This window comes from Coregonus clupeaformis, chromosome 28, assembly GCF_020615455.1.
Source record: "Coregonus clupeaformis isolate EN_2021a chromosome 28, ASM2061545v1, whole genome shotgun sequence".
Classification (NCBI taxonomy): domain Eukaryota; kingdom Metazoa; phylum Chordata; class Actinopteri; order Salmoniformes; family Salmonidae; genus Coregonus; species Coregonus clupeaformis.
The window spans coordinates 29,666,985-29,732,175 of NC_059219.1; the positions used below are offsets into that span (position 1 = coordinate 29,666,985).

Consider the following 65,191-nt stretch of genomic DNA (forward strand, 5'->3'; position numbering starts at 1 on the left):
GGCTTGACAGAGGGACTAGCTGGAGGAGAGAGGAGAGAGGCGGGTCAGCTACTAGCAACCCTATATTAGGAGAGGAGAGGAGAGGAGAGGGAGAGGAGAGGAGAGGAGAGGAGAGGAGAGGAGAGGAGAGGAGAGGAGAGGAGAGGAGAGGAGAGGAGAGGGAGAGGAGAGGAGAGGAGAGGAGAGGAGAGGAGAGGAGAGAGGCGGGTCAGCTACTACAACTCTATATTAGGAGAGGAGAGGAGAGGAGAGGAGAGGAGAGGAGAGGAGAGGAGAGGAGAGGAGAGGAGAGGAGAGGGAGGAGAGGAGAGAGAGGAGAGGAGAGGAGAGGAGAGGAGAGGAGAGGAGGAGGGAGAGGAGAGGAGAGGAGAGGGAGAGAGGCGGGTCAGCTACTACAACTCTATATTAGGAGAGGAGAGGAGAGGAGAGGAGAGGAGAGGAGAGGAGAGGAGAGGAGAGAGAGGAGAGGAGAGAGGAGAGGAGAGGAGAGGAGAGGGGCGGGTCAGCTACTACAACTCTATATTAGGAGAGGAGACGAGACGAGACGAGAGCCACTACTACTACAATAACAACAACAACAACTACTACTACTACTACTACTACTACTACTACTACTACTAAAACTACAACTACAACTACAACAACAACAACAACAACAACAACAACTACTACAACAACAACAACAACAACAACAACAACAACAACAACAACAACAACAACAACAACTACTACTACTACTACTACTACTACTACTACTACTAATACTACACTATAACATTAGGAGAGGGGAGAAGAACTCCCCAGAGGAGAGGGAGAAAAGACACTGGCCATGTCTGAATATCCATACTACTGTACTAAATAGTATGTGAAAAAATAGCGTTTTATAGTATATGAAATTTTGAACATAGTACTCCAATGCATCCGCTAATTCGTGATTCGTTCATTTTTGTACAGCGCATCAATTTATCTGATTATCAGCTGTCGTCAAACACGTGAGTCGGAAAAGACGAGTGAATTCTACTTGATTAAACACCAAAATGAGTGTATATAGTAGGCTAATGTGGGTATTCGGACACAGCCACTGTGTTATCAGTGAACAAAACAATTTCAGATTGACAGTAAACAGCATAAACAACTAGCTACAGTACAAAGAACAACCAAGCACAACCGAGAACAACCAAACACTTAGTCTATGAAGAAATAGGTAAACAAAAAAAGTCTGGACTAATTATTTGACAAAACATGTAAAGGTACATTCATGCTCTACAGTGTAGCCTTCAAAGAGCAACAAAACACTGGCGGTTTCCCGGACAAAGGTCAAGCCTAGTCCTAGACTAAAAGCATTTTTATTGAGATTCTCCACTGAGATTGCTTTTTATTCCAGGACCAGGCTTAATCTGTGTCTGGGAAACCGCCCCTAATTCTAGAAAGACATGCAGGGAACAGATACCATATATAGTCTGGATACAGTATCATTTAACATTCACAATGTAAAATCTGACATGAAACCTCCATATTAATTTTTGTCAAATCTACTTTGAGACACAAACCAAAATGACCTCAAATTACTGTTCAAAACTATAGATGAGGTTCACCTTTAAACCATGTCTGTGTTAGTATCTACTATGCATACAATACAAACTGTTGCTTATATAAATAGTAGTAGCTACATCTTGACAGCACAATGAGCTAACATGCAATATTGTGTATCTAAATGTGTTATTTCGCATGTTATTATTGCCAAATAAACTTGGTGGTATGTGAACAACTCTCTCCCTTCTCTTCCATTTACCAATCTACCAATGTGTTGACAGACATTTCAAAAAATATATAGAATAAAAGTATTTCCTCTGGAGAAGATGATACAATCTCATAACGTTGTTCAATATCATGATTACATTTTGTTGTATGATGGAAGACAAAAATGTACATACTTTTTAGAACCAGTTTTGTGCAACTTCCAAAAGTCCTCCACAGTGATTCATTCTGGTGGTCTCTGTACAAAAACCTCCTTCACACAAGTGTGAGCACCTTCACAGAAAGATCACTCGCAGTACCACCCTCAATACTGAAGAATTAGTATAATATAATGGGCTCTGATAGCACTGAAATACTAGTATAATCAAATCAAATTTATACAGCACATTTCAGACATGGAATGCAACAAAAAGTGCTTTACAGGAAGAAACTAATAAAAAACAATGAAAATAAAAGCTGAAATATTTACTACTCAACAAACATAAGATAAAAACAAAAGAATGACACAAACTGAACAACTAAAAATAACCCTAAGGAAAGCAAAGGTAAAAATATGTGTTTTAAGATCTCTTTTAAATATTTCCACAGTTTCGGCCCCCCTCAGGTTCTCTGGCAGGCTATTCCAGAGGCTGTGGGCATAATAACTAAAGGCTGCCTCTCCATGCCTCTTGGTCCTAGGCTTTGGGATAGTTAAAAGGCCAGTGCTAGAGGACCTGAGGGACCTACTGGGAACATAACTCGTGTTCAATCAATCGTGGATTTATTTAAAAACCAATCTTAAAATTAATTATAAAACTCACAGGCAGCCACTACAATAGGGACTGATGGTAATAAAGTAATAGTATTATACAATAGAGTATAATACTAGTAAACTCCTTATTTACTATGCTAAAACACTTCAGTCTGGGACTCCATCTAGATTCAGTGGTAGTGGATCTGGGATTGAGTCCAGGCTGAAGATGCAGGAGATTACTACTGTCAGTTTCCACTATCCAAATAGTACATATGTGTTCACACAGTGATACAGAGTCGTACAAAAACAAAACCTCCCTCAGTCAGACTGCACAGTGACTGTACTGCTACAGCTGGGACCTACTGCAGGTGCTGAGGGGAGGAGATGATCCAGTACAATGACACAGTGTGTAGTAGAGCTGAACAACAATAGAGTCAAACTAGAGCTATGTCTAGAAGACCTTAGATCATAACTGATCACTAAATGTTTCTCCTGACCGTTAACTACATGTTGACTCTGTTGATTAACTCAAGGAAAACCATCAACCAATCTGAATAGAGATTATGTGCAATGATCAAAACCCCTAAAGATGACCTGTGTTTTGAATAGCTATAATTTAATCAACATGATTCCAACACATACAATATACCACTTAAACATTACCCATACATCCTCCTTTACACCACTGTGGTAGTTCCAGAGAGCAGCAGGTGAAGCAGGAGACTGGAGACGTCAGAGCTGTGGAGATCTCCCCTTTTGAGCAGTCAATCAGCAGCATCACACAGACTGCAGTTACTAACTGCAGTCTGTGTGATGGAGGGAGGGAGACAGAAAGCAGATACTATCTGGTCTAAAAACATTATTTTTAGACATTAACGTTATGCTCCACTTGTAGATGTCTAAAGTCATTCTATCAGTCCCCATTCAGCACTTATATCAGAAACCATATCAGTGATTGCATAGCTATCATGTTTCTACATCACATCAGTCTCTGTCCAGAAAGACTACTTACATGTAGGACACTTTACTGAAACATGGTGGATGGGGAGAAGACCATAAGATTATTTGCATAGTGATGATGCTCTGCATAGACAGCACATGCTTCAGTGGTCTGGGAGTGTTTATAGCCCTGTGAGTTTAACACTTCATGACTGAGAGCTGTCCTTCATGACAACAGAACCCACAACAACCATGACTTTTATCACCATCTTTATCTGGATATTTGCCCTCTGTCTCCAAGGTAATATATTTTACAGAAAATTACCCGGACAATTGCAATATTAGGCTATATAATCTCATTACAGTTTAATTTCATATGCTACATGGAAAAATGTATTAACAATTGAATGCTATTTCTACATGACATCTCTGTTTCAGAATCCAGAGGCCAGGTCACTGTAACTCAGACTCCTGCAGTGAAAGCTGTTCTCCCAGGACAAACAGTCTCTCTGAACTGTAAAACCAGCAGTGATGTCTATAACAATAACGACCTAGCCTGGTATCAACAGAAACCTGGAGGAGCTCCTAAACTCCTTATATACTATGCTACAACACTTCAGTCTGGGACTCCATCTAGATTCAGTGGCAGTGGATCTGGGAGTGACTTCACTCTGACCATCAGTGGAGTCCAGGCTGAAGATGCAGGAGATTACTACTGTCAGAGTGAACACTACATCAACAGTGTCTGGGTGTTCACACAGTGATACAGAGTCGTACAAAAACCTCCCTCAGTCAGACTGCACAGTGACTGTACTGCTACAGCTGGGACCTACTGCAGGTGCTGAGGGGGAAGAGACAGTGACATGGAACACTAGATGAGGTCAACTGTGACATGTGAAAATATGGTTAAAAAGTAATCATTCAGTTCACATGACCATCATCATCATCATTAACATCATCATCATCGTTATAACTTGTTATATTTGTCATGGCCTTTAAGTGTATATAACATTTAATTGATGTTTTGAAACCCATTTTCTGTCAATATGTAAAGCAAGATCTACAGATGTAAAACTAAAGGTGTTCTGACCTCAACATTACTTCAAAGTTACAATCACTTCAGACCCCCAAAACAAGTCCCAAATTGGACCTCAACCAAATGTGTGATTTAAATTGTGATCTTGTAGCATTATATTTACTGTGTTCATAAGCAGGTTACTGACTGTTAGATCTGTGAATGAGACATGATGCTGGGTTCAAACATGAGTCTCATGTACACTACATACACTATCTATGTAAAGTATAATATCCATTTTATCTGTCATTAATTACATGGTAGCATATCTGTTATGAGTCCCTCCCTGAATCCACCATAGAGGTTAAAACCAGTCCACTCCCTCACATCTGGCCCAGTCCAGGGTATTACAGGCAGTGAAACTGTTCAACTACTACACTGGTATCTGTGGGAGTGAAACTGAGATTTACATAGACAGGGCTGGGTGGTTCTGCTTGTCCCAGAATAGAGCAGTACTGTCACCAAATGTTCACTCTGTTCCCAGGGGGTTGGAGGTAGAGAAGACTGTCACTACACTATATAGCAGCGTTTCCCAAACTCGGTCCTCGGGACCCCAAGGGGTGCACGTTTTGGTTTTTGCCCTAGCTTTACACTGCTGATGAAAAATAATCAACTAATCATCACCCCTTGGGGTCCCGAGGACCAAGTTTTTTGAAACACTGCTACATCTTGAAGTAGTGGCACTTGTAACATTTTTTATTAAAAAAAATATATTTAGCTTCAAATCACAGCCTATAACACAAGTGAGAGTCCAAGATATCGGTTGACTGTTTGATAGTTCTTCTTTTATTACTGTAAAGTCTGTCAAGTCAAACACGTCTGACACAGACTCAGTATCCTGATGAATGAAGACAGTCAACTACTATCATTGCAGCAGCTCTTCTATTATATCATAGTATATTGTGATAGTATTACTTACTGGTCAATTATGATGTTAGAGTGAGTTTTAGACTTGACAGTTTTTAAAGACATCATTAATCAGCCTTACTGAATACATATTTTTCCAGAATATTGCAAATATACAGTATCTATGATCCAGTTTATTAATAAAAACAACAGAAATATGCATTCCAAAAAGAAATCTTTATTTTAATCCATTATCACACAATCAAAGCATCAAAGCAAACATGATAGTGAATAAAAGCAGATCACATCAAATCTAAAACGAACAAAATCTCAATCTACAGAATGGATTGACACATGAACTCAAGCCAAACCCCTGTTAGTCCACACCAGAGTGATCTCTAAATCAGAGAACGACTGATTTTAGAACAAAGCAAGTCAAAGCAGAGGAACCAGCATCCTCTCTCCACAGGGCTGTGTGACTGAGGGGTCCTACCCAGAACAGTCAGCCCTCCTCAGGGTCTTGGTGACTGGAGTCTGGGATTTCTGCTGGGCTTCACAGGTCACCTCTCCTGCCTTGGTCCACTCCTGGGCAGTGAGAGTCAGTGTGCTGCTCCAGCTGTACAGGCCGTCCTTCTCCAGGACCCCGGGACTGGCCTCCTGCTTCTTGCTGGTCCCGTCCACTTTCCAGCTCATGGTCCAGTCTGAGGGGAAGCCCTTGTTGGCCAGACACGTCAGTGTGGCTGTTGTTGTACTGGACAGCTCCTCACTAGAGGGGGGCAGGACGGTGAGGGTGGGGGAACTGTTACCTGGAAGAAACAGAACACATCAACTAAGTAACTACATCAAGTACAGTTACAGTAAGAGATTATCTTCAGCAAAGGACACATCAAAATAAAGTGAAATGGAAATGCCTTCTAAATATGAATGTAAAAGTTAGATTGTTTAAAAGTAATATGATACAAAGCAGATTTATGAACCAAAGTGGTTAAATAACTAGAGTTACTAGTCATACGGTGTCAGTTATACATGTCATACAGATATTGTTTAGGAATGGATCTGGTCAGAATAGCCTTCCCATATTCATAGTATTTGCAAAATCTGAGCATAGATGAGTTTTAATCACATATCAACCGTGGTAGATCATGAAGTCTGTTACAAACATAACTGAGATCCTTTGTCTTCACACTAACAGTGAAGGCTACCATGAACTCAATGCAACAATAATGACTATTATATCCAATGCAATTAAATAGTAATCATACCAGAAGTAAGAGTTATAGTCTGCAATCATACAAATCAGACATAAATAAACCTACAATTAAAATATTTCGATTCAATAAAATTGTATTAGAAAGAAGGGTCAGTCAAAAGCAATTAAAACATTTTGAAAATCTAAAATCACAATATTTTCATAGAGACAGAGTTTAAGAATAACATACTTAATAAGTGTAATCAGAAAGAAATATCAAGTGTACCACTGTGATACAATCCCTATTACTGATCGTACAAAAACCTCCTGCCCATTGGGCAAGCTACATTTCTTTAGACTGTGGTTGAAATCATTGACTCTAATATGGTATGAATACTTGCCAAAGATAATTTTATCTTGTTCATTTGAAATAAAGTGTTTTTTGTTTAGTTTTCCCCCCAAAACTGCTAAACCTGTTTATTGAACATTTCCTACAAGGTGCAGTATGTTTATTCATACACCTAATCTAAAATGTAGGCTAATCACTCTCATCATAGAAAAATGCAGGTCAAATTTGATAAGATGTAATTGCGTTTATTTTCAAATTGGCCATAGTATGTGTAGGCCTAGTATATTTGTCCAGAAATCAACTAAAAAATGTAAGTAAAAAAATCCTCAATATATTCGAGGATAAATTGATAGAGAAATTGAAACACAAGATCAAAAGCTGAATAAAACAGTTAATTTTGTGTTTACTTACTTCCAACATCAAGTCTGGTGCCGCTACCAAAAGTCCTCCACAGTGATACAATCCCTATTACTGCTGGTACAAAAACCTCTCTGTGTTGTGATGCTGCAGCTGTTACAGTGAATATCACTCATACAGAATCATAATCAACACAAATACACTTTAACATCTTCCAGGTAAAACAAGCAGTTCATATAAGCTGTTTCTAGATAATAAAAATATGAATTGTATCTTCAATCCAGATATGAGTATTTTTTCCTTCTTCTGTGTATCAGGTGTTCTCCTAGTCTGTAGGTACAGTCCAACATTAGATCCAGTGTTGCTAGTATTCCTCCATATTGTCCATATGAAAGACAACAGCAGCAGCAGTACTGATAGTGATCCATGTTGTATATTCCTTTATTAAAGATGTTGATCTCAGATTTAACAGTGGTGGTAAAGTCACAGAGGACAGACAACACTACCAGAGGAATCCTACCAGCTTTAGTTTAGAGAAGTGTTCACTAACTGATTAGAGGAACTTACATAAGAGACCAAGCATGAGTGAACAGACAGTTCATAATGTCTTATCATCATCAGAATAAAAATAAATGGTGGTGTGACGTAAAAGTTGCCATACATTAGTTATTTGAGTAAACATTTGCTGTTTGATGTTATTAAAGGGAAGGCAGGTAGCTAGCGGTTAGAGCGTTGGCCTAGTAGCCAAAAGGTTGCTAGTTCAGATCCCCAGGCCGACACTGATTTGAAACAGTCATTTGCATAATGCATCTGAAACATCATACATTAGTGATATGAGTAAAGAGTTGCTGTTTGATGTTATACAAGATAACACATGCAGGATAAAATACATTCTAAAGATGTGAGCGTTCTTGGAAACAGAAATAGATTTGAAACTTTGATTTGAATAATGCATCGCCCCCACTGATCTAAGTGGGAACACACACCATTCTGGGACTCCATCTAGATTCAGTGGCAGTGAATCTGGGAGTGACTTCACTCTGACCATCAGCGGAGTCCAGGCTGAAGATGCAGGAGATTACTACTGTCAGAGTTTACACTACATCAATAGTAAATATGTGTCAGTGCTCTGGGAGTGTTTATAGCGCTGTGAGTTTAACACTTCATGACTGAGAGCTGTCCTTCATGACAACAGAACCCACAACAACCATGACTTTTATCACCATCTTCATCTGGACACTTGCCCTCTGCTTCAAGGTTAACATTTTCTGTATTTATTGTTGAAAATGTATTAAATCTACACCACGGTAATGTATATCAATAATAATATTTATATTCAGAACTATTCATTACTATATGTAATATTTTATTCATATTAATGTTTTATTCAATTTTTCAGAATCCAGAGGACAGATCACTGTGACTCAGACTCCTGCAGTGATAGCTGTTCTCCCAGGACAGACAGTCTCTCTGAACTGTAAAACCAGCAGTGATGTCTATAACAATAACTATCTAGCCTGGTATCAACAGAAACCTGGAGGAGCTCCTAAACTCCTTATTTACTATGCTACAACACTTCAGTCTGGGACTCCATCTAGATTCAGTGGTAGTGGATCTCATAGTGACTTCACTCTGACCATCAGTGGAGTCCAGGCTGAAGATGCAGGAGATTACTACTGTCAGAGTTACCACAGCAGTGGTGTTTCGTTCACACAGTGATACCGAGCCACACAAAAACCTCCCTCAATCAGACTGCAGTGTCTGAGGGGAGAGAGACAGTGACATGGAACGCTGGTCACTAGATGAGGTCAACTGTGACATGTTACAATATGGTGCTAAAGCAATCATTCAGATCACATAACCATCATCATCATGGTTATGACTTATAGTATTTGTTATGGCCTGAAAGTGTATATAAAAGTTATGATGTTTTGAAACACAATACCTGTCCATAGCAAGATCTACAGGAGTAAAACAAAAGTTGTTCTGACCTCAACATTACTTCAAAGTTACAATCACTTCAGCCCCCCAAAACAAGTCCTCATATGGACCTCAACCAAATGTCTGATTTAAATTGATGCAATCTTCTAGCATTATATTAACTATTTTCATGAGCAGGTTACTGACTGTTAGATCTGTGAATGAGACTGTGAATGACGCTGGACTCAAACATGAGACACATGTACACTACAAACACTATCTAAACTACACTATCTACATAAAGTGCCTATGTGTACACACAGTGATATAGAGCTGTACAAAAACCTCCCTCGGTCATCTGCACAGTGATGACACTGCTACAGCTGAGACCTACTGCAGGTGCTGAGGGAACCAAGTATAGTTACTGTATCTGACCACTAGAGGGGAGTTAAAGAGAAGCTATAAGTTATGCTTGAAATCAGTCAGTCCTAACCCACTGGGCACACACTGGTATAATCAACATTATTTCCACATCATTTCAATACAATGAAGTTGAACCAACGTGGAATAGACGTTGAATTGACGTCCGTGCCCAGTGGGAAGGTTTCATAATGAGTGTGATAGAGCAGCATGAGAGGAGACGGCAGAGAATCCTGATTTCCTGCTGTCTGGGGATTGAGGATCAAACGGTTTGTGATTCATAAGGATCTTTCTCTGTCGGTTAGCATGGAACTGGTATTTCCTTCAGCCTACGGCTCTTTTCTTTTGTGGCGAGAACAAGCCCCTCTTATGGCCCTCACTGAGATCATCCAGAGCAGGGTAGCTCACTCACTCTCACACACACACACACACACACACACACACGCGCGCACACACACAAACACACACACTGCTGGTAGTTAAACTGTCATACTGTAGTCACACACACTGATGATGTGACTCAAAGAGGGGGTGAGACATAAAAAGTGTCAGCACACACTCTGTGGCCACACAGCAGCAATAGATCTTTAGGCAACAACAAAGTCCAGTCTCAGCAGAGAATGTATCTGATGTTGCGTAATGTCCAGATCTCTGATTAGACAGACATAGACAAGGTAGGAACCTGTGATACATGGTGTTGTGTCAAAATCTATGACAGTCCAAATTATATAGTTCTAGTAAGCGGTTGATTCATGTCTTATCGCCGTTGTCCCTTGTTTAAGTGAGACCACTATATCAGCCCATATATTTTAGAGATATCAGCTCCGATTTGTCAGAGATACCAAATCAGAGTGACACCAGTCCAGAGGGGGAGCTTTCTGCTCTCTATGCAGTGCTTCATGTTGGCTTCATCTGCTCCCTCAGTGGTGATCAGGCTTCCCCCATTATTGGTGTGTCAGGTAGACTGGTGAGTGGTGGAATAGGGATGGTTATGGTCCGTTCCACATCAGGGGACAGCCTTCTATGGCCTCTGTCAAGGTTACTCTCTGGGGAGCCTCCTCTTCTAGATGTAATCTGTGGAACAGAGTATCACGTTGAAGCATCCAAAACCATACACCAGTGCACTTCAGTCCTGCTCCTGGAGAGCCAGTGTGTGCAGGCTTTCGTTCTAGCCAAGTACTAACACATTTGATGATTAGTTGAAGAGTTGATTTAGGTGTGTAGTAGTAGTGCTGGGCTGGAACAAGAAACTGCATACCCTGTAGGTCTCCTGGACCGGACAAGGTCATACAGCCTGAGCAAGCCATCCACATTGTTAACTTACTGCCCACACTATGAGGAGCACACAGGCTGTGACTGGGATCAGAAGCAGGGACAGCAGACTCCCCCTTGACCGAGTCTGTTCATGGTCCTGTGCTTCACTTCCTGAGAGAGACAACAACACGCTCTGTGAGGAAGAGACTTGTGAATTCTGTATGTGGGGGCTGAATGGATACTGTGTGTTGGGGATTGTTTCTTACCTGGTGTAGTAGGGGCAGGGCAGGGTGGAGGCACACAGCGGAATCCTCCTTCTCCCTGAGCTGCAGAATTCAAAATGTCTCTGATATAGTCAAAATACTGCCCAGACGGCCATTTGACCGCCCTATAGTGGCATTTAAAGACTTGCATTGTTGCCTCCTGGAAGTACAGAGAAACAAAGTAAACATCAGGATGGTTGCATCACTTAATACAGTCAATAAACTGGATCTACAGTAACTGGGTCTACATTTGGCAGAACTGATAGGCATTACCATCTCCTCATGATCAAATGTGAAGCGTAGATTTTGCAGCATGGTGATGAAGATCATAATATTATCTTTGTTGGAAGAAATGGCACCAAACACCCGGGCCAGTTCCCTAAGGCTTTGTTCCAGTGGATAGATATTCAGTAGAACCCAGCACACACCACTCTAGAGAAAGAAAAGGGAGAAAACCGACTAGGTTACATATGACTCCATTCTACAGATTCCAAATAAAACAAAAATGTTCATCAACAAAAATGCTGCCAAAGTTTAAGACCACCCACCACAACTTCCCTCCCTCTTAAAGTTTCTGCATGATGTTTTGTTTTTGAGAAATTCTACTCACCATCTCTTTGGGAATATAATGCATAGAAATGTTATAATCCTTTGGAATATTGTGTTTCTGTAAAAATAAATTAGGATTATTAGGTCATTTATTTTTGTGCCCAGTTTAGCCCATTTTCTGTATCAAAAGAAGACATTTAAAGTAGTTTTTATGATGGAATAAACTCTAAATAATCACCAGACTAGTTTAGTATAATACAGTTCAGGTTAGAGTATGTAGAAGGTCTTACTAATAACATCAGCCTGCTCACGTCATCTGTTACAGGATTCCCAAATCCTCCTGAGCATACGCCAAGACTTGTGAATAGAAATAGGACACACGTGGTCGTCCGAATCTGACAGAGGAAGCACATCAGAAAGAGAAGAAATTCCTTTCCCAACCCCTCCGTACATGGCTTTCTTTTCTGAATATATACAGTGGGGAGAACAAGTATTTGATACACTGCCGATTTTGCAGGTTTTCCTACTTACAAAGTATGTAGAGGTCTGTAATTTTTATCATAGGTACACTTCAACTGTGAGAGCATTTCACTAAAACAAAAATCCAGAAAATCACATTGTATGATTTTTAAGTAATTCATTTGCATTTTATTGCATGACATAAGTATTTGATACATCAGAAAAGCAGAACTTAATATTTGGTACAGAAACCTTTGTTTGCAATTACAGAGATCATACATTTCCTGTAGGTCTTGACCAGGTTTGCACACACTGCAGCAGGGATTTTGGCCCACTCCTCCATACAGACCTTCTCCAGATCCTTCAGGTTTCGGGGCTGTCGCTGGGCAATACGGACTTTCAGCTCCTTCCAAAGATTTTCTATTGGGTTCAGGTCTGGAGACTGGTTAGGCCACTCCAGGACCTTGAGATGCTTCTTACGGAGCCACTCCTTAGTTGCCCTGGCTGTGTGTTTCGGGTCGTTGTCATGATGGAAGACCCAGCCACGACCCATCTTCAATGCTCTTACTGAGGGAAGGAGGTTGTTGGCCAAGATCTCGCGATACATGGCGCCATCCATCCTCCCCTCAATGCGGTGCAGTCGTCCTGTCCCCTTTACAGAAAAGCATCCTCCATGCTTCACGGTTGGGATGGTGTTCTTGGGGTTGTACTCATCCTTCTTCTTCCTCCAAACACGGCGAGTGGAGTTTAGACCAAAAAGCTCTATTTTTGTCTCATCAGACCACATGACCTTCTCCCATTCCTCCTCTGGATCATCCAGATAGTCATTGGCAAACTTCAGACGGGCCTGGACATGCGCTGGCTTGTGCAGAGGGACCTTGCGTGCGCTGCTGGATTTTAATCCATGATGGCGTAGTGTGTTACTAATGGTTTTCTTTGAGACTGTGGTCCCAGCTCTCTTCAGGTCATTGACCAAGTCCTGCCGTGTAGTTCTGGGCTGATCCCTCACCTTCCTCATGATCATTGATGCCCCACGAGGTGAGATCTTGCATGGAGCCCCAGACCGAGGGTGATTGACCGTCATCTTGAACTTCTTCCATTTTCTAATAATTGCGCCAACAGTTGTTGCCTTCTCACCCAGCTGCTTGCCTATTGTCCTGTAGCCCATCCCAGCCTTGTGCAGGTCTACAATGTTATCCCTGATGTCCTTACACAGCTCTCTGGTCTTGGCCATAGTGGAGAGGTTGGAGTCTGTTTGATTGAGTGTGTGGACAGGTGTCTTTTATACAGGTAACGAGTTCAAACAGGTGCAGTTAATACAGGTAATGAGTGGAGAACAGGAGGGCTTCTTAAAGAAAAACTAACAGGTCTGTGAGAGCCGGAATTCTTACTGGTTGGTTGGTAATCAAATACTTATGTCATGCAATAAAATGCAAATTAATTACTTAAAAATCATACAATGTGATTTTCTGGATTTTTGTTTTAGATTCCGTCTCTCACAGTTGAAGTGTACGTATGATAAAAATTACAGACCTCTACATGCTTTGTAAGTAGGAAAACCTGCAAAATCGGCAGTGTATCAAATACTTGTTCTCCCCACTGTATATGGCTTCACTTTCTCATCAACCCTCAAGTTAATTCTAGCAACTTTCACCAAAAGAATCGCTAAATATTCAGGATAATCTGATAATAATATCATACATAAAAATATGGATTTTTACTCACTTTGCTCTTCATATGGAACTTGAGGAGTGAATGAGGAAGACTTGAAATCCAATGTTTCTTCCTTCAGGCAGAGGACTTGTCATGATGACACGTAAATACTATAGACCAGGGTCCGGCTGTCTAGTGTCGCAAGGGCCGCCTACGGGCACTAAATTCTGTCACTACCATTCGCACACACACGCGGATGCACGCGCACATTTTAGAAACTCTTACTTGTTTGATATTTGTGTTAGATCTAAATGGGGACATAACTTTTTTTTAAAGGAGTTGTAGTCCCCTATCCATTCATAACCTGCCCTGAGCCTCTTCAAGCACCATGCTGTCATCTCAAAACGTGTCTGTGCTGTTTCGCTAACATTTCCAGCTAAATATTTATCATAAATGTTATCAAATGGATTGTGAATCAATATCCAGCGTAATATCCAGGAATATGAGGAGGATATTTGGCTGTGATGTGAATTAGAAGTGCGTCTGAGAGCCTGAGAGGACTGTCTGTGATTCATATGCTTTGATTCATCTGACCTTTTGTTTATGGCACAAGGACAGCATTGTGTGACCGGTCCACTGTCACTCAGTCACATAGTGTGTGTGTGTGTGTGTGTGTGTGTGTGTGTGTGTGTGTGTGTGTGTGTGTGTGTGTGTGTGTGTGTGTGTGTGTGTGTGTGTGTGTGTGTGTGTGTGTGTGTGTGTGTGTGTGTGTGTGTGTGTGGGTGTGTGGGTGTGTGGGTGCAAGCGAGAAAGAGTATCTGTGAGATTTTGTGACAACAAAAGTTGCTCGGTGAGAGTGCACAGAGTGGTTGGTAGCAAATATGAGTCAGACAACATGGAGGAGGATGAACGTACAACTCATGTGACAAATCACTCACTTGTTACTCTAAGCAAGGTTTTGATCAGGCACACACAAGGTTACTTAACGAAGGACATTTTGTCTGTGTCTGTGTAGGACGTTAGGAGCCATCAAGGGAGGTGGTACGAAACTCGTGGAGAACAAGAAAAACAATGTGTCAAATGTAATTAAAAGAAAAGGGAGATAGCTCTAAATTTAACAAGACTATATGTAGACACTTTTTTTATATATTAGTGTCCATCTTGCAATATTGGACAGTATTGATACTGCTTGTTTTTTATTACATGAATAAATAAACCACAATAAAAATTCTGGTCATTTTTAATCTCACTGATGAGTTGTCAACAGCATTGTCATATCACAGGTGTCCTGAATCATCAGACTGTTGGACCATTTGCATATGAAGACACTTTGCATTGGCAGCACATGCTTCAGTGGTCTTAAAGTGTTTATAGCCCTGTGAGTTAAACAATTGTCCTTATAGAAGCAACACAACATAAGACAGAAATTACTTTTATCTTGATAACTATCTTGGTCCTTGCATTTCACACAAATGGTATGTTTGGAATTACTTCAGTAATTAACCTTAAAACATTCGAATTTAATATCATTATCCTAATTTAAACAGAAAGTCTTTATTCTAATATTTGTATTTGAACTAAAACAGGTTTAATCTAAATCAAAGACGGCAAATTCATATTTTTCTATCTCTTCCAGGCTGTGCAGGGGACATTTTATTGACCCAGACTCCTGCAGTTGTCATGGTCCAGTCTGGAGAGTCTGCCACGATCAGCTGTAAAGCCAGTATTGCCATTGATGATGACTTAGCCTGGTACCATCAGAAACCTGGAGAAGCTCCTAAATTCATCATTAACTTTGAAACAGGTTTTACTTCAGGTCGATATCATGGAACTGGATATGATATTGATTTCACTTTGACCATCAGTGGAGTTCAAGCTGAAGATGCAGGAGATTACTACTGTCAGCAGCATGAAGCTACTCCGTTCACACAGTGATACAGAGCCATACAAAAACCTCCCTCAGCTGAAGAGGAAGTTATCTAAATCTGCTTGCTGGGGACTTTCACAAATGTTGTGTTGAAATACAATATTAACATTTATCATCACAAGGAATATCATGACAAATACAGGTAAGGTCAAGGCCCAATTTTTATATAATATCAGTTAACAGGTCATATTTTAGTCATTTAGCAGACGCTCTTATCCAGAGCGAATTACAGTTAGTGAGTGCATAAATTTTTTCATACTGGTCCCCCGTGGGAATCAAACCCACAAACCTGGCGTTGCAAGCGCCATGCTCTACCAACTGAGCTACGCGGGACTACGTGTTTGTGTGTGTGTTTAGGCCTATTTAGGTAAGGTTGATTCAGACAGAATGCAGACAATTAGCACTGACAGAGCAAGTGTGCATAGTGTACAAACCATCCAGACATTTGTGTAGGCCTAAAATGTATATGTGTATTCAAGAGTAGGCCTACCCTGCGCTATAGGTTTTACATCGTTTTCTTAGTCTACGCGTCATTTTCCTGCACGCTAGGTGGCGGTAATGCTGCCAGCTTCTATGCCACCCCAAAAAACTTCAGGTTGGAAGTTTAGAATACTTTCTGATTGACGGCAACAACATTAGCTGGATCACTGAGGTATAATAAGAACTGGGGACTGCGTCCAAGATGTCCGGCCGTTGTTTTCAAAGTAATCTACTGTCATTCACTATACCAATTCATGAACCGTCTATACGGGTTGCATCCAGTTTACATGGACCAACTGCAGGAGGTTGGTGGCACCTTAATTGGGGAGGACAGGCTCGTGGTAATGGCTGGAGCGGAATTAGTGGAATGGTGTCAAATACATCAAACACATAGTTTCCATGTGTTTGATGTCATTCCATTGACTCCGTTCCAGCCATTATTATGAGCCGCCTCCCCTCAGCAGCCTCCACTGGGTCACCAACATCACATGCACGACCAGCGACGACGTCATCATGTCATCCAAAAACATAGCAGACATTGGATGAATATAAAATGTTAATGATCTTGTTTGAGTGGTAAGGATAAAGTAACCGACTGTAGACGAAAGTCGAGGAGTGAAGTCGGGGAGATGCATCTGCTACAGCCTAAAATCGGACACTGGTTTTCCAACAGCAAGGCTCAGTGCAGTGTTGGCATTGTTTATAAAAGTTTTTCTTTGTAATGTCGAAATAAACATGTCTCCAACCCCCATATCACACACTCACAAACTGTAAATATATGTGTGTACATTGTACTATCAATTGGGGAGAGAGAGCCTCAAATATCACATTTATTTGTACATATCCACTGCATACATATGAATATGGGGGACCACAGGGGGCCTCTTGGCAGCGTGCAAAGTTGCTTCCTGTTTAGTCATGTCTTTGGTCCCATTCGCGTGGGTCAAACAAAAACATTAATGATTGGTTGACAAATAGTGCCTCCCACATTGCAGGCAATGGCTGCAAGTTGCAGCTGGTGATGAGCAACTGCAGAAAATTTAAGTCGACCGCAACTTCATGGCCTTTGATTACATGATTACATGTAAGTGCAACTCGAAAAAATGTATCCGCTCGAACGCGCCCAGTATCTTCGGCTGTGAGTGACAATTATTAGAATAATTCAATGAATGTTTTGTGCATAAAGGTGATGATGAAAGTGTCTTATTAGGAATGTTCAAATCTGACATCTCTATGTGGCCTTGTATGGAAATTGTCTTTCTGGGCCGGGTGTCAGTTAAACTGCAGTACCGAAGCAAAGCTGTAGGGGCAGTCGAAACCGTGCTTATAGACCGGAACCCTGGCTGCATGAGCTGGATCCTATTTTGCCTTCAAAATAAAAGTCTGCGATAAAACGCTATGCGTATGTATTTATTTGACCTTGGAACATGTTTTAAAACCCAAATGTAATGCAAATGTGTGCTTCATTCTATAGCTAGGGGACTGTTGATATCACCAGGAGTGATAAGTATAAAGGTTTCTTTATCTTTTGTCTTTTACGCGGCTGCTACTCTGTTAATTATTTATGCATAGTCACTTTAACTCTACCCACATGTACATATTACCTCAACTACCTCAACTAGCCGGTGCCCCCGCACATTGACTCTGCACCGGTACCCCCCTGTATATATAGCCTCCCTACTGTTATTTTATTTTACTTCTGCTCTTTTTTTCTCAACACTTTTTTGTTGTTGTTTTATTTTACTTTTTTTATAGAAAAAATTAATGCATTGTTGGTTAAGGGCTGTAAGTAAGCATTTCACTGTAATGTCTACACCTGTTGTATTCGGCGCATGTGGCCAATACAATTTGATTTGATTTGATTTAGTACTGTCTTTTTGCTAGCTAGGGCCATCTACTTTAAGTGCCTGTCTTCCAGTGGTGGCTCCTCAGAGGAGGAAGGGGAGGACAATCCTCCTCAGTGAATTTCAGAAAAATAGAAATAGCAAATAATTTAAAAAGTTACCCTTTTTAGACAAAACTATACTAAATATATTAATGTCACCAAATAATTGATTTAAAAAACAGTGTCTAGCAATGAAGGTCTACAGTAGCCACAACAGCACTCTGTAGGTTAGCACCATGGTGTAGCCAGATGATAGCTAGTTTCGGTCCTACTCTGAGTATATTGACTTCCATAGAAAACCTAGGAGGCTCATGGTTCTCACCCCCTTCCATAGACTTACACAGTAATTATGACAACTTCCGGAGGGCGTCCTCCAACCTATCAGAACTCTAGCAGCATGAACTGACATGTTGTCTACCCAATCAAAGGATCAGAGAATTAATCTAGTACTGAAAGCATGAACTACAGCTAGCTAGCACTGCATTGCATAAAATATGTTGAAAGAGAGAGAAAGACAATAGTTAAACAGTTTTGAACAAATTCATTTCTTAAAAAATGAAGGAGAAGCAAGAGAGTGCGCGAAATAGAGAGAGAGGGAGATAGCTATATTTAGTTGTATTTTTTTTCACTTTCACTTTCACTTACTTAGCTAGCCAATGCAGCTAGCTAGTTTAGCCTACTCAAACACCCAACACAAACAGAGAGGGATGCTATGTTAGCTAGCTGGCTATGGCTATCCAGCATTGGAACTCTTCCAAGTCAAGGTAAGCTTTTGGTTTTATTAATTTATTGCCACTGGGGCCCACCGGTGTAACTGCTAAACTGCTTGCTGTACACTGTACTGCATGATTGTAGCGGGTTTACTAACATGTTAGTTCTAGTAGCTATATTGATTATGACGTTAGCTAATATGGTGACAACGATGTAGGCTGTGTGTAGCGGTTAGCAGTTTTGATATGAAGGTTTGTCTTGGAAAGGTTTTTTCACCTGGTCACAGACAGCTGATGTGTTGTGCACTGAAGTCCATAAGCAAAGGGAAAAGGTGAGAGGAGAGCGCGTAGATGCGTTAAGGAATTATACAACGATCATCAAAGCTATCATGCTGTTTGTATGTGGCTGCTATGAAAGTGAACAGTGTTTGCGGAGTTCTTTGAGGAAGGCTCCACACCACTCTCACTTGAGTGTCTTACCTAGTTATTTTCAGAGGATCTCATTTTGCTCATTTGAAGCTTAGGCAACAGTGCCTTCAGGAAAGTATTCAGACCCCTTGACATTTTCCACATTTTCTTAGGTTACAGCCTTATTCCATGTTATATATAATCATTTTGCACCTTTTTTACCCCTATGAACCATATTAAATCATTTTTTTTCTCTCATCAATCTACACACAATACCCAATAAAAACAAGCAAAAACAGGTTTGTTTAAATTTTTATAAAACATTTAAAACAGAACTATCACATTTATATAGGTATTCAGACCCTTTACACAGTACTTTGTTGAAGCACCTTTGGCAGAAACTACAGCCTCGAGTCTTCTTGGGTATGACGCTATAAGCTTGGCACACCTGTATTTGGGGAGTTTCTCCCATTCTTCTCTGCAGATCCTCTCATGCTCTGTCAGGTTGGATGGGGAGCGTTGCTGCACAGCTGTTTTCAAGTCTCTCCAGAGATGTTAGATCGGGTCTGGGCTCTGGCTGGGCCACTTAAATACATTCAGAGACTTGTCCTGTTGGAAGGTGAACCTTCGCCCGAGTTAATCTTTCTCTCGAGCCTGACTAGTCTCCCAGTCCCTGCCTCTGAACCCCCCCCCCCCACAGCATGATGCTGCCACCACCATGCTTCACCGCTTGGCATTCTGGCCAAAGAGTTGAATCTTGGTTTCATCAGACCAGAGAATCTTGTTTCTCATGGTCTGAGAGTCTTTAGGTGCATTTTGGCAAACTCCAGGTGGGCTGTCGTGCCTTTTACTGAGGAGTGGAATCCGTCTGGCCACTTTACCATAAAGGCCTGATTGGTGGAGTGCTGCAGAGATGGTTGTCCTTCTGGAAGGTTCTCCCATCTCCACAGAGGAACTCTAGAGCTCTGTCAGAGTGACCATCGGGTTCTTGGTCACCTCCCTGACTAAGGCCCTTATCCCCCGATTGCTCAGTTTGGCCTGGCGGCCAGCTCTAAGAAGAGTCTTGGTGGTTCCAAACTTCTTCCATTTAAGAATGATGGAGGCCACTGTGTTCTTGCGGACCTTCAATGCTGCAGAACATTTTTGGTACCCTTCTCCAGATCTGTGCCTCGACACAATCCTGTCTCAGAGGTCTACGGACAATTCCTTCAACCTCATGGCTTGGTTTCTGTTCTGACATGCACTGTCAACTGTGGGACCTTATATTGACAGGTGTGTGCCTTTCCAAATCATGTACAATCAATTGATTTTACCACAGGTGGACTCCAATCAAGTTGTAGAAACATCTCAATGATGATCAATGAAAACAGGATGCATCTGAGATCAATTTCGAGTCTCATAGCAAAGGGTCTGAATACTTATATGAATAAGGTATTTCAGTTTTTCATTTTTCATGAATTTGCTAAAATTGTTTTTGCTTTGTCATTAATGGGTGTTGTGTGTAGATTGCTGAGGATTTAATTTTTTTAAATCCATTTTAGAATAAGGCTGTAACGTAACAAAATGTTGAAAAAAGTCTAGGGGTCTGAATACTTTCCGAAGGCACTGTATGTGTTTTCTATCCCTCCTGGGCTTTACAAATGTTCCCCACCCATTGGCTGCAACCCTTCTAATTTAGTGTACGCTTTGCGCACAACCCATGTGGAAATCCTGGTCTCTGGCAACATTTGGAACTGTCGCTCTTCGGTCAAGAACGGCAAGTTAATCTCAGCCTATGCTGCCCTTCAGTCCCTTGACTTTTTGGCCCTGACGGAGACATGGATCACCCCAGAGAACACTGCTACTCAAGCTGCTCTCTCTTCATCTGACTACGTTTTCCGAGAGCATCTGGTCATCGCGGTGGTGGCACAGGGCTACTCATTTCTCATAAGTCCATCTCTTCATTTTGAATTTCATGCTGTTTTGTCACTTGTCCACTCAAGCTTAACATTGTTGTCATCTATCGCCCACCATGTGAACTTTGAACATTTGTCAATGTGCTTGACACCTTGATAAGCTCATTACATGACAATTGCTCACTTCTCTTCGTACCTGGCGACCTCCCGACGTATGCATGTGAATAATTATTTGTATAGATTTTTTTTACAGATTTTTTTTAGGGGATGTCACGTCTCCTCCCGTTGCTCCCCTCCGGCGCTCTGATTTGCCGGTCTACTGAGCCACCGGTCTGAGCGCACCACCTCTGCAAACACAGGAATGGAAACCCAACGCACCCTAATCACCTCCAGTGCACCTGCACCTCATCATCTCATCACCACTACTATATAGCCCTGGACTGTTCATTCATTTTTGTATGTAATTGTTAGCGTTGTGTCGTTTACTCGCGCTTTGTTATTCTCTTTCTCATTGCTAAGTAAACATTTACCTTGTTCATTCCTGCGTTTGCGTCCTGCCTCTTCGTATCCTCAGTACTCGTCACAGAATTACACACCACTCACGAAAATGGATGCAGCAGGTAATCCTCCTGGAGTTTCCCAATGCCTCGACCACCACCAGCAGCAGCTTGCCCAGTTGAACACCACCATGCAGGAAGTGCTCCAAACGCTGCATAATCTGCCCAGCGCTCCGGTTCCACCTCAGGGAGCAGCGAGTGCACCCAGTCCACCTGTTCCCATTCTATCACCCACTTTTGAGGGAACCCTCGCCCTACCGGAGCACTATGATGGAAAAACTACTAAATGTAGCGGCTTCCTGCTACAGGTTTCACTTTATCTGGCCTGGGGCATATCCATCTGACCAACCCAGGATAGCACTGGTGATTTCGCTACTGAAAGGAAAGGCGCTGGATTGGGCCATGGCAGTCTGGGAAGGAGATGAGGCCGTGGCCGCTTCCCTACTCCACCTTCCTCGCTTGGTTCAGGGTGGTGTTTGATCATCCCACGGAGGGAAAGGACGGGGGTGAGCGTCTCCTCAAACTACAACAGGGAGAGGTGCCCGCGTCCGAGTACGCTCTGAGCTTTCGCACGGTGGCGGCGTCTTCCGGCTGGAATGAGCGTGCTCTGCGCACAGCCTTCAGGAAAGGCTTACGGGAGGACAACAAGACGGAACTTGCATGTTGGAGATGGACCTTGATACCCTCATCGCCACGTCCATCCGTCTTGAAGACATGTTGAGAGACAGACGGCGTTCCCAACACCTCCCGGAGCCTCGACGCTCACCCCATCTGAGCTATGGAAGTCACCCTGCCTCCGAGTCCTCACCCATGGAGGTGGGCAGCACCCCCTACACCACCACGGACCACAGATCTCCTGGTGGCTCCCAATATAGGCGGTGTGACTCCCGTAGCCGCTCCGTGAGTGTTACGTCATCTCCTATCACAAAACCATTGTTTTTAGTTCCCATAACGGTGACTGGTTATTCCTTCTCTTCCATTTCCACTGAAATGATAGATTCCGGATCAGCAGGGAACCTTATAGATAGGGAGCTGGTCTCTGAATGGGGGTTTCCCACCGTGCCACTGCCTTCTCCGCTACACGTCACCTTGCTGGACAATAAACCACTTGGATCAGGCACCGTTAGTGCACGTCACTCTCCCCATCACCATCACCATTCCCACACTACGAGGAGCTGTCATTCCACATCGTCACGTCACCCCTTCACCGGATCGTCTTGGGATTGCCCTGGCTCAGACTACACAACCCCACCATCAATTGGATCACCAAGAGGATCACAGCCTGGTCCACCTCATGCCGGAACTATGGAGTTGGAGACAGGGAGCTGTTGGCGGTGGTCCTCGCTCTAGAGGAATGGAGACACTGGCTGGAGGGAGTAGTCCATCCATTCCGGATTCTTACTGACCACCGGAATTTGGAGCACATACGGGCAGCGAAACGGATGAACTCTCGTCAAGCCAGGTGGGCCCAATTTCTTACTCGCTTTCAATTCATTCTGTCCTACCGCCCAGGATCCCAGAATATGAAAACCGACGCACTCTCCAGGATGCACCATACCGGAGAAAGGAAGGATCTGGGGGGTCCTATCCTGCCCCGTCTCTCATCGTTGCACCTGTCGTTTGGGATGTGGACGAAGACATCCGCCGGGCGGATCAGGAGGACCCAGCGCCTGCCAACGCCCCTCCGGGTTGACCCAGCGTGCATGTACCCATCAGTGTCCGTAACCACATGCTGATCTGGGCACACACCACCCTTACGGCAGGGCACTCCGGTATTACGCGCACCCTGCATTCTCTAGCACAAAAATACTGGTGGCCCACCTTGGCTTCTGATGTCTCTCGCTATGTCAACTCCTGTTCCATTTGTGCCCAAACGAAGACACCTCGGAACGCCCCGGCACGCAAACTAGTTCCTCTACCAGTACCTCAGCGACCTTGGTCACACCTGTCCATAGACTTTGTCACCGACCTCCCACGTTCTGACGGCTTCACCACAGTCATGGTGGTAGTAGATTGGTTCTCAAAATCATGCAGTTTTTTGCCACTAACTGGTCTTCCTTCTGCTCTCCAGGTCGCTGAGGTCCTGTTCCAACAGGTCTTCCGGCACTATGGACTTCCGGAGGACATCGTCTCAGATCGTGGCCCCCAATTCACCTCCCGAGTGTGGAAAGCTTTCCTGGAGAAGATCGGGGCCATGGCCAGCCTCACTTCCGAGTATAGGCCTTAGTCAAATGGGCAGGTGGAGCGCATGAACCAGGAGCTGGGGAGGTTTCTTTGTTGCCACTGTCAGGACTGGCAGGGTGAGTGGGCAAGGTTTCTTCCCTGGGCAGAATATGCCCAGAACTCCCTCATTCACTCCTCCACGGGGCCAACTCCCTTCCAATGCGTCCTAGGGTACCAACCGGCCCTGGCCCCTTGGACACACAGCCAGAACGATGCGCCCGCTGTCGACTAGTAGTTCTGCATGGCCGGACAGCTCCGGGACGCCGCCCATGTCCGTCTCCAGAGGGCCATTCATCGGCAGAAGGACCAAGCTGACCGCCACCGCAGTGAGGCTCCCATATTCCAGCCTCATACTCAACCTCGAAAAGATGGAGCTGTTCTTCCACCTCTTCATCACGGTTGACAACTCCACGGTTTCCCCCTTCCAGTGTGAAAATCACCTTGGTGTGACCCTGGACAACACCCTGTCGTTCTCTGCAAACATCAAAGCAGTGACTCGCTCCTGCAGGTTAATGCTCTACAACATATGTAGAGTACAACCCTACCTCACACAGGAAGCAGTGCAGGTCCTAATCCAGGCACTTGTCATCTCCTGTCTGGACTACTGCAACTCGCTGTTGGCTTCCCTCTTGTGCCATCAAACCCCTGCAACTTACCCAAAACACTGCAGCCAGCCTGGTGTTCAACCTTCCCAAGTTCTCCCATGTTACCCCACCCCTCCACACACTCCACTGGTGTCAAAGCTCGCATCCACTACAAGACCATGGTACTGCCCCTCCGTACCTTCAGGATATGCTCAAACCCTACACCCCAACCTGAGCACTCCGTTCCGCCACTTCTGGTCTCTTGGCCCTTTCACCCCTACGGGACAGCAACTCCCACTCAGCCTAGTCCAAGCTCTTCTCTGTCCTGGCACTCCAATGGTGGAACCAGCTTCCCCCTGAAGCTAGAACAGCAGAGTCCCTGCCTATCTTCCGAAAAACATCTGAAACCCTAACTCTTCAATTAGTATTTTTAATAACCCCCCCCCCTTATTTAAATAATCCCCCCTTAAAAGCCTTTTGTGAACTAACACTCGCACTTGACCCCCCTTTAGTGAGGAAAAATGTACTTACTATGACTGTGATATGTGGTCCCACCTGGCTATATTAAGATGAATGCTCTAACTGTAAATCGCTCTGGATAAGAGTGTCTGCTAAATGACTAAAATGTAAATATGACAAATATGTATCATTGTTAATGTTCAGACAATTATTGTTCATACATCATGAATAAACACAGGCTAATTACTTTTCTACTATTACGTGCAGAACTTTTATTTTGAAACTTTCCTAAACTGTGACCCGGAAGTACTTTTTTAGTGTTGCTGATGAGACACTAATTACTTTCTGGATGCACCGTTGTAGTTGCCATTTCCACATGTATTTATTTTATTGCATGTTGATGACAGCTGTATGCTGTTAGATTTTTTGTTTATTAGCCTTACATACATTTGATAACTTTTCTATCATGAACAAACGAGTCAAAACTACTGCCAGTACGGGTAGGGGTTGTTTGTAAAAGTAACGTTAGGTAGCTGTTTTTTCGTTTGTTTCTTACAGTTTATGCTATTAACCCTGGCTAACGTTAGTTGGAGTAGCTCAAATTCTTACTAGTATAGCTAACTACATTCATTTCATGTTCATATCATGTTGGCTTTCTTTCTAAATCTAGCTAGCTAGTTAGCTATTGCTGCTAAATATAGTAAAGCCAAAGATTATAACTCTCATCTGTGGTATAGCCTTGATATTGTAGTCGAATATGATTTTTTTTTTTAATGCAACTACAGCCTAACATTTTTTTGTTCTCTCTCTTTCCATAGGCCCCCCACTTCCTCTCTCGTCTTTGCGACTCTTGGTTTCTCCCCTGCGGCTGATGTATTCATTTGTGTGGCATGTGGTGAATCAACGAAATGTGATGCACTATGGGAAGGTCGAGGAGTTTGTAACTGTGGTGACTGAAGCAGTTCCAAAGTTGCTGAGTTACAAACAGAGGGCTCAACTCATCCTGGGCCTGAGAGCCAGGGTGAGTGACATGTTGTGTGGTCATGGGAGGGGTAGTTGATTATGCTTTGATTGACACGTTTGTGTCAATGCCAGTAGAAACTAGATGTGTGTAAGGTAGGCGGGGAAGTTTCAAGTTTACTCAATATCTCCATGATTCCCCTTATTTAGATGATCTTGGAGATGTTCCGCAAGGATTGTCCACCTAACCCTCAGGCCATCCAACGTCTCCTGGGAAAGATGAACATCAGTGCGTCCACAGGGGTAAGAATATTTTTCTCTCTCCTGCATACATTCAAAGGGTGTAACAGCTACTCATTTTAATTGCTTAATTCAGATAACCAGATAAGTTATACTTGTATCAAATTATTCACATTCTGTGTTACAGCAGCAAGATGCGGAAGTGGAGGAGTCGCAGGCTAACTTTGTGGCACTGGTCCAAACCCTTCTAAAAAATCCTTATGAGAGGAAGCACTTCTTCCAGGTTTGACATTCTTCCTCTCTCTCCCTTTCGTCTGACTTGCTTTAAGTGGCTCGTCATTCAGGTATCTTTCCTCTCATAGACACTGTCACTCTTTCCTTCCCTGTAGGAGGAGTTCCATACACAGTATGGCTCTAAGTATGACACAGCACTGCAGGCCCTTGTGGGAGGCTTGGTCTTCAGACTGGAACAACTGCTATCTGTGCCAGATCTCTCCCAGGTAATAAACGTGTACATGACAAGTCTATAACTAGCAGTTCACTGATCATACCTAATTTTGTCATTATTAGATAACAATTTATGTCAACACATGCCATATTATTGTCTTTACACGCTAAGCCACCTCCCTTTTGCTGATCTTAGGTTCTTCCTCTCATTTTCAGATAGCATCTATGATCAGTGCTGCCCCCTCTGACCTGGAGGAGTGTGGGCAGTCTGTGTCTGACCCTGAGCAGCTGAAGATCCTCCTCCAGCACCAGAACCAGCTAAATAAAACCCAGTTCAACAAAAATGGTAGGCTTGAAAACTTGGGAGTCTCTACTTAAATCATTATCTGTTATCCTCCCTGTGTATTTACAGTAGATTTATAAACAGCTAAACAAAGAACATTACAAGTTTTATTTTTGACATCTATAATTAAAGGTACAATGTGTAGAAATCGCTCAGCCATTACCTGGTTGGTAAAACGCATAGTTTCAGTTAGTGACAAAACATGCAATTTAGAGAATTGCTGTACAATATAAACCGCTATGAAATATATTTTCAATAATCATAAATATCATATTTTTAGCTGTATGAATTTAGTTTACAAAACCTTAAATAAAAAGATGCAAAAGCTAAACATAAGGACAGAAGGCATAGAAATAGCATGCTTAGAACCAATATACCACTTTTCAGACTTGCTTACAACGCGAAAGACAGATCTATAACTCATATTTCTATGTAACTTTGGTCGGGTCGCGCACAAAGCTGCATACAGGACCTTTCAGTTCATTACGAACCATTTAATGCTTTTAAAAAAAAATAGGAATGTAAATAAAAAGCCTAGTCTTTTTAATTTGCAGAATATACTTAAATGTAATGTACTTAAATATTTTTTGTATATTTTATTTTTTCTCAGTACCTCTCACTTCCTCTGTGGGTGACTGTGTGCTGTCTTCGCTGTCCTTCCGCCTCGCCTGTGGAATGCCATCAATGGAGCCAGATTTTGACGAGCCATCAGAATCATTAGAAGCCACTCTAAGCGTCATGAACCCTGCCTCCTTCAGTGACTTGGAGGATCTGGGATTGATGTCAGATGACTCACCCCATGCTGGAGAAGATAGTACTGTGGAGAGAGAAGAGGATGCCAGGGGTAACGGAGGTGGGGCGAGAACTGCAGTGCGTGACAGTGAAGAAGAGAATGCACTGCCAGAGAGCGCTGTGGTCTTCTCTAGTCCTCAAGGTGTTAGCGGACTGGTGGGAGGGACACCATCAAAAGGTGCACCAACAGTAAGGAGTATGCTGCAAACAGAGGGACACCAACAGCTTGTATCACGGATGATGAGTAGTTCCTTCAACAAAGCCTCTCCTTCACAGATAGTCAAATTAGTCATCCCTGCCACGGTCACCAATGGGAACCAACCGGTTAACCCACCAGTTGAAGTAGCGAGTGTCCACCAGTGGGTCTCCCATATTGTAAGTAACTCTATCTCACTCCCTTCCTTGCCACCCCTTCCACAAAACAATGATGTAGACAAGGAGATCTGGTCAGGTGACACATGTCTTGGAAGCAGTGTGGTAATTGGGGGTCAGGAAACAGAAGCCAATCTCTTTGAGAAGGCTGTTATCCGAAGGAGACGGGCACCCAAGCCACAAAGAATAACGGTACCCTCGAAAAGGAAAATCCCTGAGGCAACCATCGTTTGCCAGGAGTGTGGGAAGAGTTTTGTCTATCTGTCTCAGCTTGAAAATCACCTCCGCATTCACACAGGAGAGAAACCTTTCAAGTGCACTGAGTGTGGCAGGGCCTTCAGGTCCTTAGGATACATGACCACTCATATGAAAAATCACTCTGAAGCACGGCCATTTAAGTGTGAAGAGTGTGACAAGGGCTTTCGGAAAAAGGCTGACCTGAAGAAGCATCAGCTCATCCACACGGGTGCGAAACCACACAAATGCACCATCTGCGGAAAGGGCTTCAGCCAAGCATTCTATTGCAGAATACACATTGAGTCTCATGCAAGTGAAAATAACTTTCCCTGCACTCATTGTCCGAAGAGATTCCCAACCCAATACAAGCTGTCTGTCCACGAGCGCTGGCACACCATGGAGCGCCCGTTCATCTGTGAGCAGTGTGGGATGCGCTTCTTTCATCCCAGTGGGCTGAAGAGGCACATGGGCTATCACATTGGGAACCGCCCGTTTCTGTGTGCCCAGTGTGGAAAGACTTTTGTTTATGAGTTTGACCTGAAGAAACACCAAAGGGACCATGGCCCCAAGCCCAAGATCCCATGCCCTGTCTGCCAGAAGGTGTTTGGCAGCAACGGACTCATTAAGGCCCACATGTTTACGCACACCTCTGTAAAACCTTACAGATGTGACATATGTGACAAGACCTTTAAACAGAGCAGCAGCTTGAGCAGTCACAAACGGCTGCACACGGGTGAACGCCCTTACCACTGCGACGTGTGTGGGAAGACATACAAGCTGAATCAGCACCTGAAGGAACACATAATTATCCACCACACGGATGAGGGGCACCCCTGTGACCAGTGTGGAAAGGTCTTCAAGTTACCACGTCTTCTAAAGGCGCATGAGCGGTTGCACTCAGGAGAGCGATCTGAGCAGACTAGAAAATACAGTCACACCAGCCGTCGCAGGAGAAATTCCTCCAAAAGGAGTTGATTTTCTGCACAGTGGCTGCCCTCCACGCACACAATAACTGGGATGCTAGTTTTATTGTTCTGACACAAGTTTAACTTTGTCACAATGCCATTAACTGTAATCATGTCCTCATTTTTTGTTGTAAACTTGACAATTTTGGACCATAATCCAGGATTCCCTAGGCTGAACATTGACAAATGGTAGAATTAATTCATGCAGAAACAAACATATATCCTGTTAGATAACAATTAATGATTGTGTCATCAAAACATATTTGTTTGTGATGTTTTTGGGGGGATAGGTTATTGAAATTCCAATGACATACGATTTAATACAAATTGATAGCTACTCACTTATTTCTCTTTTTGAGAGTAGTCAATGATTGCCGGATGCCTTTACTAAAAAATATGCACAACATTTTATGTTGGATAAAGGCAAATAAAGTCAAAAATGTGTGCCACTATTCACTTGTTTTGATATTTTATTTTAAAACATTCACAGCAAGGGAAACCAAATGTATGCCCGAATGGTCCTGTGCGATGACTTTTTATAATACATTTAAAGTATTCATTAAGCCACAAAATACAGATTAATACTCATCCAAATATATATACAGAAAAATTATCAAATTCATGTTTTTACCTAAAATGTAATTTCAGGAAACAAGAGCAGACCCATTCAATTGCGGCTCTTATTCCAGCACGATAGGTGGCGGTAATGATGCTATGCTGCCAATCTTGTTAATATTCTGGTCAAAACTCTGTTCTGGTTCCGTTTCCTTCTGTCGTTATTGCCATTTTCACACAAGTGTCAGTGAGTTGGTGATAGCTATCTAGCATGCTACGCTAGTTACCTTCACTGTTAGATTTCTGCTTAGCGTACATATTTGTTAACATTCCGGTATGGACAAACGAGTCAAGAAGACTACAGCCAGTACGAGTAGGTTACATTATGACACTTGCTACCCATGTATTAGCAATCTAACCAATTTTACAAATGTGAACCTGGCTACAGAGCCAAGTAACTGCAGTGCGGAGTGCTAGCTAGCTAGCTACATTATCTTCAATGGATAGCTTATTGTAAAGATAATGTGCATTTCGGCTTGCCTTCTAAATTAAGTTTGCTAGCTAGTTAGCCATGTTGCTGAAGGTATTTGTTGCTAAAGGACCTAGAGGATGAAGCCACACAACCTAACATTTTGTTCTATCGTCCTGCTATAGGACCCCCACTTCCTCTCTCCTCTTTGCGACTCTTGGTTTCTCCCCTGCGGCTGATGTATTCATTTGTGTGGCATGTGGTGAATCAACGCAATGTGATGCACTATGGGAAGGTCGAGGAGTTTGTAACTGTGGTGACTGAAGCTGTTCCAAAGTTGATGAGTTACAAACAGAGGGCTCAACTCATCCTGGGCCTGAGAGCAAGGGTGAGTGACATGATGTGTGGTGATGGGAGGGGTGGTTTTGACACATTGTGTATTAGAAAAATCATTAACAATTTTGTCCCATTATTTTAGATGATCTTGGAGTTGTTCCGCAAGGACCCACCCAACCCTCAGGACATCCAATGTCTCCTGGAAAAGATGAATATGTTGGGGGTAAGAATATTTATCTCTCGTGTGGAAATTCTTCCCCATACCAACGAACAACTCACACCTGTAACACATCATATTCAAGAATGACTGTCAATACCATTAACCCAGAAAAACCAAGGCTGAGGGTAAAATATGCGCAGTAGTCTGATTTGTAAATAGCCTTTAGCTCTGCAGTGTACAGATCTAAGGGGACTGGATAGGTTTAAACGGCATACAAGTGTTAACACCTTCCAGTGAGGTTGCGGGAGCTTTCTGCCATATGTCTTGCTTTGCTGTCACCCATCTGATTCCTTAGATATGCAAACTACAAACATGGTTGTGGTAAGAGATAAAAGTTGTTTTCAGCCTGGTCTTATGACTTCTACAACCGTCACCCATACACTCAATACCCCTCTTTTTAGTAACATGTAATTCTGATGACCGAAGTGGCTGTACTTTGTATCAAATTATTCTCAATCTGTGTTACAGCAGCAAGATGCAGAAGTGGAGGAGTCGCAGGCTAACTTTGTGGCGCTGGTCCAAACCCTGCTGAAAAACCCTTATGAGAGGAAGCACTTCTTCCAGGTTCGGCAGGCTTTCTCCATTTCCTCTCACACTGTCCACTTTGTCATGTCATAGACACTGACTTTAACTTTTTCTTTCCTTCCCTGTAGGAGGAGTTCCATACACAGTATGGTTCCAAGTATGACACAGCACTGCAGGCCCTTGTGGGAGGCTTGGTTCTCAGACTGGAACGACTGCTATCTGTGCCAGATCTCTCCCAGGTAATGAACTTGTACACAACAAGTCTATAACGAACAATTCACCAATCATATCTAATGTTGACATTGTTAGACAATTATATATATGTGTCAACACATTCCATAGTATTGTTTCTGCCACACGCTCTAAGAAACCCCCTTGTTGCTGATCTTAGCTTCTAACTCTCCTTCTCAGATAGCCTCCATTATCAGTGCTGCCCCCTCTGACCTGGAGGAGTGTGGACAGTCTGTGTCTGACCCTGAGCACCTGAAGATCCTCCTCCAGCACCAGAACCTGCAAAATAAGATTCAGTTTGGTAGGGTTACTTTAATTATTATCTCTTCTCCATGTTAATGTTTAGTGGAATTATCACATTAGAATTATCAACAGCTAAACAAAGAACAATGTAGTTTTCCATTTTTGAGTAACTGCCATGGTTCTCTATTGATAACTTTGAACCAGCTGTATTTACAGGAATTTGAATTATTTTTAAGTGGTATTAATCTAAACATCCCCAATACTTGGCTTTCAAATTCAACCAATAAGAATGTGGTTGAATATAAAATACTCATAGATTTTTTTTGTATTTGTCCCTTTTTCTCAGTACCTGTCACGTCCTCTGTAGGGGACTGTGTGCTGTCCTCGCTGTCCTTCCGCTTAGCCTGTGGAATGCAGTTCATGCAGACAGATTTTGTCGAGCCAGCAGAATCATTAGAAGCCGCTCTAAGCATCATGAGCCCTGCCTCCTTCAGTGACTTGGAGGATCTGGGAATAATATCAGATGAGTCGGACAATGCTGGAGCAGTAACTACTGTGGAGAGAGAAGAGCAGAATGCCAGGGATAACGGAGGTGGGGTGAAAAATTCAGTGATCGACAGTGAAGAACACAGTGCACTGCCAAAGAATGACGTAGTCTCACCTACTCCTCAAAGTGTTAGCAGGCCAGTGGGAGGGGCACCAACACTAGAGAGCATGCTTCCAACAGAGAGACACAAAGAGCTTGTAACACTGATGAATACTTTCATCACCGTAGCTTCTCCTTCACATAGTGTCATCCCTGCCACGGTCACCAATGGGAACCAACCAGATAACCAGCCGGTCGAGCTAGCGAGTGTCCACCAGTGGGTCTCCCATATTGCAAGTAACTCTATCTCGCTCCCTTCCTTGCCACCCCTTCCACAAAACAATGATGTAGACAAGGAGATCCGGTCAGGTAACACATGTCTTGGAAGCAGTGTGGTAATTGGGGGTCAGGAAACAGAAGCCAATCTCTTTGAGAAGGCTGTTCTCCGAAGGAGACGGGCGCCCAAGCCACAAAGAATAACGGTACCCTCGAAAAGGAAAATCCCTGAGGCAACCATCATTTGCCAGGAGTGTGGGAAGAGTTTTGTCTATCTGTCTCAGCTTGAAAATCACCTCCGCATTCACACAGGAGAGAAACCTTTTAAGTGCATTGAGTGTGGCAGGGCCTTCAGGTCTTTAGGATACATGACCAATCATATGAAAAATCACTCTGAAGCACGGCCATTTAAGTGTGATGAGTGTGACAAGGGCTTTCGGAAAAAGGCTGACCTGAAGAAGCATGAGCCCATCCACATGGGTGCGAAACCACACAAATGCACCATCTGCGGAAAGGGCTTCACCCAAGCATTCTATTGCAGAATACACATTGAGTCTCATGCAAGTGAAAATAACTTTCCCTGCACTCATTGTCAGAAGAGATTCCCAACCCAATACAAGCTGTCTGTCCACGAGCGCTGGCACACCATGGAGCGCCCGTTCATCTGTGAGCATTGTGGAATGCGCTTCTTTCATCCCAGTGGGCTGAAGAGGCACATGGGCTATCACATTGGGAACCGCCCGTTTCTGTGTGCCCAGTGTGGAAGGACTTTTGTTTATGAATTTGACCTGAAGAAACACCAAAGGGACCATGGCCCCAAGCCCAAGATCCCATGCCCTGTCTGCCAGAAGGTGTTTGGCAGCAACGGACTCATTAAGGCCCACATGTTTACGCACACCTCTGTAAAACCTTACAGATGTGACATATGTGACAAGACCTTTAAACAGAGCAGCAGCTTGAGCAGTCACAAACGGCTGCACACGGGTGAACGCCCTTACCACTGCGACGTGTGTGGGAAGACATACAAGCTGAATCAGCACCTGAAGGAGCACATAATTATCCACCACACGGAGGAGGGGCACCCCTGTGACCAGTGTGGAAAGGTCTTCAAGTTACCACGTCTTCTAAAGGCGCATGAGCGGTTGCACTCAGGAGAGCGATCTGAGCAGACAAGGAAATACAGTCACACCAGCCGTCGCAGGAGACATTCCTCCAAAAGGAGTTGATTTTCTGCACAGTGGCTGCCCTCCACACTCACAATGACTGGGATACTCTTTTTTTTTTGTCCTGACAAATTGCCATTAGCTGTAATCATATTCCTCATTTTTAGTTGTAGACATTAGATTTTGGACCATTTCGGACCATAATTCAGGATTCCCTAAATAGACTGAACACTGAAAAATGGTATAATGTCTGGCTTAATTAATGCAGCAACAAACATGTATCCTGTTAGATAACAATTCATGATTGTGTCATTAAAACATATCTGTTTGTGATGCATTTTTTGGGATAGGTTATTGAAATTCCAATGACATAAGATGTGGTTTGATAGCTACTCAATTATTTATATTTTTGAGAGTAGTCAATGATTGCCGGATGCCTTTACTAAAAAATATGCACAACATATAAAGTCAAAATTGTGTGGCACTACTCACTTGTTTTGCTATTTTAGTTGAAAACATTCACAGCAAAGGAAACCAAATGTATTCTAAAATGGTCCTGTGCGTTGACTTTTTATAATACATTTTAATTGTTAATTAAGCCACAAAAGTTCATTAAGCCACAAAATAAAGTGTCATACTCATCCAAATATATATACAGAAAAATGATTAAATTCATTTTTTTACCTAAAATGTAATTTCAAGAAGAGAGAGTAGACCCATTTAATTGCGGCTCTTATTCCAGCACGGTAGGTGGCGGTAATGATGTTATGCTGCCTATCTTGCTCTTAATTGTCTGCTGTTCTGTTTTTGGTTCCGTTACCATCTGTCGTTGTCGCCATTTTTCGTCATTGCATGTTGATGATAACTATCCATCATGCTACTAGTTACCTTTAATGTTAGATTTCTGCTTAGCATACATATCTGGTAACATTCCGGCATGGACAAACGAGTCAAGAAGACTACAGCCAGTACGGGTAGGTTACATTATGACACTTGCTACCCATGTATTAGCAATCTAACCAATTTTACAAATGTGAACCTGGCAACAGACCCAAGTCACTGCAGTGCAGAGCTAGCTAGCGACTTTATCTTCAATTGATAGCTAAGTGTAAAGCTAATGTCCATTTCATCTTGCCTTCTAAATTAAGTTTGCTAGCTAGTTAGCCATGTTGATGGAGGTATTTGTTGCTAAAGGACCTATAGGATGAAGCCACACAACCTAACATTTTGTTCTATCGTCCTGCTATAGGACCCCCACTTCCTCTCTCGTCTTTGCGACTATTGGTTTCTCCCCTGCGGCTGATGTATTCATTTGTATGGCATGTGGTGAATCAACGCAATGTGATGCACTATGGGAAGGTCGCGGAGTTTGTAACTGTGGTGACTGAAGCTGTTCCAAAGTTGATGAGTTACAAACAGAGGGCTCAACTCATCCTGGGCTTGAGAGCAAGGGTGAGTGACATGATGTGTGGCCATGGGAGGGGTGGTTTTGACACAGTGTATTAGAAAAATCGTATACAATTGTGTCCCATTATTTTAGATGATCTTGGAGTTGTTCCGCAAGGACCCACCCAACCCTCAGGACATCCAACGTCTCCTGGAAAATATGAACATTTTGGGGGTAAGAATATTTATCTCCTGTGTGGCAGTGTGGAAATTCCGCCCCATACCGACACACAAACTCACAACACACCTGTTCCACAACGTACTAAAGGATTACTGTCAATACCATTCGCGGACGACTACTTAAAAGAGAGTAACATTTGCACCCTAGTCTGATTTGAAAATAGCCTTTAGCTCTGTAGTGTACAGATCTGAGGGGACTGGATAAGTGCAAACGACATTGGATTCCTTACATCTGCAAAGTGCAAACACAGATGGGGTAAGAGATAAAAGTTGTTTTCAGCCTGGTCTTATGACTTCTACAACCGTCACCCATACACTCAATACCCCTCTTTTTAGTAACATGTAATTCTGATGACCGAAGTGGCTGTACTTTATATCAAATTATTCTCAATCTGTGTTACAGCAGCAAGATGCAGAAGTGGAGGAGTCGCAGGCTAACTTTGTGGCGCTGGTCCAAACCCTGCTGAAAAACCCTTATGAGAGGAAGCACTTCTTCCAGGTTCGGCAGGCTTTCTCCATTTCCTCTCACACTGTCCACTTTGTCATGTCATAGACACTGACTTTAACTTTTTCTTTCCTTCCCTGTAGGAGGAGTTCCATACACAGTATGGTTCCAAGTATGACACAGCACTGCAGGCCCTTGTGGGAGGCTTGGTTCTCAGACTGGAACGACTGCTATCTGTGCCAGATCTCTCCCAGGTAATGAACTTGTACACAACAAGTCTATAATGAACAATTCACCAATCATATCTAATGTTGACATTGTTAGACAATTATATATGTGTCAACACATTCCATAGTATTGTTTCTGCCACACCCTCTAAGAAACCCCCTTGTTGCTGATCTTAGCTTCTAACTCTCTTTCTCAGATAGCATCCATTATCAGTGCTGCCCCCTCTGACCTGGAGGAGTGTGGACAGTCTGTGTCTGACCCTGAGCACCTGAAGATCCTCCTCCAGCACCAGAACCTGCAAAATAAGATTCAGTTTGGTAGGGTTACTTTAATTATGATCTCTTATCCTCCCTGTTAATGTTAAGTAGAATTATCATCAGCTAAACAAAGAACAATGTAGTTTTCCCCAAACTGTCATGGTTCACTCTATTGATAACTTTGAACCAGCTGTATTTACAGGAACGTAAAATAGTTTTTCAATGGTATTAATGTAAACATGCTCATTCCTCGGCTTTCACATTCAACCAATCAGAATGTCATTTTTCTATATTTGTCCCTTTTTTTCAGTACCTGTCACTTCCTCTGTGGGTGACTGTGTGCTGTCTTCGCTGTCCTTCCGCCTCGCCTGTGGAATGCCATCAATGGAGCCAGATTTTGACAAGCCACCAGAATCATTAGAAGCCGCTCTAAGCATCATGAACCCTGCCTCATTCAGTGACTTGGAGGATCTGGGAATGATGTCAGATGACTCACCCCATGCTGGAGAAGATAGTACTGTGGAGAGAGAAGAGGATGCCAGGGGTAACGGAGGTGGGGCGAGAACTGCAGTGCGTGACAGTGAAGAAGAGAATGCACTGCCAGAGAGCGCTGTGGTCTTCTCTAGTCCTCAAGGTGTTAGCGGACTGGTGGGAGGGACACCATCAAAAGGTGCACCAACAGTAAGGAGTATGCTGCAAACAATGAGACAGCAACAGCTTGTATCACTGATGAATACTTCCATCACCGAAGACTCTCCTTCACAGATAGTCATCCCTGCCACTGATAACCAGCCGGTCGAGCTAACGAGTGTCGACCAGTGGGTCTCCCAAATTGCAAGTTACACATTATCGCTCCATTCCTTGCCACCCCTTCCACAAAATGATAATTTGGACAAGGAGATGGAGTCGGCCGACACAGGTCTTGGAAGCAGTGTGGTGATCGGGGGTCAGGAAACAGAGGTCGATCTCTTTGAGAGGTCCATAATCCAAAGGAAGAGGGTGCAAAAGCCACTACGAGTAGCGTGCTCGAAAAAGAGAAACCCTGCAACCAACTCCTGCCAAGAGTGCGGGAAGCGTTTTCTGTCTCGGGGACGGCTGGAGGATCACCTCCGCATACACACCGGAGAGAAACCTTTCAAGTGCACTGATTGTAACAGGTTCTTCCGGACATTGGCACTCCTGACCAACCATATGAAAATTCACTCTGACGTGCGGCCCTTTAGCTGCGACGAGTGCGGCAAGTGCTTTCGAAGAAAGGTTGGCCTTCAGAATCACCATCGCGTCCACACGGATGTGAGACCATACAAATGCACCATCTGTGGAAAGGGTTTCACCCAATCACAGTACTGCAAAAGACACATGGATTGTCATACAAGTGAGAATACCTATTTCTGCACTCATTGTCCAAAGAGTTTTCCAACCCAATTCCAGCTGTCCGCCCACCAGCGCTGGCACACCATGGACCGCCCGTACGCCTGTGAGCAGTGTGGGTTGCGCTTCTTTATGCCAAGCTTGTTAAAGAGACACATGGGCTATCACATCGGGAACCGCCAGTTCCTCTGTGCCCAGTGCGGAAGAACCTTTGTCTATGAGTTCGACCTAAAGAGACACCAAAAAGACCATGACCCCAGTCCCAAACTCCCCTGCCCCGTCTGCCAGAAGACGTTTGGCAACAACAGCCTACTCCAGGCCCACATACGCAGGCACTCTTCAGAGAAACCTTATAGATGTGACATATGCGACAAGACCTTTAAAGACAGCGGGGGCCTGCGCATACACAAGCGGGGGCTGCACTCGAACGAACGCCCTTACAGCTGCGATGAGTGTGGGAAGACTTACAAACTACACACGCACCTGAGGGAGCACAAGTTTAAACACACGGGCGAGGGCCACACCTGTGGCCAGTGTGGAAAAGCCTTCAGGTACCTGCGTCTCCTGAAGGCGCACGAGCGGTTGCACTCCGAGCCATCTGAGCTCACACGGAGAAACAATCACACCAGCCGTCGAAGGAGACATTCTTCCAAAAGGAGTTGATTTTTTCACATCTGCACACCCTTTACTGTGGCTATAGTATTAAACTTTGTCACAGTTCCATGTCATTAGCTGTACGGGCATTATGTCGGACAGCCCAGCCTCCAATTGTATGCAAGGTTTCCTCTGTGTTATCTTAGGAATGCTGCATTATCTCACCATCCCCCATTCTGTCACATCGCTGTGGTGCAGAGGTGCGACGTGATGGGGGATGGTGAGATGATTGACCTGAACAGAGAAGAGGGGCTCTGCTATTCAGGACTGCTGCTCACTGAGTTTAGCTTCCTCCCTCTATGGTCCTCCCCCTCTGAACAGACATACTGGGACTCTACAGGCCCTTACTACATGATACACAGCATATCCAGTATAGAAGGCTTTCCCAACTGGCGGGCCGAATTTAGTTTTATTTGTGTTCTAAAAAATAAGTGGGTTTTTTTTTGTTTAATTTTCATTGTTGGACGTAAGACTGTAAAAATACCAGGAAGTCAGCTCCAAGGGATTTTAATTTTGGAAATCTGTTCCCAAGTATTCCCACGCATAATAGAGAGATGTGATGTATACAAATAATAATTACGAATAATTGATTGGATTTATAGCACTTTTCTACCAACTGAGGTACTCAAAGCTTTATATAGTAGGGGAGAAATTCACCTCATCCACCATCAATGTGTAGCACCCACCTCAGTGATGCATGGGGACCATTTTTGTGGCAGAACTCTCACCACATCAGCTATCAGGTGGAGGTGAGGAGTGATGTATGCCAATTAGGAATGAAGGGGATGATTAGGTGGCCATGATGGAATGTGGCCAGGTTGGAAATGTAGCCATGACACCGGGGTGAACACCCCTACTCTTACAATAAACCCCATGGGATTTTGAATGAACACACAGTCAGGACACCCGCTTTAATGTCCCATCCGAAAGATGTCACCCTACTACGCAGGACAATGTTCCCAAATGTAATCAAGGTATGAAAAAAAAAAAAAAAAGTTGGCACTCACTAACTGTAAGTCGCTCTGGAAAAGAGCGTCTGCTAAATGACTAAAATGTAAATGTTTGAAATGATTGTTTTAGTCAAATATATCTGTTTAGTAAATTTGCAGTCCAAAAATTGGCCGGTGGCAGAATCTAGTTGATGATCCCTGCAGTAAGGGTCTGAAGTCATTTCAAATCATGGGATGTCATACATAGTCTGTTTTGGAGGGGGTACCAGCATTGCACATAGTCTTAAAACAGGTTATGCAGCTGAAGGCTCCCAGAAAACCTGTGGATCTGCAATTCATAAAGTAAATCTGTGGAATTATGTTCAGTGAGGTGTGTTAGGTAAACCAGTAAAACAACCTCCACTGACAGGTAAAGGATGCTCTCGAGAACGTGCTTTTAATATTTTGTCTTGGATCAGGATTGTGGGTCAATTACAGTTCAATTCAGGAACTTCCTAATAGAAAATAATTAATTGATATATAATTGACTCCAGCCCTGATTTGGGTACAGTCTCATGGCTTCTCCTGCAGTGTAATTGACTCCAACCCTGATTTGGGTACAGTCTCATGGCTTCTCGTGCAGTGTAAGCACCAGAGGGATTCAGATTCAGTGTGTAATAGTCACATGTGCAGGGTTGCAGGTGTAACTGCGGGGTACAGTGAAAATCTTAGGGTCCGAACTCCAACAGAGTGTAGTTCTTCAATTTGTGCTGCTTCTATCACAATGTTCTTGCTAAATTAAAAAGCTTGTAGGCTACATTGATTTGTGTTGTTTATTTTGGACATAAAACAGTCCAAATAAGTACGTGCCACACATTTCCTGTTGTGCAACATTTCTTTCCTGTAACTGCCTTTTAAACCTTGAGAGAGAGTTTTTTTCTCTCCAGATGCATCATTACCCTTCTTGGAGGCACATCGGAAATTTGTGAACATATGTGTTATGGCTATGCTGGAGTTGTCATTGATGTTTTTTTTTTATTAATCATGACATTTATCAGGTGGATGTTAGTTTGCCTCATCAGTCTTTTGATATCAACAACATTTTGTGGTAAGCAATACACTTAAGTTAATATTGTTTTAATAGTTATAGCTAACCAGATTGCAACAGATGTCTAATTTTTCTGTGTGAAATCTTGGATCACTCCAAAAAAATTAATTACAGACTTATCTATTTTGGAATGTATTTCACACATTTCTCTGGCAAACAATAGTCAACAAAACTACAGTTGCAGTCATCAAAACTAAGAAAACCTGTGCAAGCACACATTTGTTATTCTGGAAACATCTACCTGTGAGGGAAATCTAATAGGCTAGGTCATCCATTCTTTATGCATGGCGAAAAAGAGCTACTGTACTGCTATGCAGGTCCGACTGAATTCCAGCCGTCTTTGTGAAAATGTTTCTTTGTTCTACATGAATACGTTATTTTTCAGAATTGAACAGATTACATTTTGATCTTGTTGAATGTTGTTCTCTTACCACACTCCATTTTTGGTTTAATCTCATGTCATTCCTCATGCCTTGTGGTCCTAAGAGAAAGAGCAGTGAGTCTGATTTCAAAATAAATGCCTAAGTATTTATGACTAATAAATAACACTACTACACATGACTTAAATGGTCACATGCATTCATTTTACAGTTTAGTGATTTTGCAGACGCTCTTATCCAGAGCGACTTACATGAGCAATTAGGGTTAAGTGCCTTGCTTAAGGGCACATCGACAGATTTTTCACCTAGTCGGCTCTGGGTTTAGAACCAGCGACCATTCGGTTACTGGCACAACGCTCTTACCCACTAAGCTACCTGCGGCCCATTCCTTTTACGAATATTAACAAAAGGTTTCAATTAAATCAACAGTAGGCTTAAGCCATGTTGGCCAACAAACACGCATCCTTTCATTGCTTTTGTTTAGGCTGTGTCAAATAGGTGAGCGGCTGCTGTTGTGGTTTTTGTCATGAAACAACACCCGTACTTATATCCCACCCACGATAGAAGTTCTGAAAATGAAAGTAGGCTATATAAAAATGACATTTTTCTTTACATGATAGGGATTTATATCAGCCTAATTGAGGTGTAGATTGTGCCCTACATCACACATTCCAGTGTTCGAATTTGTAATTTGTACAAAGGTAGCCTACCCCAGGGTCCCGTGTGGATTTGACAACTTTAAAGCTAGTTACACCTCTTGACACCACCTAAACAAAAGCAATGAAAAGCGATTCATTTGTGGGCTAACGCGGGTACAGCTGATCTGATTGAATCCTGGCTTAGAGCTGTGATCTTTTGTAATCTTTATTTTTTATTTTTCATGTGATTGTTTACTCATATGATGAACAAAACGAAAGTCCTCAAGACCAGGTTGAACTTCATTCCACAAAGATGTACCATACCATGTCCCAGTAAAAAGAAAAAAACACACATCAGTCTTGAAAAAACAGTATTGATTACAAAGTCAATCAGAAACAGAATGGGAAAAGTATGTTTATTTTCATGTTAACTGTGGTTCATATCTATCTCAGAGCTCCATTCTTTTGAGTTTTTAAAGTTTTTTATTTTTTCTTCTTTTTTTTCTCTTCTTATTTATATATATATATATATATATATATATATATCTTTTTTTGGGGGGGGGTAGATCAGCTTAATATTGCAGATAGATTGTAACTTCCATCAATGTAATTGTCTGCATCACTTCCAATCCCCCATGTTATATATATATATATATATATATATATACACACACACATACATACACATATACACACATACACACACACATACACACCCACCTACATACAGTGGGGAGAACAAGTATTTGATACACTGCCAATTTTGCAGGTTTTCCTACTTACAAAGCATGTAGAGGTCTGTAATTTTTTATCATAGGTACACTTCAACTGTGAGTGACGGAATCTAAAACAAAAATCCAGAAAAACACATTGTATGGTTTTAAAGTAATTAATTAGCATTTTATTGCATGACATAAGTATTTGATCACCTACCAACCAGTAAGAATTCCGTCTCTCACCGACCTGTTAGTTTTTCTTTAAGAAGCCCTCCTGTTCTCCACTCATTACCTGTATTAACTGCACCTGTTTGAACTCATTACCTGTATAAAAGACACCTGTCCACACACTCAATCAAACAGACTCCAACCTCTCCACAATGGCCAAGACCAGAGAGCTGTGTAAGGACATCAGGGATAAATTTTAGACCTGCACAAGGCTGGGACGTGCTACAGGACAATAGGCAAGCAGCTTGGTGAGAAGGCAACAACTGTTGGCGCAATTATTAGAAAATGACGGAGTTCAAGATGACGGTCAATCACCCTCGGTCTGGGGCTCCATGTAAGATCTCACCTCGTGGGGCATCAATGATCATGAGGAAGGTGAGGGATCAGCCCAGAACTACACGGCAGGACCTGGTCAATGACCTGAAGAGAGCTGGGACCACAGTCTCAAAGAAAACCATTAGTATCACACTACGCTGTCATGGATTAAAAGGTCCCCCTGCTCAAGCCAGCGCATGTCCAGGCCCGTCTGAAGTTTGCCAATGACCATCTGGATGATCCAGAGGAGGAATGGGAGAAGGTCATGTGGTCTGATGAGACAAAAATAGAGCTTTTTGGTCAAACTCCACTCGCCGTGTTTGGAGGAAGAAGAAGGATGAGTACAACCCCAAGAACACCATCCCAACCGTGAAGCATGGAGGTGGAAACATCATTCTTTGGGGATGCTTTTCTGCAAAGGGGACAGGACGACTGCACCGTATTGAGGGGAGGATGGCCAACAACCTCCTTCCCTCAGTAAGAGCATTGAAGATGGGTCGTGGCTGGCTCTTCCAGCATGACAACGACCCGAAACACACAGCCAGGGCAACTAAGGAGTGGCTCCGTAAGAAGCATCTCAAGGTCCTGGAGTGGCCTAGCCAGTCTCCAGAACTGAACCCAATAGAAAATCTTTGGAGGGAGCTGAAAGTCCGTATTGCCCAGCGACAGCCCCGAAACCTGAAGGATCTGGAGAAGGTCTGTATGGAGGAGTGGGCCAAAATCCCTGCTGCAGTGTGTGCAAACCTGGTCAAGACCTACAGGAAACATATGATCTCTGTAATTGCAAACAAAGGTTTCTGTACCAAATATTAAGTTCTGCTTTTCTGATGTATCAAATACTTATGTCAAGCAATAAAATGCAAATTAATTACTTAAAAATCATACAATGTGATTTTCTGGATTTTTGTTTTAGATTCCGTCTCTCACAGTTGAAGTGTACCTATGATAATTATAGACCTCTACATGCTTTGTAAGTAGGAAAACCTGCAAAATTGGCAGTATATCAAATACTTGTTCTCCCCACTGTACATACATACATACATATACAAATCCTTTAAAAAAGTATATATATTCCCCTTTATTACTTTCCAACCACGCCACCCTTTCCCCACTTGGAGTAAACTAGTGAACAACAACGCCTAGGCCACTACTTCCAGCCCATACCCACTATCTACATTCTATGGACACAGTCAATTTGACAATAATTACATTTTGTTTGTTCTTTCTCCTGAACTTCTTCTACTCTCAACCTCTCCGATCATTTTCATGATGTCCATCCGGTTTGCTTCTATATGCCATATCTTTCTAACTGTGCTCCTTCACAAAAGCTCCCAACCTACAACCCATACACTTATTATGGACACAGCGTGCCTACATTATTAGTTATCTTGTTATTGTTTGTTGTTAGTTGTTATTAGTCCCATCCTTCAATTCCATTCAACACCTCCCATCTATCTTTTAACACCATCCATATAGGATTTCTATTTGCCATATATATTTCAACTGTACTGTGATGTCTTACAAAAGTTCTGAACCTTTCTATTCTCATTGTTTCTACAGATTGTGAATTGAAAATAAACATTTTTGCTAATAGTATTATTATGTTATTGATCGATTGACTATGACTTTTCAGATCACCCAGTAGTGCTATCTGCAGGGTTAGCTCCAGGTAAATATTGCAATCCTTTAGCCATTCCTGGACCTGTGTCCAAAAACAAGCTACAAATGGACAGTTCCAAAACAAATGATCTAATGATTCTGTCTCTTCGCAGCAAAGTCTGCAGAGCTGGGAAGATTGTATCCCCCATATAAATAACATTCTATTGGTAGCAAGAATTGTATCTAATAATTTAAATTGAAAGATTCTAAGTTTTGAATCCGGTGTCGTTTTGTGTATCAGTTCATAAACACTATGCCATGGGATCGGTACGTCAAAAATCTCTTCCCAACTATTTTGCAATCTATATGGGACGGCTGTCAATCCTTTGGTCCTTAAATGAAACCGATATACTTTTTTTATTTATCACAGTTTTCCTTAACCAATTATGTTCTTTATTGCAAGGCCGACTGACAAGTTCCTTACTTTCTCCTCCTTCAACTTTCCTCTTCCATTTTTGTGGTAAGGCTGCAATTATTTGGTTGTAATTTTGGGTAGAGCAGACATTTCCATATGTTTTTGTTAGCTGCATGTGCGACATAACTCCACCAGTCCTACCGATGATATCATTTACAAAGATTATACCTTTTTAAAACATTTTGTTAAAGTTCTTTTGTCAATTAGTATATTTGAGTTTAACCACAATATTTGTTGCATTATTTGTTCTGTCGTTTCTGGAGGATTAAATTGAAATTGCAACCAACTTTCTATGGCTTCTTTTAGAAATAGTGATATCTGGGAGATGATTTCCTTTTCAAATAACTGAAAGTGAGTGGTTGTAATCTGAATAAAGGGAAAAAGGCCATTTTTGAACATTGGGTGAGACAATCTTAATAATTTGCTAGAGAACCAGTTCGGATTTAAGTGTAATTTTGTATGACTGAAGCTTTTAATGATAGGTCTAATGCTTTAATATTTAATAATTTCTGTCCTCCGAATTCATATTCATTATATAGATATGCCCATTTAATTGTGTCTGGCTTGCCGTTCCAAATAAAATTGAATATATTTTTCTCATATAATTTTAAAAAACTGTTCGCTAGGCGTAGGCAAGACCATTAGCAAATAGGTAAACTGGGATAATACTAAATAGTTAATCAGGGTGATTTTTCCACAAATTGACAGGCACCCACCTTTCCATGGTAGCAAGATCTTATCTATTTTTGCTAACTTTCTATTATAATTTATTGAAGTGAGATCATTAATTTCCTTTGGGATATGTATTCCGAGTATATCCACATCACCATCAGACCATTTTATTGGTAAACTACATGGCAATGTAAATTTTTTATTTTTTATTGATCCAATACGTAATATAGTACATTTGTCATAATTTGGTTGTAATCCAGAGAAGTTAGAAAATGTATCTAGATCCTCTATGAGGCTGTGGAGTGATTCTAGTTGTGGATTATAAAGAAAACATGAATCATCAGCGTACAATGACACCTTTGTTTTTAAGTCCTGGATTTCTAATCCCCTGATATTATTGTTGGATCTGATTTTAATAGCTAACATCTCGATGGCCACAATAAATAGATATGCCGATAGTGGACAACCTTGTTTCACTCCTCTTGACAGTTTAAAACTTTCGGAGAAATAGCCATTATTTACTATTTTACACCTAGGGTTACTATACATGATTTTGACCCATTTTATAAGAGATTTATAAGAGATAAACCCCAGTCGTACTTTATCAAATGCCTTTTTGAAGTCTGCTATGAATAGCAGGCCTGGTTTCTCAGATTTTCCATAATGTTCTATTGTTTCCAATACTTGCCTTATATTATATCCAATGTATCTGTCACGGTTCAGACAGACGACCAGAGGACCACAATTGCGTCACACCAGAAAGTTTATTAAACTTAAGGGAAAAGGGAAGTAGGGAGTGAATGAAGGCTCCAGGGGTAACAGGGGTCCGTCCAATGCGCTGGGTCTGTGCCCCCCAGTGGCAGCGATGCGTCCTATGAAGCCGGTGGTGGGTGGTCCAGAAGTCCTGGGGGAGACACAGACACAACAGGGCGGAATGAAACCAGGCAGCAGTACAGTTCAAGGGAAATCCAAAATACGTAGTAGCAAGGCAGAAGGCTGGTCAGAGTTACCGGGATTGAAGAGTAGTCAGGAGTCGTAATGGCAGAAGCAGGTCTGGATCTCCTGAGGCAGAAGAGTATCCAAAAAACAGGCAGGTCCGGGGGTCACAAAACCAGGGTGAGCCAGAAGCGCGAGCAAACAGGTTCCGGGTGTGAGCTTTGCAGACGATCTGACACCGGAGAGCTGAAAGACAGGGCCTTAAATACTGGGAGAGGTTAGTGGGTAATGCAGCGCAGCTGGCAGAGTAATTAGAGCCGAGCAGAGCAGGGACAGGTGGAGCTAGTTAGGCTGAGTAGAGAGAGGGAGGTGAGCAGAGTGGAAGCAAATTAAGGTGGTAACCCGGTGGAGTGAGAGGGCTCATGACAGTATCTTCCATGTAAAAAACCTGTCTGATTAGAATGAATAATATCTGACAATACCTTTTTAATTCTATGCGCTATACATTTTGCTAGAATTTTTGCATCACAACACTGAAGTGTAAGGGGCCAATTTTTTTAATGGACTGGATCTTTATATTTTCCACTTGTATCCTGTTTCAGTAATAATGATATCAGACCTTCTTCTTGAGTATCAGATAATCTACCATTTACATAGGAGTGGTTAAAACATGCTAATAACGGTCCTCTTAGTATATCAAAAAAGGTTTGGTATACAGTGGGGGAAAAAAGTATTTAGTCAGCCACCAATTGTGCAAGTTCTCCCACTTAAAAAGATAAGAGAGGCCTGTAATTTTCATCATAGGTACACGTCAACTATGACAGATCACATTGTAGGATTTTTAATGAATTTATTTGCAAATTATGGTGGAAAATAAGTATTTGGTCAATAACAAAAGTTTCTCAATACTTTGTTATATACCCTTTGTTGGCAATGACACAGGTCAAACGTTTTCTGTAAGTCTTCACAAGGTTTTCACACACTGTTGCTGGTATTTTGGCCCATTCCTCCATGCATATCTCCTCTAGAGCAGTGATGTTTTGGGGCTGTCGCTGGGCAACACGGACTTTCAACTCCCTCCAAAGATTTCTATGGGGTTGAGATCTGGAGACTGGCTAGGCCACTCCAGGACCTTGAAATGCTTCTTACGAAGCCACTCCTTCGTTGCCCGGGCGGTGTGTTTGGGATCATTGTCATGCTGAAAGACCCAGCCACGTTTCATCTTCAATGCCCTTGCTGATGGAAGGAGGTTTTCACTCAAAATCTCACGATACATGGCCCCATTCATTCTTTCCTTTACACGGATCAGTCGTCCTGGTCCCTTTGCAGAAAAACAGCCCCAAAGCATGATGTTTCCACCCCCATGCTTCACAGTAGGTATGGTGTTCTTTGGATGCAACTCAGCATTCTTTGTCCTCCAAACACGACGAGTTTAGTTTTTACCAAAAAGTTCTATTTTGGTTTCATCTGACCATATGACATTCTCCCAATCCTCTTCTGGATCATCCAAATGCACTCTAGCAAACTTCAGACGGGCCTGGACATGTCCTGGCTTAAGCAGGGGGACACGTCTGGCACTGCAGGATTTGAGTCCCTGGTGGCGTAGTGTGTTACTGATGGTAGGCTTTGTTACTTTGGTCCTTTTGTGATCATTTTGACCCCACGGGGTGAGATCTTGCATGGAGCCCCAGATCGAGGGAGATTATCAGTGGTCTTGTATGTCTTCCATTTCCTAATAATTGCTCCCACAGTTGATTTCTTCAAACCAAGCTGCTTACCTATTGCAGATTCAGTCTTCCCAGCCTGGTGCAGGTCTACAATTTTGTTTCTGGTGTCCTTTGACAGCTCTTTGGTCTTGGCCATAGTGGAGTTTGGAGTGTGACTGTTTGAGGTTGTGGACAGGTGTCTTTTATACTGATAACAAGTTCAAACAGGTGCCATTAATACAGGTAACGAGTGGAGGACAGAGGAGCCTCTTAAAGAAGAAGTTACAGGTCTGTGAGAGCCAGAAATCTTGCTTGTTTGTAGGTGACCAAATACTTATTTTCCACCATAATTTGCAAATAAATTCATAAAAAATCCTACAATGTGATTTTCTGGAAAAGAAATTCTCAATTTGTCTGTCATAGTTGACGTGTACCTATGATGAAAATTACAGGCCTCTCTCATCTTTTTAAGTGGGAGAACTTGCACAATTGGTGGCTGACTAAATACTATTTTCCCCCACTGTATGTTATGTCGGATAAAGTCAGTTATAAATTCCTTTGTCCTAGTTAAAAATAAATTATCATCCAATAGGCTTTGATTAAATTTCCAATATCCTCGCCCACGTGGAAATTCAGTAAGAGTAATGTATATGCCAATTATATGACGGTCCGACCGCATTCTGTCCCCTATCAACACTTTTTAAACTTTAGGTGCCAACGAGAATGAGATAAGAAAGAAGTCAAGACAACTAGCTTGATTGAGTCTCCGCCATGTATATCTCACTAGATCAGGATATTTAAGCCTCCATATATCTACTAGTTCTAATGTATCCATGACATTCACGATTTCCTTAAGAGCATGTGGGTGATTGTTTGTGGTGTGATTTCCTTTACGGTCCATTGAGCTATTTAAAACAGTATTATAATCCCCCACCATAATAATATTGTCTTGAATTGCTTGCAGGGTTGATAATTTATTATATATATTGTCAAAGAAGTGTGGATCATCATTATTTGGTCCGTAAATGCTAATGAGCCATATCTGTTTATTGTCCAATTACATATTTAAAATAATCCATCTACCTTGAGTATCTATTTGGACAATTTGCACATTCGGATCCCCCCCCCCACCCCCCCCATTCCTTTTTCCACGCAACTTCATCTAGAATTGTTGAATGAGTTTCCTGTAAACAATAGATATTATATTCCTTCTCTTTGAGCCATGTAAATATTGTTCTTCTTTTGTTATTATCAGCTAAGCCATTACAATTATAACTGGCTATACTTATTTCACCATACACCATAATGAGATACAACTTTTAAGTCTATTTATCATTATATATGTTTGTAAATTTACCAATAAAAAATACCGTAATGATTGAGTGTCCATATAGCTGTACCATGATATTTGCATTGCTACTAAGTATCCCTTCAATTGTTCTCCACTAATTCCCCCGCTAAAGCCCCTCCCCATCCCAAGTTGAGCCGTCATCCCAGTGATCGGCATCCCACCCACATCCCTCCGGATCCCTAGGGCCCCGAGAGGCCAGGACCCATCCATCGAAAACAGCACACAGTGCCACGCACAAAACAGAAGCAGATTAACCGCCAAAAGTATTTCCAATGCTGTCACCTCTATATATAACTATTTAAAAATATATATCTATTCAAATATCTTGCATATCTTATTTTCCATCATTATCAATTAATATGCATAATAATGTCGGCAGTTCATGCGTAGGATTTTAACATATAACCCGGATTGCCATTGTATTACATTTAATTTATTGACAAGCAATTATTATCCTAGCAAATAATTACCATGGTCCACCCCATACCCCCCCTCCCCCCCAACATCCCCACCCCCCCACAACAGATGCCAGACAAGCACACACGCACATACTCACATACTCCAACACACTCAACCCCCCTCCTCCACAATCCACCATAAAATCAGATACTCAACGGCTGTTATATCCCAGAACCCAACTCGAGAAATAACCTGATTTACGAGTGCACATACAGTTAAAGCTGATTGAGAAAGCATGCAGATTGAGCAGAAATTGATAAGAATGTGAGATTTGATTAATCTACTTAATCTATGTCAAGTCCTAGGTGATGGAGATCAGATCCACCCTCTTCACCTGAGACACAAACACTCTGATCCCCTGTTGTAACCATTTTCCCAAGCATCTCCATGCGGTCAGACCTTTGATTATTTTGTGCCACCTGGGCCACAATGATAAACCCCCTCTCTGATTGTCCGAGTGTGACCCCCTCCCCATGGGTTACTGCAGCCAGTGTTGCCAGCACTGCCACTACCTGGGTGTGCGTACCCCACCGGAATCCCCACCGGCTAGGTAAAAGGTCGTCAAGGTTCTCATTAGCAGCTTTGAGAATTTCCTTGTATATTATGCTCTCCCATCAGGGGGCTCTGGCTTTGTAGGACCAACCCTGCCAGGCAGGCTCAGAATCTTGAGGGGGCGGTGCTGCTCAAGTAGGTCTCTGACCGCATTTATTTCTCTGTTTAGGCTGCATACTCACAGCAGGTCCATAAAAGAGATGGGAACTTCTCTTTGGTGTATGGGTCGCTCAGGTGGGTGTCCAGGTTATAGGGTTAGGGATCTTTCCATCATGATAGGACAATAAAAAATTTGACTAGATGTATACTATATTTTAAAATGTATATCCCTCATCTACACAAAATTGAAAGCTCTCTCTCACTACCCCTGCTCATAGACCCCCGGTCGTCTCTGGGATATGCAACCATTTCCCCTCTCACTCACTTAACGCCGCACCTTTTCAAACACAAAAATGCACACCACATGGTTGACTGCGGAAGAAATGGGCCGAGCGTGCAAACGCACCCGCATCCACATCTGCCGCAAGGGGGAAAGGACGCCAGAGAGAACACAGGACCAACCACAACAACCATCCGCCAAAACAACAACCTCCCGCCAAAAAAGCCATGTTCTAATTATTTGTATTTAAAGATGTATTATTCTGCTTGTTATGTCGTTTTATCCTTTTATAAAATACTATACTTACTATAAATGTTATTTAATATTACAATCCCTATCACTGCTAGTAACGGGTGCTCCAATATTCGACTCCTCTATTACAACTTTTAGAATAGCCATGGAGTAGTCTTTGTGTCTCTGAACATTTGGTTGTCAATATATAGTTTATCCACCACGAGTGCAACACGTTTCCCTTTTAATCTGTTTTCCTTGAAGATTGCATACAGAACTTTGCGCCTTTCTACAATCTCCCTCGGGAACTGATCATTCATGCCTATTTTCGTGCCAGCAAGTCTTTTTTTGCGTACAAAATTGTTTGTACAGATGAACGTGGTACCTTCAGGCATTTGGAAATTGCTCCCAAGGATGAACCAGACTTGTGGAGGTCTACACATTTTTTTCTGAAGTCTTGACTGATTTCTTTTGATATTCCCATGATGTCAAGCAAAGAGGCACTGAGTTTGAAGGTAGGCCTTGAAATACATCCACAGGTACACCTCCAATTGACTCAAAAGCCTATCAGAAGCTTCTAAAGCCATGACATCATTTTCTGGAATTTTCCAAGCTGTTTAAAGGCACAGTCAACGTAGTGTATGTAAACTTCTGACCCACTGGAATTGTCATACATTGAATTACAGTGAGGGAAAAAAGTATTTGATCCCCTGCTGATTTTGTACGTTTGCCCACTGACAAAGAAATGATCAGTCTATAATTTTAATGGTAGGTTTATTTGAACAGTGAGAGACAGAATAACAACAACAAAATCCAGAAAAACACATGTCAAAAATGTTATAAATTGATTTGCATTTTAATGAGGGAAATAAGTATTTGACCCCCTCTCAATCAGAAAGATTTCTGGCTCCCAGGTATATTTTATACAGGCAAAGAGCTGAGATTAGGAGCACACTCTTAAAGGGAGTGGTCCTAATCTCAGTTTGTAACCTGTATAAAAGACAACTGTCCACAGAAGCAATCAATCAATCAGATTCTAAACTCTCTACCATGGACAAGACCAAAGAGCTCTCCAAGGATGTCAGGGACAAGATTGTAGACCTACACAAGGCTAAAATGGGCTACAAGACCATCGCCAAGCAGCTTGGTGAGAAGGTGACAACAGTTGGTGCGATTATTCGCAAATGGAAGAAACACAAAATAACTGTCAATCTCCCTTGGCCTGGGGCTCCATGCAAGATCTCACCTCGTGGAGTTGCAATGATCATGAGAACGGTGAGGAATCAGCCCAGAACTACACGGGAGGATCTTGTCAATGATCTCAAGGCAGCTGGGACCATAGTCACCATGAAAATAATTGGTAACACACTACGCCGTGAAGGACTGAAATCCTGCAGCGCCCGCAAGGTCCCCCTGCTCAAGAAAGCACATATACAGGGCCGTCTGAAGTTTGCCAATGAACATCTGAATTATTCAGAGGAGAACTGGGTGAAAGTGTTGTGGTCAGATGAGACCAAAATCAAGCTCTTTGGCATCAACTCAACTCGCCGTGTTTGGAGGAGGAATGCTGCCTATGACCCCAAGAACACCATCCCCACCGTCAAACATGGAGGTGGAAACATTATGCTTTGGGGGTGTTCTTCTGCTAAGGGAACAGGACAACTTCACACACAAAACACACGGCCAAGGCAACAAAGGAGTGGCTCAAGAAGAAGCACATTAAGGTCTTGGAGTGGTCAAATACTTATTTCCCTCATTAAAATGCAAATCAATTTCTAACATTTTCTAGCGTTTTTCTGGATTTTTTTGTTGTTATTCTGTCTCTCACTGTTCAAATAAACCTACCATTAAAATTATAGACTGATCATGTCTTTGTCAGTGGGCAAACGTACAAAATCAGCAGGGGATCAAATGCTCACTAACAGGGATGTAAACAAATTTGTGAACAACATTTGAGAGAAATAAGCCTTTTGTGCGTATGGAAAAGTTCTGGGATCTTCTATTTCAGCTCATGAAACATGGGACCAACACATGTTGTGTTTACATTTTTGTTCAGTGTTCCTCAACATCTGTGGTTTTGGATGGCTAGACACTTCTCTTTTTCTCACTGGCTTTATTTAATTGGTTACCAATATTGTTGAAATGAACGCAACAAACGTCTTACAGTAGGCCTACCTGTCTTCACAGCTGATCCGTGCATAACCTTTGTTACAGTGTATTACTTAGATGCATTAATATGTATTAATACATAGAACTGCTTAATAACTATATGAGAATGTATTTATCCGTCACTCTCTGTTCATTTTCAGTATGTGTGAGTTGTTATAGTAAGTATCATATACATTTTGCAGACTTAGCTAGAGTTTTAAGTAACAGTGCAAACAGATGGGTATCTTTTTTTGAATAAACCTTTTTCTATCATGCTATGCTATTTTTAGCCTTGAATTAAGTGGGGGAATGATAACCATGTGGCTGGGTATCATGTTACAACAACTTGAACCAGGTCTTACACTACTGTCCCTCCTTAGAAGGAATGCTCTTCCTGGTGAATGTCACAAGTCTGACAATGTGACACTAAACATCATTAAAAACTGTGAATATCTATATCCTTCTGTGTGGCTTTTTTGTTTGTTAAAAGTTTGAACTTTTTGTATTGTACAGTGTTTTTTGATGCCATGAAATGTGCTTATGATCAAATGCATTCTAAATTGCATACACTCTTAGAAACAAAAGGTGCTATCTAGAACCTAAAAGGGTTCTTCGGCTGTCCCCATAGGAGAACCCTTTGAAGAACCCTTGTTGGTTCCAGGTAGAACTCTTTTGGTTCCAAGTAGAAACGTTTTGGGTTCTATGTAGAACACTTTCCACAGAGGGTTCCACATGGAACCCAAATGGTTTTACCTAGAACCGAAAAGGGTTTTACCTGGAACCAAAAGGGGTTCTCATCTGGGGACAGGCAAAGAACCCTTTTGGAACCCTTTTTTCTAAGAGTGTAGGTATAGGTAAAGAGCTGTCCGGTGGCAAGTCACAAATAAATGGTATTTCAAACAGACGACTTATCTGTTATAAGTTTTATTTTTCAAACTTGATGTTATCAAGTCAATCCAGCCTACAAGGAACTACACCAAAATGTGTGCAAGTTAGCTTAAACTTAATAATATCACACAGCACCTGTATTTACATTTTTATTTACAATGATTCCATTTAGTATTTAGCATAACTGTGTGAAACACTTGGATCTTTCACACTGTCTCCATAATGCTATCAGTAGAGTTCATACACATTTAAACCATAAGGTGCAAGGGATACCATTTCATCAATGGATACAAATGTGAAACCTTGCACATGATTATTTCTCGTCTCATGCTATAGAGTATAGAACAGTGGCTATTGATAGGTGACTCAGGCTAATTGAAACAAACACAGCGATTCCCTGACAATGATTGGCTGATCCACCTATTTCTGGAGACAGATCTCCATAGCAAACACATTATACACAATACACTGAGTCATTGGAGAAATGTATAGCTCATGGCAACAGAGACATCATAAGACCTCAATCTCCAATCAATAGCTACAGTAAAACACCCATAGCTTGTTCTGCAACTGTGCAGCATTCATCCCATCCCCTTAAAACATTAAGATGTGGTCCGTTAACATTCACTCCTCTGCGGTCCTGAGGGGGGCAACAGGGTTGAAGAGTGGTCGTTGCTGCCTTAGCTGCAGTTTGCCATAGGTCATCTCAAAGTCCTTCTTGGTGCCGACGATAACGTCCAGGCTGCCACCGCGCACATCATAGCCATAGGAGGCCAGTTTCTGGATGCGGTAGATCACAATCTGCGTGGTGAGCTCCAGCACATTGGGCGTCTCCCTCACTTGGTCCATGCTCACCCCCACGTCCAGCAGCCCCTTGAACCGGCCCACCAGGGTGGGCACCGAGTAGTACAATACAGCGGGGCAGCGGAGGACTATCTCCCGGAGCTCGTCCTCAGAGCACATGAGCACCCCTTGGGTGTAGTCCAGAGCCTGTTGCATGGCCTCAGGCTGCAGCTCTGCGATGGAGGCCCTGAGGCTGGAGACCAGGACCAGAAGCTCCTCTGTGGTGAAGCCTTTCTCCCTCAGGAAGGCCAGACTGTCCCTCCACGCCATGGCCGGCCGCATCAGGATGTAGGGGTTCTGGCTGAGCAGCTTCTGGAGCCATAAGCGCAGGTTTCCCTCGTCCCCGCCCAGGTCCAGGTAGGTCTCTCGCAGTGTGTGGATGACCTCCTGGTTGCTCTCCAAGGGCTGGCTGAAGCTCTGGGGGGCGCTGGCCATCAGCTTTCCGATGATGCGCTTGCTGAGGTGCAGGCTCTGGAGGTAGCGGATGTTGTCACGCTGGTTGGTGTGGTGCGTGAGCGTGAAGAAGGAGGCAGGGAACTTCTCAATGATGCCCACCAGCTCACGCCGGTTGGGGCATACGGAGGACCAGAGGTCACGCTGAGCTGCCACGTCCTCGGGCCGACACAGGATGGCCTCGGGGTGGGTCTCCAGAACACGGGCAATGGAAGCAGTGTCAGCGCCCATGTCCCGCAGCAGGTCCGCCGTCTCGTACACGTACACAGCGTTCTCTGACAGCACCCATCCCTTGAACTTACGCACCTTACGGATGTCCACCGACAGGTCATAAAGGGAGTCCACAGTTTTCTGGTTCTCTGGCCGCTTGTTGGCGAGGGTAGAGGTGGAGAAGCCTGTAGGAGGGGTTAAGACCCTCATCTTCTGGCAATAGGCGCACAGGAAGGCAGTGGTGGCACGGAGCATTGTTGCCAAGGCACTAAAGTACAGATGACCTGTATAAGACAAACACACACACTGAGCAGAGTTACATCACACAAGACCACTACGTCCTTTGTCAGTAATGTGTACCAGTTAGTACTATACTACTGTTCTATGTTTTCAGTACATAGTCTGTTTTCCATTGCTCTAAATGAGCTCATTAATAAACAATAAGGTACATTTTATTTAGGATGATCACATAAACAAACAAGCATTGCTTTCCTCACCGCAAAGACTGTAAAAATCAAACTGAATGTTGAACTGGTCTATTGAGGGCAACATCAGTAAAGGAAATTATATTTGGCCAGTATATATCCGATTAGTGTTGGTGTGGGAACACGATGTACTAAACATGTTACCGTGTTACAGGGTGGTGGAGAATGTGTAATTAAAGTCATAACCAATGCACCCTCTATTACCGCCGGTAGCAAGTCACTATAGCGCTATAATTATCGAGTTCGTAAAAGGTCTATGCCGCTGTAACAACTGAATGTGTCTTTCAGCACATGGGACAGAGACCACCTGAATCAACTTCATTAATTCAAATACAGGCTATACATTCTATATTGTAAATAAAACCAGATGTTTACCAGTTTATTGTCCAGAGGAATACACAAGTTGACGCTGGAATCTCTTCAGGCATTTGTACCATTATGATAGATCCTAAACGCCCTCTGCTTAAGTGTTTCATAACGCTTGTGATTGGCTCTGTTCCCGTCCGCCTATATTGCAGTTGTGCTGCGCAGATTATTAGATTGTTAATTCATATTGATGGAGTTTCCACAATGTAATTAATAATAATTTGGTGGGTGGTTATACTTGTCCTATTTCACACATGTCGGCTACAAGTGTGTATTATATGCATGTGTGAATTGGAAATGTGTTTTTTGTTGTTACATATCCCAACTCTCCCAGAGACACCCTCAGAGAGTGGGGTGACGGAAGGGCCGGTGTTATGGGCGAGCCTTACGGGGGCTGGCTCGCCCTACCGTACCTCGTTGCCCGTCCAAATAAAATATTGAAATATGTATAATTTATTTGACCGAGACGCGGGCCAACAGAAACATGCATCAATCTCAGTTGAAGCATCTGAACTAGCGAAACAGCGCCCCTCTGTCTTAGTATGTGTAGACCATGTATCTAATGCTGTCTGGACCAAAAGAGTATGGCATGTCATACTATTTCTGTTCAGACATCATCAGATACATGGGCTACATTTAGAGGGACGCTGTTTCGCTCGCTCAGATGCTTTCTCTTGTGATATAGTTTCAGCAGAGAGGAAGAGGCGAAGCGAGAGGGCTCGCCAAATTCTGTCCAGTATAAGCCCGATGCTTTTCTATGGGAATAATATGCAGACCTAAGTGGACACTCAAACTGGACAGTTTTATCTCCGTCTCTTCATTCAAAGACTCAATCATGGACATTCTTACTGACAGTTGTGGCTGCTTTGCGTGATGTTTTGTTGCCTCTACCTTCTTGCCCTTTGTGCTGTTGTCTGTGCCCAATAATGTTTGTACCATGTTTTGTGCTGCTACCATGTTGTGCTGCTGCCATATTGTGTTACTACCATGTTGTCATGTTGTGGCGCTACCATGTTGTCATGTTGTGTTGCTACCATGCTGTGTTGTCATGTGTTGCTGCCATGCAATGCTGTTGTCTTAGGTCTCTCTTTATGTAGTGTTGTGGTGTCTGTTGTGGTGTCTCTCTTGTCGTGATGTGTGTTTTGTCCTTTATATATATATAGCCCCCGTCTCCGTAGGAGGCCTTTTGCCTTTTGGTAGGCCATCATTGTAAATATGAATTTGTTCTTAACTGACGTCTAGTTAAATAAAGGTTAAATAAAAATATCAAATAAAAAAATACGTTTGTCGCCTTCATTCCAGGCTTTGGGACAAAGTCTCCTATTGTTAGGGCCGAGACATGAGCATCTCGTCATTATATACAGATCTATGGTTTCAGCCTCTTGCGATTTGAAAAGAAAAGTTGGCGGGTGCACTGTTAGGATGCTGGATTGCCCTAAAGTAAATTGATGTTTCGCCAAAATTATATAATTACTCCTGTCTAAATAAAATCATTCAAAATACTTCACCATGACTTAGCCACAGAGGATCATTAGCTTCTTTTTAAAAAATGTGCTGTGTGTTTGAGAAGCCAGTGATTTGGGTAGTGCGCGTGGCAATAGGTCTCGCTGATTGAGTTGCGGCTGTCAGTGAAAAGCGTCAAAAATATGTGTGAAGATAACGTCTTGAGTATCATTTAAAATGTTGCATTAATAAGGAGAGGGGGTGTGGCGAATATATGGCGCGTCTCTCTCCAGAATGCATGCATATGTAGGAAAGTGCCCAATTGGCAATGTCTGATTTCTGATTGTCTTAACGTACACTAATCATTTTTTTCTTCGCCTCACACGTCAACGAAGTCTGTTTTTTAACATCCATTGCGAATTATAGTTCCTCAGTATTTGAAAAATCTTTCCAACACTCCCGGCCTCGATAATCACCAAGCCGTGTGAAAGAGCATAATATCATGATCTGATGATCCCATATATCCAGTGTAAAGTCATAAAAAACAGATTTCTGTCCCGAGCTCACTGGCGCAGGAAAATCTGAGGGTCCGGAATAGGCTAGTTGATACAATGTTGCAAGTTCGCTAGAGACAGCTTCTGGCCGGACCGAGTGATGATTTGATACAATGTTGTACTTCATTAGCAATAGAACCGCAATCAGACAGGCGGAGTAGATAGATTAATGTGATTGAAAGAACCGGAATTTTCATCAGGATATTGTCTACTGTTTTTATTTATCGGCTTTAGGCCTATGTATTTTTACTTAGTTGAGGCCTACTGCTGCATCTCTGAGTTCTACTCTCATTTCTTTAGCTTTTCAATGGATCATATTGGATCAGTGTGTCCATATGGCAGAGTTTAGTGCTCTCGACATAGTTTAATTTTAACTTTTAGATTTTTATCATTTTACTTCAGATGTTTATGATTAACCACGTGACAATGATTTTGAGAAACGAAAACGTTATTATTGAAATGAAACCGTTCCAAGACAATTCGCATATAAAAATAATCATTACTGGCACGCAGATCGGTAAAAATGGTAGGGTAACTTGTAAGCTTCCCCAAACTTGAAACTAACGAGCTGCCTATGGTCTTTACTATTACAGCCGTAAAAAAATATATAGGGGATCCTGTGAAAAAACGTGCCCCCCTATGGAAATCAAATGCCCGTCCAACTGACTCATTCTGCCGCCGGGTCTTGGTCACTGCCATTATCAACGGCGACCCTGGAGCAATTAAAGTTAAGTGCCTTGCACTAGGGTACATCGGCAGATTTTCCCCCCACCTAGTTGGCTCGGGGATTTTAACTAGTCACTTTTCAGTTACTGGCCCATGGCTCTAATAGGTTACCTGACGCCCTATGTTGCACACTACTTCTGCATATGCAGAGACCTGATTAGTTTCAGATCTCAACAAATTGCAGGACCCCAATCAATTGATCTGATAATTTGTGCGAAATGCATATAATCTCGTGGTCTTCCCAATGATACTGATATATAAACACAAATATATGGAGTGTCCACACCGTCATGTTGATTTTCCAACTTTCACCCATTTTGGCACAGAATAATGAATTTAAAGAACACATCTGATTGTAAGTCTGAGTGTATGGTTTTATCTACATAGGCCTAATATGTATGGTTTTATCAGGTTTAATCTTTTTCATTCAGGCAGTTTAGGGGGTTGTCTTTAACAGGCGGTATCACCACTTAACCCTTAAAGCGCCAGCAGCCATCAATAGTCAAACGTCAATTTCGAAACCCTTTTTTTTATCCTTCTGAAATGGTAGGACTTTGTCAATCAACTAGTTACCAACAACAACAAAAAAATGTTTACCATGATTTCTGGGCTAAAACTGAGGAATTAAATAGAATCTCTCTTTTGCATACTAGTGGTGCACAGCTAATCTGAAAATGAGGACTCAATAGTAAACCTTGTGATAAAGCACCATATGTGGCTCAGTGGTAGATGTATGTACCCTGAAAATATATTCATATCGAGTCACCCTTATTGCCTATATCGCCCATTTCGGTGGCCATCTTAGGTGGTACCGGTATGTCAGGTTAGCTCTGAGTATCATGAGCCATCTTAGGTGGTACCGGTATGTCAGGTTAGCTCTGAGTATCACAGAAACACAACACTTTGAATGAATAACAGACACATTTTCTTAACAATTGTCTATGGATGAAATTGATCCAAATATCTGTTCAAAACATGAAAAACATACAAAAACGTTTATTTAGAAACATTACATTTGACTATAAATGTGTGACATTTTTAAAATATATACTTATTTTGGTGAATTTAAACCATTTACTTGTGTTACAAAAGGTTAATAAAATAAAAAGTGTTACTGCTTGGCAGACAGTGTCTCTCAAAAACGACCCCCGTTGGTGCTTTTAAGCAAAAAATACGCTGCCGCTTTTAGCGTTAATCTCATTTGCCTTTCTCTTTCTCACAAAAATGCCCTCAACTTCTCTCTTCTATGGGATGCATTCATTTTTCCAATAAAATAAACAAACATTATTTTCAGGCAATTGCTGATTTGTCCATGTGCATGTTGAGCATCATTTATTTGTATTGCTCCAGTTACAGGAGGGCATGCAATGATGGTGGCAATTGGGCTTGCAATTTGGATTCTGGAAGAGTGGTCATCATAGACAGAAAGTGTGTCTATTGCTGAAAGTACTGCTGCGGTCGCTTATACGTACGTGTCAAGTTTCAACATTGTGCAGACATTGTAGTAGCCTACTGTAATGTTTCTTTTTTTCAGTTTGTCTGTCTCTAGTTCCCCGTAACCCATTTGATGACAAAGCAAAGAGAGCAGTCCAATTCATTGTGGGAGAAATCAGGTCAGAACTCCACAGAGATCAGGGGAAATGAGCTGCTTCCTGTCACGGTTTCGGCCGAGGCGGCCCCTCCTCCTTGTTCGGGCAGGTTTCGGCGGTCGTCGTCTCCGGAGTACTAGCTGCCACCGTTCTATGTTTCATGTTTGATTGGTTTTGTCTGTTTGTCACACCTGTTTTGTGTTATGTCTCATTAAGCACCCTATTTAGTTCCTTGTTGTGAGTTTAGGTGTTGTGTGTAATTGTCGTGTTGTTGTGCTACCCGTTTCGGTGCGCTATTTGTAGCTTTCCTCCTTGTTTATTTTAGGAGAGGATTTTCGCACATGTTTTGTGCGCTCGTTTGTTTACGCCTGTGTGCGCTTTTCTCGCCTCCGGGCTGTTTGGATTGTATTTTTGTGTGCTCTACTAAAAGTCTTTGTTGGACTTAACTTCTGCGTCCTGCGCCTGATTCCACACCACACCAATCTACAGCAACACCTGACACTTCCAAAACTGAGTTGATGAACGGCAGTCGAGTGTCTCAGATAGAGGCATGTAGAGGGAGTCCTTATCCAATGTCCTGCATCAATGCTTCATTGAGATACATTATCATACATCTCCCTTTGCCTGGCCACCAGATTATGTCTTAAACACTTTTTAAAATACTTTATTTTCATAGAATTAGGAGGTAGCCCTTTTCAACTAGGTAGACCCCCGCCCCCACACACATTAACATAAACACACACTGCTGCCTAGTAGCAGTGAGAAAAGCTCAGAAAGGAGACCTGAAGGAGTAATGTTGCATAAGGAAATGACTCTTAGTCATTGAACAGAGATGTTAGTGTGTGTAATGAAATACAGCCACCACAACATCTATTTATTTGGGACGTTGACGCACATGCCATGTTGATCTGATCCAGGGCATCCTGTGCAATCTGAGCAATCCAGATGAGGCACACTAAACGTTGACGCACAAGTCAAAAATAAACAAAGAGAAAGATGAAAAGTGTTGTCGAGTTGCCATATTCCATCTGTAGCAGTAGCTTGATGGGTTATAGAACAGTGTAAAGCTTTTTGAACCATGGTCGTATCAGTGTCTATCTTTCAAATGCACCGATAACGTCAAGTCTCTCAATCAATAAAATGGTTCACCTCATCCACTGTTCTGAAGCTCTGCTCAACAGCATCCTCAGGTGGAATATAAAGGTAAAAACACAACTGAGCAGCGAAGTCAACGTTCAGACAATTGACAAAGATGAAAATGATCAACCAATTAGCCCATTCAACCTTTGACATTCTAAAATCGCACTTTTATAATTAGAGAAAAACACCACTAAATCGCAAACTCAGTGCAGTTACACAAACGGATGTGTTACCACCATATTTGTTGCAAGCAGCTGAATGTCCATCAGATTTGGCCTGAAGGTCAGTGCTGACCACAGAGAGCCACATGGCTCAGTGGTGCCGAGGAGCTTTGGGCCTGGGGATGATGGGAATGGGCCTGCTGTTCACGTGGGATAGAGGAAGTGGGGAGCCTCTTTGACATTAAGCGTCCGACTGTCTGACCTGCAGTGTATTGGTTGAGTCTGTGGTTGTTTGCTTTCTCATGATTTATCGTGGCATTGCAGTTGACAGAGCAGCATGTCAATGGAAATAAACAGTCAGAGTGGTTTTATAGGATTTGTTCATCTGTGTTTCTGCTATTGACACCTGAAGCATTTAATGTGTGAAGACTCACAGGCTGCGTTTACACAGGCAGCCCAATAAATAAAAACAAATCCCCAATAGTCTTTTGACCAATCACATCAGCTCTGTAAAAGATGTGAAAATATCTGATGTGATTGGTCAAAAGACCAATTAGTGGAAAAAATATCAGAATTGGGCTGCCTGTGTAAAGCAGCCACAGTGACCTTGGGCCTGGGCACTTTGTTTACCACGATGTTGTATTCATTAGAACAGGGCACATGATGAGACAGAATGGAAGGTTACAATACACAGAGCAGTGGAACAGCCAATATGAATGACAACTCTGTCTGTCTGGAACCAGAGAGAAGAGAGGAAAGTAGAGTCTGCGTCTCGTCATACTCTTACCCTTAAAGGAGGGAAGCGGTCAGGCCATAGCCGGGGCAGGGGAGGGTTGAAGATAAATAGCATCTTGGGAGTCTGTATACAGTGGCATGAGTCATGCGAGCGCTGTGCAGCGCCTACCTATGCCTGACATTTACAGCAGGGAGAGTGGTGTTTACAATGCCGGACGTGGGTGTACAGGCACCTGGCTTCTTTTATTGTCAGGGAGAAGTCCCACTTTCCAATTTTTTAACGATCCAGAGCAGTGTGGATGTGTAATGATGGTCTCTGATGTTCCCCTCACTTCTCTGGCCCTAGACTGACCTCCACTTAGGGTCCTCTTCAACCTGGCTTTGGCTACCCTACTGAAAGTTTTACACAAGATGAATCAATTACATTTGCCATTCCAATGTGTTAATACATTTTAAATATATGTTGTGAAAAACATGCAAACTAAAAATGCATTTCAAACCATATTTGTTTTGCTTACAATAAATGCATTTTCAACACATTTCGATGGGTACATTTCCTGTAGGGTTGGCATAGCTGTGCCAGGCATACCAGCTTTGAGTCAGCCAATGCCCTCTCCAGTCTCCAACCTATTCATAGCACCACCACCGCCTCCCATTTCAGGCACACAGGCCAAGGGGGCCCATAGGCAGCCATGTTTGCTCTGAGTTGGGATACGGTCCACTTTTAAATCCATGGGCCTGCTATTCTCATGCAGTGTGTTGGAGTTGGATGAGAGGAATGAAAAGAGGCACTCTGTGTTTTAGAACTGACAGTTAAAGTGAATGAGGATGTACAGTATGTGTTTGACTTGTGGGTTATTATGTGAAGGACTCAGTTTCACAGTCAACACTGTATTTGGTGTGTGAGATGTTTTAAGGGGGTAGGTCTGATTCTGAACACTGCTCACTGCTGCTCACTGTGCCCTTTCCATCTGGGGTGCAGCCATGGTTCATGCGTGACAAACCCATAGAGTAATCAGCCTACAGATAACTCGGAGGGATGTTCCTCTACCATGTAAGCGTGCCAATGTCTACACCCCATTGTCAGACAGAGGAAGCGCTGTGCGAGGAGAGGACCCAGGCTGGACATCAAGCAGGACAGATAGACCTGTGTGTTCGTGTTGAGGGTCGCTGGGGCCCCCCTCGCGGTCTGCATAGGAAACACAGTAAGGCCACAGAATCTTCCTCGATTTCCTGCTTCGCTCAGCGGTCCACTAAACGCACACAATGCCTTTGTGTTCACAACTGTCAAGTTCTCCTTACATTGTCCAGGCCACTCTGCGATCTCAAGTTAAACGCTCTCCGATTACTGCTTTGGGTATGGTATTTCAAGCACAGGATTTGGAGGGTACCGGGGGCCTGCACAATCACAATATACCTCAGCTCTGCTTCATAACGGGATAAAGAATAGCATTTTTCATACATAAAGATTGTTGGAGTTAGGTAACTAAAACCCACATGGTTAGAAGCACAGGAAATTGGTGGCACCTTAATTGGGGAGAACGGGCTCGTGGTAATGACCGGAGCGGAATCAGTGGAATGGTATCAAATCCATCAAACACATGCTTTCCAGATGTTTGATGCCATTCCAATTGCGCCGTTCCGGCCATTATTATGAGCAGTTAGCTAAGTCTCTACTGTACTGTGTCAGAACAGAAGTGCAGGACTATGGGAGAGAAGAGTCTGTAGCCAGTCACCCAGTAAAGACAGGGAACAGGCAATAATTAAAGACCATACCATATAAGTGCATTCCCTCTCCACAGCCTTATGGAAACACATCACCTGGAGGTACGACCCCTTGACCTTGTCTTGTCACAGCACCCCGAGCATGAGACAATGGCTCACAGATTTACAGCAAAGGAGCGGGCTTTTCGGGTCGACGTTATACTCTCATTTGACCATAATAGGCTGAGGCGAGGTAGAAAAAGTGTTGCTGGTAATTGAAGTTTCCCTGAGCAGAGGGAGAGAGCGGGCTGCCAAGCCCTGGGGGCGGGGGGAGGGGTGCTTTGGAGTTTTGCGAGGAATACAGTAGTACGGTTGCCATGGAGACAGAGAAGCACTCTTCAGGGCTTGCTTATGAAGAAGAAAAGTGACGCCCCAGCGAGGGCAGTGAATACAGCGCCTGCCTGCCTGCCAAGGGAAATAACGATTAGAGCCACAGGTCTTACCTTTTATATCTCTGTCTGTGGCTCCATGAATAGGCCCTGTCATCCCCACTCTTCACCCTACACCCTGCTCTTTACAAAGTTCACATGCATCAACTTTCCCAGTTTCATCATAATGACTTGTTCCACTGCGTAAAGG

At 42.7% G+C, this 65,191-nt stretch overlaps 3 protein-coding genes and 1 gene segment (V, D, J or C); 2 read left to right on the plus strand and 2 right to left on the minus strand.

The window, feature by feature from the left end:
* The first annotated feature begins 3,599 nt into the window (after window positions 1-3,599).
* On the plus strand, window positions 3,600-4,321 carry LOC123482112. The segment is given in 2 exon segments: window positions 3,600-3,731; window positions 3,869-4,321. Coding segments are annotated over 2 exon segments (399 nt in total).
* Window positions 4,322-5,783: 1,462 nt separating this feature from the next.
* Window positions 5,784-11,254, minus strand: LOC121580054 (immunoglobulin lambda-like polypeptide 1). The gene is made up of 5 exons (XM_045208409.1): window positions 11,107-11,254; window positions 10,911-11,011; window positions 10,630-10,660; window positions 7,301-7,399; window positions 5,784-6,157 (listed from the first exon to the last, which is right to left on the minus strand). Exons 1-5 carry the CDS (start codon window positions 11,252-11,254, stop codon window positions 5,841-5,843), a joined length of 696 nt encoding a protein of 231 aa, XP_045064344.1. The 3' UTR covers window positions 5,784-5,840.
* Window positions 11,255-15,173: 3,919 nt separating this feature from the next.
* LOC121580056 (zinc finger protein 135) lies at window positions 15,174-41,029 on the plus strand. 4 transcript variants are annotated; one of them, XM_045208841.1, is made up of 13 exons: window positions 15,174-15,239; window positions 15,401-15,833; window positions 25,711-25,913; window positions 26,063-26,155; window positions 26,280-26,375; window positions 26,482-26,592; window positions 26,756-26,885; window positions 30,458-30,660; window positions 30,751-30,831; window positions 31,297-31,392; window positions 31,482-31,592; window positions 31,765-31,885; window positions 32,174-34,185. In XM_045208841.1, exons 2-13 carry the CDS (start codon window positions 15,821-15,823, stop codon window positions 33,913-33,915), a joined length of 3,000 nt encoding a protein of 999 aa, XP_045064776.1. In that variant the 5' UTR covers window positions 15,174-15,239; window positions 15,401-15,820; the 3' UTR covers window positions 33,916-34,185. The 4 variants fall into 4 exon arrangements, with proteins under 4 accessions (XP_045064776.1, XP_045064775.1, XP_045064774.1 ...); XM_045208840.1 differs by lacking the exons at window positions 15,174-15,239; window positions 15,401-15,833; window positions 30,751-30,831; ... (2 more) ...; window positions 31,765-31,885; window positions 32,174-34,185 and adding exons at window positions 25,231-25,392; window positions 35,393-35,473; window positions 35,882-35,977; ... (1 more) ...; window positions 36,348-36,468; window positions 36,719-41,029; XM_045208839.1 differs by lacking the exons at window positions 15,174-15,239; window positions 15,401-15,833 and adding an exon at window positions 25,231-25,392.
* A 13,250-nt stretch (window positions 41,030-54,279) lies between these two features.
* Window positions 54,280-56,602, minus strand: LOC121580106 (transcription termination factor 2, mitochondrial-like). Of its 2 annotated transcripts, none has more exons than XM_041895155.2 (2): window positions 56,510-56,602; window positions 54,280-55,933 (listed from the first exon to the last, which is right to left on the minus strand). In XM_041895155.2, exon 2 carries the CDS (start codon window positions 55,902-55,904, stop codon window positions 54,768-54,770), a length of 1,137 nt encoding a protein of 378 aa, XP_041751089.2. In that variant the 5' UTR covers window positions 55,905-55,933; window positions 56,510-56,602; the 3' UTR covers window positions 54,280-54,767. The 2 variants fall into 2 exon arrangements, with proteins under 2 accessions (XP_041751089.2, XP_041751090.2); XM_041895156.2 differs by having other exon boundaries at window positions 54,280-55,955.
* Window positions 56,603-65,191: the final 8,589 nt, after the last annotated feature.

What these genes read in the sequence shown, in the direction of transcription:
- LOC121580054 (XM_045208409.1), bottom strand. Translation starts at nt 11,254, where the DNA reads ATGCAAGTCTTTAAATGCCACTATAGGGCGGTCAAATGGCCGTCTGGG. An exon ending in CCCTGCCCCTACTACACCAG is followed by an intron (nt 11,012 to 11,106) that starts GTAAGAAACAAT and finishes TGTCTCTCTCAG; the next exon opens with GAAGTGAAGCACAGGACCAT. An exon ending in CACCAGACTTGATGTTGGAA is followed by an intron (nt 6,158 to 7,300) that starts GTAAGTAAACAC and finishes TGTTTCTTCCAG; the next exon opens with GTAACAGTTCCCCCACCCTC.
- LOC121580056 (XM_045208839.1), top strand. Translation starts at nt 25,359, where the DNA reads ATGAACAAACGAGTCAAAACTACTGCCAGTACGG. An exon ending in CTGTGCCAGATCTCTCCCAG is followed by an intron (nt 26,593 to 26,755) that starts GTAATAAACGTG and finishes TCTCATTTTCAG; the next exon opens with ATAGCATCTATGATCAGTGC. An exon ending in AGAGGAAGCACTTCTTCCAG is followed by an intron (nt 31,393 to 31,481) that starts GTTCGGCAGGCT and finishes CCTTCCCTGTAG; the next exon opens with GAGGAGTTCCATACACAGTA.
- LOC121580106 (XM_041895155.2), bottom strand. Translation starts at nt 55,904, where the DNA reads ATGCTCCGTGCCACCACTGCCTTCCTGTGCGCCTATTGCCAGAAGATG.